Source organism: Nyctereutes procyonoides, unplaced genomic scaffold (assembly GCF_905146905.1).
Source record: "Nyctereutes procyonoides isolate TBG_1078 unplaced genomic scaffold, NYPRO_anot_genome, whole genome shotgun sequence".
Taxonomy (NCBI): domain Eukaryota; kingdom Metazoa; phylum Chordata; class Mammalia; order Carnivora; family Canidae; genus Nyctereutes; species Nyctereutes procyonoides.
This window is the reverse complement of record NW_026575037.1, coordinates 20,890,754-20,962,842: the sequence shown is the minus strand read 5'-3', so window position 1 is coordinate 20,962,842 and position 72,089 is coordinate 20,890,754. Positions and strand designations below refer to the sequence as shown.

General features: G+C 39.8%; 1 protein-coding gene and 1 non-coding gene across 8 annotated transcripts; both read left to right on the top strand.

Moving 5' to 3' along the window:
* The first annotated feature begins 36,540 nt into the window (after positions 1-36,540).
* CD55 (CD55 molecule (Cromer blood group)) lies at positions 36,541-62,844 on the top strand. Of its 7 annotated transcripts, none has more exons than XM_055319284.1 (11): positions 36,541-36,711; positions 38,255-38,437; positions 39,817-40,008; positions 40,607-40,706; positions 41,793-41,878; positions 45,418-45,606; positions 49,518-50,528; positions 53,992-54,012; positions 58,706-58,775; positions 60,821-60,925; positions 61,789-62,844. In XM_055319284.1, exons 1-10 carry the CDS (start codon positions 36,621-36,623, stop codon positions 60,900-60,902), a joined length of 2,025 nt encoding a protein of 674 aa, XP_055175259.1. In that variant the 5' UTR covers positions 36,541-36,620; the 3' UTR covers positions 60,903-60,925; positions 61,789-62,844. The 7 variants fall into 7 exon arrangements, with proteins under 7 accessions (XP_055175259.1, XP_055175262.1, XP_055175258.1 ...); XM_055319289.1 differs by lacking the exon at positions 58,706-58,775 and having other exon boundaries at positions 36,545-36,711; positions 49,518-49,679; positions 50,463-50,528; XM_055319287.1 differs by lacking the exon at positions 58,706-58,775.
* LOC129506111 (U6 spliceosomal RNA) lies at positions 43,188-43,289 on the top strand. Its single transcript, XR_008663702.1, has one exon. It is a non-coding gene; the product is annotated as a U6 spliceosomal RNA (small nuclear RNA).
* Positions 62,845-72,089: the final 9,245 nt, after the last annotated feature.

The window sequence follows — 72,089 nt, the reverse complement described above, 5'->3', positions numbered from 1 at the left end:
CCAAGCTCTACCTCTCTGTGCTCTGCAGGTGCCTCTTTACTAGGGCAAGTGTGCCTGAGAACTAGAGTAACAGGCTCCTCCCCCGGAACACCAGCACAAACCCCCAACACACATCATGTCTACTGACTATAGAGTGTGCAAAGCTTCAGCTCTAGCGGAAATATCAGCAGGCCTCTTTTAACAAGCAAACCAGAGTGCGCCTTGTTAAAACTCACCAGATTCTGGAAAAGGTTCAAACCCTCCCCACTGCAGGCAAAGAGAAACTCTGCAGAGTACTGACCTGAGGGAAAGAGCAGCCAAAGCACAGCAGCAGATCATACACCAGAAACACTTCCTGAAGCAGGAGGCACTAGACAGTGTTTGACCTCTTCTTAATAAAGCCATTACTCTCAGGAGCAGGAAACATAACAGGTTTTCCTAATACACAGAAAGCAAAAACCTAGACAAAATGCCAAGAGGGAGGAATTTATCCCCCAAAAAAGAATGAGAAAAGTTCATGGCCATGAATCTAATTGAAACAAATATAAGTAATATACTTGATCCAAAATGTAAAACAATAATAATAAGGATAGTACCTGAGCTTGAGAAAAGCATAGAAGACACCAGGCAACCCCTTACTGCAGAGATAGAAGACATAAAAACTAGTCAGGCTGAAGTAAAAAATACTATGACTGAGATGCAAAACCAACTGGAGGTAATGACCACAAGGATGGAAGAAGCAGAGGAATGAATAAATGATATAGAAGATAAAACTGTGAAAAACAATTAAGCTGAAGGTGGAAAGAAAGATATTGAATCATGAATGCAGACTTAGGGAACACAGCAACTTCATGAAATATAAGAACATTTGTATCATAGGACTCCCAGAAGGAGAGGAAAAAGGGGCAGAAGGTTTATTTGAGGAAATTACAGCTGAAAGGAGAGATTCCCATGCCAGAGGAGTCTTGAAAAAGAAAAGCCAAGCAGGAGGCATAAATCCAAACATCAAGCTGTATTGCAAAGCTGTAGTCATCAAGACTATATGGGAAGGGCACAAAAATAGACGCACAGATCATTGGAACAGAGTAAAGACCCAGAAATGGACCCACAACTAATGGTCAACTAGTCTTAGGCAAAGCAGGAAAGAATATCCAATGGAAAAAAGACAGTCTCTTTAACAGATGGTATTGGGAAGATGGGACAACAGCATGCAGAATGATCCTGGACCACTTGCTTACATCATACACAAACAAATTCAAAATGGATGAAGGATCTAAATGTGAGACAGGAAACCATCAAAATCCTAGAAGACAAGCAGCAACCTCTTTGACATCGGCCATAGCAACTTCTTACTAGACACATCACTGGAGACAAGGAAAACAAAAGCAAAAGTGAACTACTGGGACCTCATCAAGACGAAAAGCTTCTGCACAGTGAAAGAAACAATAAAACAAAAAGGCAGCCTCCAGAATGGGAGAAGATATGTGCAAATGGCATGACTGATAAAGGGCTAGTATCCACAATCTACAAAAAACTTATCAGACTCAGCACGCGAAAAGCAAATGATCCAGTCAAGAAATGGGCAAAAGACATGAATAGACACTTTTCTAAAGAAGACATCCAGATGGCCAACAGACACCAGAAAAGATGCTCCGCATCCCTCATCACCAGGGAAATACAAGTCAAAACCATGATGAGATACCACCTCACACCTGTCAGAATGGCTAAAATTAACACAGGAAACAGCTTGTGCAACCACTGTGGAGAACTGTATGGAGGGTCCTCGAAAAGTTAAAAATAGAACCACCCTGTGATCTAACAATTGCACGACTAGGTATTTATTCAAAAAATACAAAAACACGAATTCAAAGTGATACATGCACTCCAAAGTTTTTAGGAGTATTTTCTACACTAGTCAAATAGTGAAAACAGCCCGTGTCCATCAATTGATGAATAGATAAAGATGTGGCATATATACACAGTGGGGATGATAGCCAAGAAAAAAAGAATGAAATCATGCTACTTGCCAAGTCGTGGACGGAGCTTGCGAGTATTGTGCTAAGTGAAATACGTCAGAAAAAGACAAATACCCTATGATTTCACTTGTTGTAGAATTTAAGAAACAACAACAACAAAAATGAGCAAAAAGGTAAAAAGAGAGAGACAAAGCTAGAAACAGACTCTTAACTATAGAGAACAAGCTGATGGTAACCAGAGGGGAGGTGCGGGGGGATGGGTAAAATAGGTGATGGGGAATAAGGAGGCACTTGGTGCAGGCTCCCTATCTAAATTTTTTGGGGGAATTAAGGGCAAGGTAAAAAGAAAAACTTCTTGAGTCTTCTGTTTCTTAAAAAAAATCGGTCTAAAGTAATCCTCATGCCAAAGAGACCCATTTAGAGTGGCAGTTGTGCCCATGTTCTCCTGTCTGATTGCACATGGATTCTCCTTGCAAAGGCTCATCCAACCTTATCTAATAAATTCAGGGTCCTGTGTAGGTTTGAGCAAAACTGATTTCATGAGAACAGAAATAAAGAAAAGATTTTAGTTATGGAAATAAATATATACAAATAAATCAGTAGGAGTCGTTTTAAGTAAAAAGTATAGTGGCGGAACGGTCAGCAAGCCTCTCTGCTTCAGTGAGCCCTTTATGACATAATTCTACTGACGGGCTGGGGGGAAAGGACAAACGTGATACTTTCCAATGTTAAGTTGGGGGCGGGGGGATAGCTTAACTTGATTTTTATGGGCACAGGTACAGCTCTGGCCTTACCCACTCTCTTATATGGACCTGGGAATGCTGTGCTAATGGCACAGTCGTTTATGATATTTTATATCATTGGGCCTCTAAAGGATGAGGGCACCTGGTATGTGCAGGTGGGACAATCTCACCTCAAGAGTGGGATCGTTGCTGGCATCAATCAGTTTGCTAAAATGTGTGTTTTCCCCAGTAGAACATGGGAGGAGGCTCTGTTGGTACCGGCGGGGAAGGGAGGCGGGAAGGCCAGGGTGTTGAGTGGCAATCTCTCTCTTGATCTGGACCACCGTGTGGGGAAGATGTCTGGAAGGAGATTGAGGATGCTCAGATGACTTCCTCTGTAGGAAGCTGAGCCAGACTTTGGAAGTCACAACACAGGCGTAATGAATGGGGTTCAGGACACACCACCCCCAAATATGGCACTACTAGCCTACTGAATATCTTACACTGAAAGAATGTGAGGAAAAGGCAGAAACAGGAAGGTCACTCTGGTTGCTCCTTCCTTCCCAACGTCTTGTGGGTCTGCTTTTTCCTCCTGAAAGGTATCCTCCCTATATGAGGGGAAACATCCTTAACACCGGAGAATGGGAATTCAGAGCCAAGAAGGGTATTTATAAAGAAACCTTCTTACTGCTTCACCATTTACTACCCCTGCCCCAAACCCCTCTGGTTGTCAGTTCATCACATCTGTCTAAAAGGTATAAAGTTTCCTGCTCTGTTGAGGTCTTCAACAGTTTCCTGCTCTCCTGATGTCTTCATCGTCTTGGGAAGATGCTTTCACGTCCATCCAGCTAATTTAATACATTTGCATACTTTCCTCCCATGACTCTGCCTCTGTCCATTTAATTTTCAGACCCAGCCAGGGACCCTAAGAGGGTCAGGAAAACTTTTTCCTCCCCTATAGGGAGAAGGCTGTAAATTTGTGTCAGCTATTTGGGGTTAAGTAAGCCATCTCAGATAGGATGTAAAATAGGTCAAGGCCTATAAGCCCTCGGTGCACACCAGCACATATAAAATTAGGAAACTGTGGTTTATATGCCATAGTTTTCATGCATGTATATGTGTTATGTTCCTTTTCTTTTCCTTCTTTAACTGGTGTTTTAGAAAAGCTTTTGTGAAAGCTCCAATCTTAGCTGTGCTAAGGAGGAAACAAAGAAATGAGTTGGTGTCCACACTTTGGTCAAAATTAAAGGGCACAGAGTTCAAACACACATCAGCGTAAGGTGGCAGAAACAACCAAAATGTGAGAGCAGGTTGGTAGGTTGGGAGAAGAGCCTCTGGCTAGCAGTTGGGCCCGACTGAAGATTCTCTTACCAAATAAAAGCTTGGAAGTGATTTCATTCCTTTTACGAACAGATTTGGCTGTTCATTTCCAGGCAAACCCAGACCTCCAAAGTGAAAATATCATCACAGTCTCAGGAAAGATTCATTGCTGACCTTTAGTTTTTTTTTTTTTTTTTTCTTTTTTTCCCCAAAAACTGGATTGCCAAATAGCTCGGTGAGATGATCTCCTCCTTTAAAAATAAAATAACATGAAGTGATTTGCGCAACAGTTCTGACAATTTATTTCTGCAAGAGATGTTTATTACAGTCACAGCCAGCCTCATTAATACTGTTAGTAGTTTCTTACCCTTCAATTAAAAAAAAAAAACCCACATATCCTTCTTTAATCTGGAGAGGGCTAATGCTTGAATTTCTGTCATTAATAGTGTATTTGTGTTAATTATCACTGTTTCATTGCATCTTCCTTAAAGTATTTTTTTTCTCACAGAGGAAAAGTTAGCAAGTTCTGTATATATATATTTGTAACAGATTTTTTTTATATATATTTTATTTAACTGAGAGAGAGAGAGCACAAGTGGGGAGAGTGGCAGAGGAAGAGGGAGAAGAAGACGCCCCACTGAGCAGGGAGCTTGATGCCGGGCCTATCTCAGGACCCTGGGATCATGACCTGAGCTGAAGGCAAACGCTTAACCGACTGAGCCACCTAAGTGCCCTGTAACAGATTTTTTTTGAAGGCAGGAACAATAGTAGAAGATGGACAATTCATGACTGAGAAAGCAACATTGGCTTGGAGGCAGGATACAGAACAACAGCTGGACCCATACTTAGGACAAACTTTACCCGTGTCCAGCCTGCTTAGAATTGGTGATAGCTGTGCTTTGGACCAGATTTCTTTTTAGTTTACAAATGGCAATAACCTTTAGGTCTGTAATCCAAATGACATAGGAAGAGCACCATGTAACAAGGCTGGCTATTCCCGAGGTTAATCATAATTTATGTAACTTCATCACATTATCTGTTTTACTTTGTTTTCAATGACACGGTCATGAGGAAATGTGCCCTGTCCCTCCCTTCCTCTGAAGATTGTTGAAAGGTGAAGGATGAGGAGCTGCAAGAGCAAACTGAGCATCTCGTGTTGAGATGATCACTGGGCAGCTCTTCCCAGATGATGCCCATCTGATTTTGCCGCAGTCAGTAGGATTGTGCAGATTAAGAGCAGGACCACAAGAGTGGTTTAACCAGTCGGAGTCCAGAGTGTCAAACGTTGAGGGAATCAATTCAGTCTGATGGGACCGAGGAAAGAGAAGGCAGGAAGCATCATTCATTAAAGCAAGTATTTATTTAACAAGCGCTTAATATAGGCTTATTGAAGCAGGTGTTACTAGGAGATAAAGGGAAAGCTAAAACAAAGCCTCATCCCTCTAATGATCCAAAATCCATGTGGGGAAACAAAATGTCCTGTAGCAAAATAACTGAGCGGGAGGTCAGAGCTCTTGTGGTTGGACATCAGAGCCACGTATTCCTATATTCAGGGCCAACAGAGGGCATTTTAGCAGAAAGACTGTAGAGGAGGTGGGATTTTGGTTTTGAACTTTATGCTTAATAATTGCCTCCTTCTCTTGAGCATGCCTGAGAACTCTGAATAATGTCATTTTTCAAGATCCCTGGTAGTCCAGTTAGGGAGGGAACAGAAGCGACATGATACTCCTCTGGGTCAACAGGACTGGCGGGAAAGGATTGCCCGAAGCTGACGGGATTAGTTTACATTTACTCACTTCTGCTGATGCCCCAACCTCAGAAAAAACACAGCTTTTTTTTTTTTTTTTTTTTCAGAACAAAGCAAAAACCAATCTGTGTGACTCTGGGAACATATTTATGGACAGCTGGAGCTTTCCCAACTTTGCTTCATCCAGCTATGCTTGGAGCTCAGCTAAAGGCCTTTGGCAACACCCAGCAGTGTCTCATTCCATAGTTGGGATTTCAGATCAGACATTTCTCTCCATTCTTCACAGGAGCCTGTCCCTGTTGTGAAGCTGTGGCAGGCACGAGCCTGCCAACAGCCATACTCTTCAGGTGCTGGAAAGAAATACGCAGAAAAGGAACATTTCAACCATGTGAGATTTCAAAATGTCCTAAGCACAGGGAATGGCAATTCGAGGGACGCTGAGCACAGAAGAAACTTGAAGAAATGGAAGGATGACTTGTCTGATAGGGGATTCCCGTGGATTCTTCCTTATTCCTAGAGCAATGATCTTGGGTAATGGGTTCAGTGGTATCTTAGTTCTTATCTATGCATGAGTCTCCTATCTTCCCCTTCGATTTTTCTCTTAGCTCTAATAAAGAAACCATGTAGAGCTTTGAGGTCTTTGAAAGGGGGTGATACGCGTCCTGCTTCATGGTGCACTCTGTAAGCACTTTCCCAGAAGTGAGAGTTTGCTCTTGTGCCCCAACCTCACCTTCACCCAGTAACTCATATTTTTCCTGTAAAACTATTGGCAAGCCCCAGAGGCACGAGGGTGGCCAGGGTGCACTAGGCTTAGTGTCAAATGAGCCAGGATGGGACTACCTGGTTTAAGAGGGGCATGGTGGTTTCTGACTGGAATGTGCCCTCCCCAGAGCTCTGCACTTTGAATATTGTGGTAAAAGATTTCCCAGACACACAGTGAGATGTTTCCACTTGAGAGAAAATGTTGACTGAATCAGTGAAATGGAAGGAAGTGGCAGTTGGTTAATAGTTTCTTTGTGGCTCAGAGTCAATAGTGACTAGATTCCCATCTTTCTTTCTCTGGCAGTAACACTGCTGATTCCAAAGGATAGCTTCATAAAGCATTTATAACGGACACCATATGGGTGTGTGTCTCTTTCTTTAAATTCCCTCCTACAGAGAGCTTATATTTCCTTACTCATCCTCTTCTGAATACTGCTGTATCTGTTTAAAGAACTATAAATAAATAAACCAAATCCTCCCCATGAATTAGCCATAAAAGTCAGTTTCTTTCTTTTTTTTTTTTCTTTCTAATGGGAAAGATGATTTTTCCCAGAGACTTTTGTCTGGTTTACAAATGACAAAGGACTTGCTCAGTCAGCATAATTGTCTTTGGGTAGGCTGGTCATACTCAGGGATGCCACAGATGGGAAGAGGATAGTATTTCTGCTCTGAAATATTTTGTATTTTTATTCATTTTTTAACAAATTTAATTCCACTATAGTTAACGTGGAGCATTATATTAATTTTACAACAAGGGGTACAATATAATGATGCAACAATTTTATACATTATTCAGTGCTCAACATGGTAAGTCTACCCTTAACCCCCTTTACCTATTTCATGGATCCCATTTGGCTACTGTAAATAATTCTGCTTAAACATAGGGATGCATATATCTTTTCGAATTAGTGTTTTTGTATTCTTTTGTAACTATCCAATGGTGGAACTGTTGAAAATTACGATAGCCCTATGTTTAATTTTTTGAGGACCTTTACACTGTTTTCCACAATGGCTGCCCCAGTTTGCATTCCCACCAGCAATGCACAAGTCTTCCTTTCTCTACACGTCCTCGCCAACGCTTGTTTTCTTGTGTTATTGATTTTAGCCATTCTGACAGGTGTGAGGCAATATCTCATTGTGGTTTTGATTTGCACTTTTCTGCTGATGAGTGACGTTGAGCATCTTTTCATGCGTCTGTTGGCCGTCTGTAGTCTTTGGAGAAATGTCTGTTTGTGTCTTCTGTCCATTTTTGCATTGAATTATTTGGGTTTTTGGCGTCAAGTTGTAGAAGTTCTTTACATAGTTTGGATACTAACCCTTTATTCGGGTATGTCATTTGCATCTATTCTCTTCTACTCAGTAGGTTGTCTTTTAGTTTCATTGATTGTTTCCTTTGTTGTGAAGAAGCTTTTTATTTTGATGCAGTCCCAATCCTTTATTTTGCTTTTGTTTCCTTTGCCTCAGGGGACTCATCTCGAAAAATCTTGCCACGACTGATATTGAAGAAATTACTGCCTGAGCTCTCTTCAAGGATTTTTATGGTGTCAGGTCTCACATTTAGGTCTTTCATCCATTTTGAGGTAGTTTTTGTGTGTGGTGTAAGCAAGTGGTCCAGTTTCATTCTTGTGTATGTAGCTGTCTAGTTTTCTCAACACCATTTGTTGAAGAGACTTTTTCCCATTGCTTATTCTTATCTCCTTTGTCAAAGATCAATTGACCATATAATCATGGTTTATTTCTGGAAATATTTTCTACTTAGACCCTGCATCTGTTATGCTTAAATTAGCAAGAAAATGAATGTTTGTGTCTTTAGGGCCTGTAGTTTCTTTCCTGCTTTAAACTAACAGTACTTCCAGATTTTGCAACAAAATCCATTTGCAAAGCAGAGAATTTGTTGTGGAATGGGGAGAGGTTGCAAAGTCATTTGGTGCTGATAGCATGGGTGGATGGCCATCACCTGATGTTTGTTTAAATTGCACTTCTCTTCTAGACTAGGACTAGATATATTTGCACTTAAGAGATTATTTCATTACCACATTATACCATTCTGTAGTCCTAGATCAACCAGTCATTTAACAGTGTTCCTTCTGTCCAGATGACACCCTTTTCCAACAAAAAAATACGTTCCCTGCCAACTTTCCCATCTTTCCAGGAGTATTTGGAGGTGTAGGGACCTTTATAAACCACAGAAGTTGATAGGCCTTGATTTATCCAAAGACTTTTTAAGAAGATATCAGTTAATACTGGTATTATCATCTTCCAGTGGTCTATAATAGAGGTCGTTAGCTAAATGCCATAACGCTGATGACTCAGGGGATCCTCAAATTTGTGTCAGCATTTGCACCTGACCTTGGTGCTCCAATCTTCCCTGACACTCACATGGACACGGTATGCTGGAGTCTATGGCAGGCTTTAGAATCATGTTTAAGCTTCATGTTAACTGAAGACAAGCCTCTTTTCCCCTCCTCAGGCTGCTGCTGAGCAACCTTGGAGCATCCCAAGGGCAGAAGCAGCCAGCTGGGTTAGGCACGCCATTTGGCACATACACCGCCGGGACTCTGTAGAGCAGCACAGCCTATAATTCCCAAAGTGAGAGTCCAAGAGGGAAAGGGGAAATAAATAGATCTCAACTGAAGTACATTCTAACCAGTCACAACTCCCTTTGGAAGAAATCAGCTCAAAATGTCCCTAGGAGTTACCGAAGTTAGAATAAGTCCAGCTATTACTCCGTAAGGAGAGGCAAACATAAAAGGAAGGCAAAATTTGGGTGAAATGCCCTTAACCTGGCCCAGGTCATTGCCCAAATATGCAGTTATCTGGAGGAGAGTTTTTCAGATGTGGTCTATGTGTAAATGGAGGATTTAAAGTTGAGCTTTTAAAAAAATTGTTCCCAGCGGTGGCCATCTCCTGAGCCAGAATGAGGGTTACCAAGCAACAAGAGAAACAAAGGCAAGTTCCAAGAAGTTCATTAATCCTCACAGCTGCAGGGCTTTGCTTTACTGTTCTCCACCCAAGTGGAAGACACTCCCAGGCAGACCTGATCTCTCTTCTTGCTGTGTCTGCCCTCCCCACACCCTCATCTCTTACAGCACTTTGTTTATACTGTTGATTTCAGCACAGAATACATTTTGCTATTTTGCCGTCGCTTTTAGGTTGTCTATGTTTTCCAGTTAGATCACTGGCCCCTTTAAGGCAGGATTCATGTCTTTTTGTTGTCTTACTGACAAACAGTGCCCCAAAAAGTATCTTCCTCTGCTAATAAGAGGTTTACAATATGTTGAGTGTTAACTACATATTATATTTGCCCATCAATGTTTTTGCCCATATTATGCTTCAAGGGCTATCTCAACTGCTCCCTCTTTCAAGAAGCCTTTCTTATCTCCAATGCCCTGTCATTTCCCCTCTGAATTCCTATAGAATTACTTTACATCTTCTGCGAAGCTTATTTTGCCTTGTATTACAGTCATTCTAGTTTGGCTGTAAGTATGTGCTCCTTCGGGATAGACACCCTGTCTTCCTTGGCTCTATATCCTTGGATACAAAAACTTGCACAGACTTACTCATTCACTTATTCATCCATTCCTTCCACAAATGTAGCTGAGCAGCAACTATACGGATTCGGTTCTAGAGCTGGAGATATAAAGCAATAAAATGGATGTGTCTCACAGAGCCTGAAGTCTCAATGAGAATTTTGACAAGTAAATAGAAAATTAAAGCCCATGCTTTAATGGGACACAGAGACCATGAGATCACTTGATCCAATTCAGGGGATCAGAGACTTCCCTGAGCGACAGTCATGCTGTGGCTAAAGGAATGAAGGAGCTGAATATACAGAGACCAGAAAGTGAGAGAGACACTGGTATATTTAAGATGGAGGAAGTTTAGAAGTTCAAACTGGCTTTCAAATGGAGAATGCTTAAAATTTATATTGTTCTTTCTAGAAAACTGTCGTCTACAGGAGCAAGGCATAAAAACGAGAAACCTAAGTTCATATAGATGACTGAACTAGGAAGCTCCCAGCTCAGCTCTCTCTCCTTTAAATATTTCTTTCTACTTCTGCAAGAGGCCAAGCCTCTCTTCTATCACCACGCTCATGGAAATCTGTTGATGCAGAAAAGAAATATATGAAAGCATTTGATGAAGCTTAAGTTGCCTTAAGTCATTCTACCTTCTGGTTAAACAGTGACGCTCTGATGCTTCATCTTTAAGTAAGAGAAAAAGTTGTCAGAAGTAAGTTGGCAAACAAGTACTTAGAAGTAAGTAAATATGTGGGGAACATTTTTCCAGTCTGTGAACACATCCACCTGAATGTGACCTGGCAAAGTTGGTTTGAAACCATCTAGAGTGCTTTTGTTTTGTGAATCTACAAAGTTTCAACATGGAAAGAGGAAATGGAACTATAAATAGACTGACCATATAATTTATCATCCCAACTGGGAAACCTTGAGAGTCAAATGGAGAATGCAAAACAACTATGTGTCAAGAAAACAGGGGTGAACTGGGCCCACCCACATAAACTGGAACATATAATCATTCTATCTATAACTAAAACTTTCACAGATTTAGAAATCTTCACCAGCAGTTTTCCTCTCTTTGCCTTTATTTTAGTCTACATTTTACAGAAGATTTTCTGAAAATAGTTGATGTGCAAAGAATGTTCTTAACTATATCCTAGAAAACAGGAGAATCACATTCCCTTCCCTCATCCATAGTGAATTGGGTCTTTGATCTCTAATTATGAAATCTCTAAAAATTGCCCAACTGCATAGTCAATATTTATGAGTATGAAATAATAAACAGATGTATATTGATCTCTTCCCCTGATTCCTGCTAATATTTGGTCTTTGATTTCAGTTCCTATGACACAGAGCCCCTAAAACTCTTATAATTTCCTTAGCGATGGAAGTATCTGGCACAAGGCTCCTAAATCCCTTGGAATTTCCTAGGTAATAGGAGTGTCTTTTTTTCTTTTCTTTCTTTCTAATCAGACAGCTCTTGGTTGGCTCTTAAATAGAGCCTGATCACAGAGACCAAGCTATGATTAGAAGCTTGGAACTTTAGCACCACCCCACCCCTCATTCTCCAGAGAAGGGAGGGAGACTAGAAATTAAGTTAATAATCAATCATGTCTATGTGATGAAGCCTCCATAAAAATCCCTAAAGTGTGGAGTTCAGGGAACTTCCAGGTTGGTGAAAACATCCACATGCAGGGAGGGCATTGTATCCTGGCCCCACAGGACAGAAGCTCCTATGCTTAGGAGCCTTACAAACCTTGCCCTATGTAGCTCTTCATCTGGCTGTTCATTTGTATCCTTTAAAATATCTTTTGTAATAAATCAGCAGTAGTAAGTAAACTGTTTTCTTGTTTACAAGAAATTACCCAACAAATTACCAAAATTTTTTTGTTAGGTAACAAATTACCTAACAAAATTTCTTGTTTACAAAGAAACTCAAGGAGAAGGAACTCAAGGAGAAGGAACTTCAGATTTGTAGCCAAGTCAGACAGAAGGTATGAGTAACCAGGGGAACCACTACTTGCATTGGGTGTCTAAACTGCGGGGCAGTCTTGTATGATGAGCCCTTCACCTGTGGGGACTGTATTATCTCCACGCAGTGAGTGTTAAAACGGCTTGGTGTGGAAAACACACACCTCTGGTGTCAGAAATACAGCTAGTATGATGGAGGAACTACACTTAAAATTTTAATTACCGTTGATTTAAAAGTAAATGTAAACAGCTAATGTGGCTAGCAGCTACTGTGTTACATAACGCAGCTCTAGACTGCTGAGAGCAAAAAGAATGACAAGTGAATGGTACCAAGATAAAAACAGAACAACACCTTTCATTTCCTTGTCCAGTGTGCACACATACCACCAGGACCCTAGGAGGCCAAAGTCTTGGCCTTTCCTTTTGTTTGGCTCTGCTGCAAAAATCAATTTCATCTCTATTAAATACAAGAAAAGGAAAGACCTTAAAATATATGCATATCAAGAGTATTTGCATATATTTTAAAACAGAGCACTTATTTGTGTATCCATTTTACTTCAAACACTATGGAAAGAATTTATACTAGTGAAAAAGATGGTGAGCATGAGTAAGAAGTCCTTCCTTCCATCGTATATAATGCTATAAAGAAACGCAAATTTCTCAAGAAAGTCCTATTTCTGCCAGAGTCTTCTATAACAGCATCTTAAGGCCCCAAAACCCTTGCTCCAACATTTTATTCTTTTCAATAAAAGAGGACAAGGCTCAAAACAATTGGTAGTAGATCTCCCAATCTCCTCAAATGTATCCCTCTCTTCTGTCCTCTCCTGAAGCTCTTTGTATTTCTTCTGTGGCTCTTACTACTTTTTGTTTTGTGTTGGCTCTGTAACTAATACAGAACAGCAAGCGGGTGCCATGGAAAGCAGATTAATCATATTACCTCTCCTAGTGGAGAATAAGTGCGTTGAGTGCCAGGACTATGTTCCCTAGCATTAGGTAGGGTTCCTCATTCACAGTAAGTTTGTTAGGAAATATTTGTTAGTTCATTCAGAATTTTTTTTCTTTGTAGATAACTCACATTTTGTAAAAATTAACTTTTCAGAACATGAAATGGGATAAGGTAAATCCTTAACTTCGACAGCAGGCCTACTGTCAGAGAGTTACAGAAATTAAGGAGTCCCTTCCAATTGTAGTGCCTCATAGATCAGTAATGTAGATATCATAATTGTATATAAATTTGAGAGTGTGGTAGACTAATGTTTTTCTTTTTTTTTTCTTTTCCAAGAGAAAGACAGAGGGAGAGGAAGAGAGAAAGAGAGAGAGAGAGAGAGAGAGAGAAACATGAGCCAGGGGGTGGGATGGGGAAGGGCAGAGGGAGAGGGAGAGAGAATCCCAAGCAGACTCCATGCTTAGCATGGAGCCCAATGCAGGCCTTGATCTCATGATCCTAAGATCATGACCTGAGCTAAAATCAAGAGTCAGTCGCTTAACCAACTGAGCCACCCAGGCATCCCAGGACTGATATTTTTCTCTTAAAATAGTAAGCTGGTACAAGTCTTTTAAAAAGCAATATGGAAATTTCTATCAAAAGCCTTTGATATAATAATTTTGTATCTGAGACTCATTCTTTTTGTCTTTTTTTTTTATCTGACAACAGGAAGTTTGTATCTCTTTAAAAATTGAAGTATAATTAGCCTACATCGTTATATTAGTTTCAGATGTACAGTGTAATGATTCAACGGTTCTATTTATTATGCAGTGAAGGTGTTGATAAGTGTTTTCTTCATTTCCTTTGTCTTTCACCCATCCCTCTCTTCCCCTCTGGCAATCACTGGTCTGTTCTCTGTATTTAACAGTCTGGTTTTTGTTTGTATCTTTTTTTATTTGTTTATTTATTTTGTTTCTTAGACTCATTCTCAAAGAAATAACTTTTAAATACTCTATTGAGGTATGACTGGCATAACAAAACTGTACATACCTAATGTATGCAACTTGACCAATTTGGAGGTAAGTAGATACCCATGAAGTCATCACCCCAATCTATGCCATAAATGCCTCCACCATCTCCAAACGTTTCCTCCCATCCTTTTTACTTATTCGATTGTGTGTATGTAATCATATCACCTGTCTTAAGAGCCACCCGTCTTATGACAGCCAGCAAATGTTCAAGCATACAATACGGTATTATTTCCTATACACACTATGCTGTACCCTAGATTTCTAAGACTTATTCATCTTGCAGAACTAAAACTTTGCTTCCTTTGATTACTACCTCCCTACTTTCATTTCCCTCCAGACCTTGGGAATCACCATTCTTCTCTCTATTTCTCTGAATCTGACAATTTTTAGACTCTTCAAAAAAAGTATATTATTTGTACCCCTGTGTTGGCTTATTTCATTCAGCATAATGTCCTCAAGGCATCCTTGTTGTTGCAAGTGGCAAGATTTCCTTTTTTTTTTTTTTTAAGATTGAATAATAGTCTATTGTATGAATATCCTTCTTCTTTATCCATTCATCTGTCAATGGACCTTTAGGTTGCTTCCATGTCTTGGCTATTGTGAATAATGCTGCAGTGAACATGGAGATGAGATATTTCTTCAGGATTACGATTTCATTTCCTTTGTATATAAACCCAGAAGCAGAATTGTTATACCCTATGGCAGCTATATTTTTAATATTTGAGGAACTTCTATACTGTTTTCCATGGCGGCCATACAAATTTACATTCCCTGCAGTGCACAAGGCTCCCTTTCTCACCACTTTCATGGATATATGTTTTGCAATGAACACAGTTGATTTTGTTAAGAATAGTCATGCTAACAGGGACATGGTGATATCGCATTGTTTTGATTCACATTTCTCTGATCGTTAGTAATGCTGAGCACCTCTTCATATACATGTTGGCATTTGTATGTCTTCTTAGGGAAGTTTCCATTCAGGCCCTTTGCTCATTTTTAAACTGACTTATTTGGTGTTTTGCTATCGAGTTGTAGGAGTTCTTCATATATTTTGGATATGAATCCTTTATAAGGTATATGGCTTATAAATATTTCCTCCCATTTCATAAGTTGCCTTTTCATTCTGTTGATGGTTTCTTATGCAGAAGGTTTTTGGTTTGATAGAGTCCCACTTGTCTACTTTTGCTTGTATTGCCTTTCCTTTGGTATCTTATCTAGAAAAATCCTTGCTAAGGCCAATGTCAGGAGGCTTTTCCCTGTGTTTTCTTCCAGTAGTTTTATGATTTTAGGTCTTTAGGTCTTATATTTAAGCCTTTAATCCTTTTTAAATTTATTTTTCTGTATGGTATAAGAGTCCACCAATGAAATAATTTAAATACTAGGAAAATGTATATGGAGGATGTCCATTTCTGCCTTATTTGTAATGTGAAAACTGGAAACCACCAAGCATTCAACAATAGGAAAATGATCAATAAATTACTGACCAGTTAGAAATGTACTATTGTGAAACTATTTTAGAAGTTTTCATTGATATAAAAATGTTCACAATATAATATTAAGTAAAAATTATATAACCAAAAAAGTTGACAGGGAATTCATCAAGATACTGAATAATCACTTCTGATGGATTCACTCAGAAAGTGTTCCCCCCAGTCCTATATATTTTACTTAATGTCAATGATATTAAATATTTATGAATATGTAATAATAAATATTTATGAATATGTAATATGTAATAAATATTTATGAATATTTATGAATATTCATAATTAAATAATTATGAATATCATGATTTGATATTAAGTATTTTCTCTTTTTTAGAGATAATTATAACTAACAGAGACTCAGGACAATAGTCAAACTTCTAGAAAGCCAAGTACTTGAAGATTATATGTTTTATTTGTTTCTTTCTTGTGGAGAAGAGAAAGGTAGGTGGCTTGCTTGCCAGTTTTTAATCCAGCATCTTGATTTTGAGCAAGACTTAAATGCCTAATATTTTTATGGCAAGATAAATGAGAAATGGTCAGTAGTGAGTTTCAAACTGAAGAGTGATAAAAACATCAACACAAAAATACATCTCAATTATAATACATATTGATTTTTTTTAATGGGTTTTGTAAAGGTGGCTCAGTCAGTTAAGCATCTGACTTGGTTTTTGCTCAGGTCATGATCTCAAGGTTGTGGGATTGAGTCCCCATCAAGCTCTGCACTGGGCATGGAGCCTGCTTAAGATCCTCTCTATCTCCGTCTGTCCATCCCCTCCTTCTCACACCTCTCTCTCTTAAAAAATGGATTTTGTAAAATAATAAATAAAAGAATATCCCTCTTAGGAAAACTAAAGCTAGTATAAACAATGGGATTCAATGATAGGTATATTTTTATCATAATGTAAAGCCTCATCTTCCAGCATAAGTCTTCCATCTTCATACCTCCCAGTGATGAAACTTGGGCTATTTCTGTCCAGTGGATTTTTTAAAAATGGTCAGTATTTGGGACATCTGGATGAGCTCAGTGTTTGGGCACTTGCCTTCAGCTCAGGGTGTGGTCCTAGGGTCCTGGGATGGAGTCCCACATCGGGTTTCCTGCAGGAAGCCTGTTTCTCCCTCTGCCTGTGTCTCCGCCTCTCTCTGTCTCTCATGAATAAATAAATAAAATAATCAGTATTTGTGTAGGACATAGAGAAGGAAAAAAAAACAGCAAGTGGGAGACAGGAAAGTCTGGGGAAGTCCAGACGTAATTGTACAGGTGATGTTATAGCTCTAGCAGTGTCTTTGGGACCCCAAATGCCCATCAATTCAAAGTTTGCTGCACAAAGCTTTGCAGAGAGTGGACAATCAATACATATTACATGAATTAAAAACAGAGGGGGTTCATGTTTCACCCATTTGGACCATTTGTTCTTTAGAGTTTTCTTCTGGTGAAATTTGTCCTTTGCTAAGGTGTAATTTAAAGCATTGGGGCTAAAAAAGAGTTAAAAATTGTAGACAACTCTGAGAAAGGTATAAACACAATCTTTTCCTGGAGGACTTGCCATTTAAAACTGCAGCTGTTTTTAACGCCGGGTATCCTTGGCGGCCAGTGCCTCATGAAAGCACAGAAGGTGCAGAGAACAGGGTTCAAGTGTTCCCTGGGGGCACAGCTTGTAGCTTTCCACTCATTATGGAATCAAACCTTGAGAACCGGTGCCCTGACTGAGCCCTTTGCACTGCCCCACCAGGCACAGAGAAGACATAAGAGGATCTGAAGAATATAAAATGGAAGACACTTGGACAGTGATTAAATTTAAGGGATCTAAAAATGTTTAATTCATCCCTCACTTGCGGATGAAGAAAAGAGACAGAGAATGTATCATAGGCAGGTAGAGAAGAGTAGAAATAAGGTAGAAGGAAATTTCCTGTTCAGTAACCTTGGGGGTATGAGGTGTATGAATGGCTTTCTGGTTCTCTTGTGGGTTTCAATAACATCAGAAGAATCTTTTTTCCCTTTGCTTCCTCCTGATTTTTCCTGCACTTTATCTCCTTGGTCCCTGATGGAAATTCAACGGTGGTCAAAATCATGCCCAACATTTCAAAATCATATTTAACTTAATCAAGCCTGTTTGCATGGGCAGAATAAAGGTTTGGGAGCCAGAGAAATTTGTATCTGGTCCCTCCTCCACTACTTCCTAACTGTGTGTTCTTGGGCAGCTCAGTCTCCTGAGATGGAAAAGGAAGATCATACAACCCACTTCTAAGGATTTGTTGTGTCTGGTAGTCCAATGCCTGTGCATAGTAATCACACAGTGGATTTCAGTTGTTAATATATCCTCAACAAATCTGTTTCAGGCTGTCTGCTATTTAATATACTACTCCTTGCCTTCAGAATCAAGGTAAGATCAAAGGTAGAAAAATACAGTGTAAGGAATATGACTAGGCCATTAGAAAAAGGAAGGAGGGAGGAAGAATGGGAGGATGGGAATAACAGTAAATAATACAGGAATCCAGGGGAAAAAAGAGATCACAAGGATAAGCCACTCTCAAACCTATTTCATCAGACCCTCACCACCATTTGGTGATGGTGATTGGTAGGAGGATGATGAATGCATTTGACAGGGTGGAAAAACCAAAGCATAGAAAGGTCCCAGCTCCATTTCCACTGCTGTAAAATAAGGCGATATATGAAGAAAATTCCGAAGTTTCTCTCAAGCCTGGAATTCCATTATTCTTTGACTTTCCTAATGTAAGCCTCCTCATTACTATGAGATTTGATACGAGAACTCACATTTCTTGAGTCTCAGCCCAAGACTTTGTGCCTAGGCCAGAAGTGCTTGGAAACTGGGAGAACCTCCTTCGGGGGAAAATGAAAATTTCAGTTGTGCAGAAATATCCTCCTTTCTGTTCTCCTGGCACCATCTTCACATGGGCTTAAAAAATCATAGTACAACGGCCCTACCAACATGTCTTCAAATGCACTCATGCCCGAGTAATGATTTCCTAACTTCAGACGTCAAAGTACTTTCACTGTGTTGTAATTACTCCTAGTTCCTACACCGACGATGACATCTGCTCGGTTGTCTGTCAGACTTCTCCACACTTGAGCTTCTGTCCATGCCCAAAGAGGAAAATCTTTTTACCTCTTGGTCTTATTTCCTTTCTTTTTAATTGTTTATTCTACTAAAATAAGTCAATCTTGCTTTCTAAAATAAATATTTAAAATTGAAGTTCTACTCTTCTGTCAAAGGACAAAATGGACACCCCAGCAGAAGAGCCTGTCACATGCCTAGAACAGACAAAGAGGAGACCAAGCGTTTACACTCGTGTGTAAGTGCATATATGAAGGTACACTACACCTGTGGTGTACTTTATGGTTGACTTCTTTAGACTCCAATTTGATCTGAGGTCCAAAGTGGCCTCAGGTCCCCAAAGACCTTAGGGCCTTATTTTGTTCCAAGAGACAATGCCATAGCAATGTCATGTTTGCCTGGTTACAAAGACTTCCACAGAGGCCAGCGTATTTCTGGCAAGATTTCACAGGCACTGAATTTGAAATAACTATCACATCTCTGTAATTTGGTTCTGAGTACTTTTTTTTTCATTGAATCTGTTAATAGGGATGTATGTAGGAAATCCCTATTATGTGGATAAGGGAAAATATACTTGACTAGCTTTTCTAAATGGAGAAATGACATTTGCATGAAAGGCAAAAAATTACTCGTGGGTATGCTAAGTCATGTCGTAAAAAATCCATTACTTTATTATACTTATTCTATGAGAAGCACCTCGATGTGTGGAACTTGTTCTCACTGTCCTCATCCAGTCCCTAAAATAGAAATTGGTGCAGAACAAATGTTACACAATGTATGTCCACATAAATACTAAAAGCAACAGGAGGTATGTATCATACCAGATACTATCCAGTGGAAAAACTAGAGGCACCGAGGATGTATTTGGGATCTAGGGTCTTCTAACTGGCAACCTGACCATGTCATCAATATGCTTCTACGTAAAGTGGTGGTAATAATAGCAATAATAGGTGTTATTGAGAAGACTTATGTGAAGTTTGCATGTAATTAAGGCATGGATGTGCCTTGCATAGTACCTGGCACATAATCAATGCCCAGTAAGGTTTGTTAAATCTGAACTAATTGTATTTCAAAGAACATCCTGAAGGATGGGCACAGTGAAAAGGTATGAGAGAGAATGTAGTTTAATAATTGGAGTGGAGGACAGATCTCTGAGATAAGCCAGGCCAGAAAGAAGAAGAAAAGAAAAGGTCCAGCACCGCAGGAAGGGAAAGTGGGTCCAGATGATAGCTGCGGATATGCTAAGGATGTCTCTGGATCATTGTGCTTGGTGAAGCCATTTTCTGACAAATTACTAAAATGATATTTATAATAAATAATAATAATAATAAATAATTTATAATATTTATATGTAGACACTATTAATTAATAAACTAAAATGAATTTTAGGGGCACCTGGGTAGCTCAGTGGTTGAGCATCTGCCTTTGGCTCAGGTCATGATCCCGGGGTCCTGGGATCCAGTCCCACATCAGGCTCCCCAGAGGGAGCCTGCTTCTCCCTCTACCTATTTCTCTGCCTCTCTGTCTCTTTCATGAATAAATAAATAAAATATTTTAAATCTTTTTTAAGAAAATAAAATAAGGGCAGCCCCGGTGGCCCAGCGGTTTAGCACCACCTTCAGCCCGGGGTGTGATCCTGGAGACCTGGGACTGAGTCCCGCGTCAGGCTCCCTGCATGGAGCCTGCTTCTCCCTCTGCCTGTGTCTCTGCCTCTCTCTCTCTCTCTCTGTCTGTCATAAATAAATAAATAAAGCCTTTTTTTAAAAAAAGAAAGAAAATAAAATGAATTTTAAAGCATCTCTGAATTCATGGTAGCTTTTTATTTTTCATGGTAGCTTTTTAAATGACTATATTTTTAATCAAGAGATTCTAAAAAATACAACTACTATTATATAAGGATCTAGATTTTGACATTCAAAAAGTTATGTACTGGGTTGGAAACCATTTGTTCAGACTGATAGTAACTGAGGTTGCTGATAGTGACTTGTATAAGGCCTGACAGGCCAAGCCCAAGAAACTCCTTGATTCAAGCAAGGCCATCGTGTGTGTCCTCCAACAGATCTAACAGCACACTTTCACAGTAGCACAAGTTACGTGTCAGCTTTACATATTTATACATGACATATTAAAACTGCACCCTGTTGATGATGTAAAAATGGTGTCAAATCAATTATTACACATTATACCAATCACACAGGGCCCTATATGGAACTGAAGCCAAAATGGTCTTCAAGTTGGAGAAGTGTCCTGAAACTGCAGACAAAGAGGTTGGAGAGAGTAAAATTGCCAGGAAATAGAGAGAGGTTTAAAGAAGCAGGACCTCTAGCAGGTAAGACCGAACTGCAGCTCTAGAGAACAAGGGGCCAATGCTATTCAGTGGGATCAATCCCTGAGGGCACTTCTTTTGAATAATTTGACTTTTCTGTTGTTTTCTCTTGAACTATGGTTCCAATTACCTTTAGCCAAGAGTTTTTATTGTTGATATCAATTTTGTTTTTTCTTGTCTTTTTATTTTTTATTTTTTTTTAAAGATTTAATTTATTTATTCATGAGAGACAGAGAGAGAGGCAGAGACACACAGGCAGAGGGAGAAGCAGGCTCCATGCAGGGAGCCTGATGTGGGACTCGATTCCGGGAATCCAGGATCACACCCTGAGCCAAAGGCAGGCGCTCAACCACTGAGCCACCCAGGAATCTCCCTTTGCGTGTCTTTTTAATTTCCTCTTACATAATAGGATTTCTGTGTGTACCCTCAACTCTTCAGAAACATTTGATGTGTCCAAATAGCTTTGTCTGCAGTTTTATATTATATTTTATTTTTTTAAAGTAGGCTCCATGCCCAATGTGGGGCTTGAACTCAAAACTCTGAGAGCAAGAGTTGCATGCTCTACCAACTGAGCCAGCCAGGCCTCCCTGTATTGGGATAACTTTACATGATGGTAATGTTGCAGGTAATAAGTGGATGGAGAACTTTTTTAGAAAGTTCAGTGTATGAAAATTAAGGGTATCAGAAAGAAAAATGGGGAAGTAATGGGCAAGAGACTATCCATCAGGAAAGGAAAGAATGAAGACAGAAGCTGAGAGGGGGTAGAAAGTCGAGGGATCAGTGAGTTGGAGGTCTCAGCGAGGACAAACAACAGCAGATTGGGAGTGACTCATTCAAGGTCATGTTCAAAGTCTGACATCTGAAAAAATGTTTTTAGAGCTGGAGTAATTTCAGGTGACGACAAGTTCCAGAGTGCATCTGTGGAAAGGATTGGCAGCAACAGAAGAAGTCATTAGAAATGACTATGTCAAGGAAATTAATGCCCCTAATGTCAAACATGGATATGATGTCACACAGAAAAACGGGTGGGATATTGGATGGAGAAGACTGTGAGGATGCCAAAGTCTTCAACAAATCAAGATCTGTGGCAAAAAGAGGTTTGCAGCGGATGATGAGCAGAAGGCATGGAACAGTGTTGCTACATGGAACTATCTCCACCAGGGAGGGAAATGTTTCCATCCGTGGGTGGAAAAGAAATTATCTGAAACTATAGTGCAGAACAAGCATGTTGTTTACTAATAGAAACCACAGAATTGGTGAGGTTGGGTTGATATTTTTAACTTTTTCTTTAAAAAGAATAATTTAAATGGAAAATGAATTAGCATCTTGTAAATAGTATACAATTTGTTCTCTTGCTTATGTATTTTCTTTAGTCATGTTTGCTGCCTGTGGAGTTCACCCTAGTTTGAGGCTGTCCATTGTTCTGCTCTGTGCCTGGTGGACCGGTTTACTTGTTTGTACAGCCCTGTAATATACTATGATGAAACCTATAATGTACTACACCCAGGTCCTTGTGACTCACAATTCTTGGGAAAGATGGAGAGAAATTAAATCATTCATTTATGGCTAAGTAATCTAATATATTATGATTATAATAATTGAGTTGAGTTACTATGTGAGTTGGGTTACTATGTACATAAGCCCTGAAACAGAAAGTACTAATGAAAGGAGAGACTTGAAGCAAATCTCTGTCCTTGACAGATTCAGTCATTTATAAGTTTATTGTCTCTTACACATGATGCACTACTAGATAAACTTAGTTGCATAGGGACATAGAGGTGATTAACTCTTGATTTTCTCCTTGAGAGGCCATGGTCTAGTGGCAGAAATAATAACAGATCTTTGTTAAGGGCTATAATAGAACATTGTACAAAGTGTTATGAATGTCTCCATGGGAAGGCTGTGGAGAATTTCCTGAAGCTGACAACAGTTAATCTGCATCTTAGCTAAAGGCCTAGTAGTTGAGGTGGAAAAGAGCACACAGCCTATAGAAAGAACCTGGGCTTTAGGAATGTGGTATAGGTATGTGGAGGGGAATAGTAGGTTGTATCAATGGGAGGGTATGGAGAAAGCCAGTCCTGAAGGGCATTGAATGCCATGCTAAGGAGTTTGGATTCTAATCTATAGAAAGTCAAGGCCACGTAGGATTTCACGTTTTTGTTTTGTTTTTCTTTTCTTAGATGGGAATGCTGGCAACATGGATTGAGAAGAGTAGGGATGAGGGTTGGGAGAATTCAAGGCCAGAAGATCAGTCAAGAGATTACTACAAAAGAAAAATGTACAGTTGTGTGGTAAAGGAAAAGAGAGAGGAGACTAGAAGATGTTTAGAAGGTAGAACTCCTAGGACTTGGTGACGGAAATGTACATTGAGAACAAGAGGAAAGCATAGGATTTCCAGGATGACTTCAAGAATCTGGCCCAGGTTTACTTGGTGTTCTGTGGGGGCTATCAGTTATGATTAGAAACACTGGAGGAGATGAAACTTTGGTCACAGAATAAAGAAGAAGTGAGAGTTGGGAGGGATTAGGGAGGGAGATGCAAATAACACTTTCACAGGATTGATTTGAGAGGATTCTAAGAATTCCCAGCAGTGGCCTCCATTAAGTAGTGGTTCTGCGAGTCTGGACCTCAGGAGAGAGTTCAGGCTGAAAGCACGAGATAGAGGTCAGTGTCTGGGTTCTCACTGAGGCCATGAAAGAAGATCCTCAACAGAATGCACAGAGCACATAGATGCCCAGCCTGAGGGACCAGAGATGAACTTTCCAGCATCCATGAATCAGACACAAATGAAACTACTTTTTCCCTTTAATTTCCTTCTTGCTACTTTGAAGATTGTCTTTGTTGGAAAAAAAAAGAAAAGAAAAGAAAAGAAAAGAAAAGAAAAGAAAAGAAAAGAAAAGAGAAAGAATTGTTTCCTTATCAACACGAGTAGGATGGGAGTGGGTGCTGCTGCAGACTCAGATAAGACACACTCATCACCAAGATGAAAGACAATGGGAATGATGGAGAACATGTTATCACCCAGGAAACAGCCCCATGCCACTCCAGGCAGTCTCTGTGTTGCCTAATCTTCTAATAGGTCAAGAAGAAGTGTAAACATGGTGTTTTTGTTTTTGTTTTTTAATCTCCCATTTTTGTTTATTTTTGTGTATTTTCTATTGGAGTTCGATTTACCAACATATAGTATGACACCCAGTGCTCATCCGTCAAGTGCCCCCCTCATTGCCCGTCACCCAGTCACCCCATCCTCCCGCCCACCTCCACTTTCACTATCCCTTGTTCGTTTTGTACCAACATATTTGTTGTACCAGAGACAAATCAGAGAAGCACAGTGTGTTCACAGATGGGCAGTAGCGTGGCTCACATCAGGCCATATTGTATTAGCACACAGTCTGCACTATAGGGACATATTCGGACCCTCACTCATTGTCTCCATCATTCAAAACATGGTGTTTTGTAGGAAATTTTCAGATTTTAAAAAAAACAAAACAAAACCCTGTGCGTGAATTCCTGTATTTATCAATAGGTGTTGAGCACGGACTGTGTTCCGGGTGCCATTGCGGGGCCTGCAGACTTTGCTGTGAGTTAGAGGAGGCAACAATCCCTTTCCTGGGTGAAGTTTATATTTAAGCACAGGGACACATAAAGTAAACAAAGGAAATGAGGAAAATACATAGGATGTTCGTTGGAGAGGCAAGAGTAGAAGACACAGAAAGCGGGAGTGTGGGCTGGATAATGTTGGAGTGGGCTGCAATGTCAAGAAGGGTAGCAGAGACGGGCCTTCCTGAGAAAAGGTCTGAGTAAAGGCTTTAAGGAAGCAAAGGAGCCAGCCACTGCGATAACCACTTCCATATTTACATGAAAGAGAACAATAAGTCTCCAAAGTAGGACTTTGCCCAGCGATTTCAAAGAGGCCAGTGCAGCAGACACAGTGACACTTCGAGGAAGAGTCTGGAAAGATAAGGGGAGAAGTGAGGAGGAGAGGCTGCTACTGGGTTGTTGTTGTTGTTGTTTTTTTAAGACTTAATTTATTTATTCGTGAAAGACACAGAGATGGGGCAGAGACACAGGCAGAGGGAGAAGCAGGCTCCCTGTGGGGAGCCCAACGTGGGACTCGATCCCAGGACCCCAGGACCCCAACCTGAGCCGAAGGCAGATGCTCAAGCATGGAGCCACCTAGGTGCTACTGGGTCTTTGTCGGCCACGGTGAAGGTCTGGGCCATTGTCGTGGGTGAGATGGGGAGCCAGTGGTCCTTCTGAGCTGAGGAGAGACTCCGTGCTTGCTATGGTGAAGGCGAACTTCCAGGGTCGGGGCAGGAAAAGGAGACCTGAGACCACCCTCCTGCAGAAACTCAGGCTGCAAGTGGCAAGACTGGTAAGGGAACCCAGAGGCAGATTTGGGACGTATTTGGAGGTCAAGACAACAGAATCTGCCACTAGATCCTCCGCAGGGTGTGAGAGAAAGCGAGGCATCCAGTAAGACTCCCTGGATTTGGTGAGAGGGGAAACAATTGCTGGAAGAATGCTCTAGAGCAGGAGACGTAGGATGGGGCCTGAGTGGAGGCCAGAGTGTGCAGAGGCCAGAGAGCGAGCATTGGGAGCAGGCCGCAGGCCACGTCCATTACCTGCTCATCCCGAAAATCCATGGGGCACCCTGGATCCTCCACAGCAGAAAAAGACATCCTTTGGAAATACGATCAATATTCAGATTTTCTTCTATGTAAACATTGCCAAACTAAAGCTGCTACCCCCATAAGTTGGTGGGACTTGGGGGACTCCTGCTCTGGAAATGAGCGGGATTTCGCGGGATTTGGCTCCACGAAGGAAAAACAAATTGACTTCGCATTGCCTCATCCACACTAGAGCTTGCATTTCTTTTACACATTTTGTTCTCAGCCCATGAGGAATAGGTAGCGACATCATTTCAGCTACCAGATTAAAACAACCGATGCGGGATCCCTGGGTGGCGCAGCGGTTTGGCGCCTGCCTTTGGCCCAGGGCGTGATTCTGGAGACCCCGGATCGAATCCCATGTCGGGCTCCCGGTGCATGGAGCCTGCTTCTCCCTCTGCCTATGTCTCTGCCTCTTTCTCTCTCTCTGTGTGACTATCATAAAATAAATAAAAATTTTTAAAAAAAAATAAAACAACCGATGCTTCTCAACTTGATTCGTTAAATACATGCTGTTACCGTCTCAGAAAAATTCTTAATTCAGAGCCCCTTTTGGAAGCTTAGACTCATCACATGTTTGAGATGGTGTAAACTTCAACTGGAAGTACAAACTTTAGTGCTCTGTGCACAGATGGAGCACCCGTGATCGCTGGCAACCCTCCTGGATTGGCTGGCTGAGAGAAGGAAGGCTCCCCGTGGAGGCCTATCACTTCATCCACAGGGACTACTCACCTCAAAAGGCCAGCCACCCCCGTTCCTGGCACAGACTGGAGGCATGATAAATAGTTGCTAAATCAATACATAAAAATTAACTGTCTTCTCCTGAAGCACTGCTACGTCCATTAGATCCTAGAATGTGAATTAGCATTTTTATGTGTGTGTGATTTTATTGAAAAACATGACTAGACCTCGAAGAGTGTCTTTCTTTCTTTCTTTCTTTCTTTCTTTCTTTCTTTCTTTCTTTCTTTCTCTTTCTTTCTTTCTTAAAATAGTTTTTATTTTAATTTCAGTTAATTAACATACAGAATTATATTAGTTTCAGGTGTACAATATAGTGATTTGACACTTCCATACATCACCCTGTGGCCATCATGATTATCTTTTATAAGTCACAGGTTAACGGGCGTTTCGGACGACAAATATTGATGCATTTTGGTTATTTAATTTTATTTAAAATCAATTAATTCACATATAGTGTATTATTAGTTTCAGAGGTACAGTTTAGTGATTCATCAGCTGCATGTAACACCCAGTGCTCATTACATCACAGGCTCTCCTTACTGTCCATCACCCTGTTGCCTCACACCTCCCCCCCTACAGTCCTCCCCCCCCCCCCCCAGCGACCCTCAGTTTGTTTTCTAGAGTTAAGAGTCTCTCATGGTTTGTCTCCCTGTCTGATTTGCATTTTAGGTCACATTTGGGATAAGAACAGCCCACTCTCCAAGCCATGCAAAAGGAAAGAGCTGATTTACAGTTTGCCTTACTTGCTGGGTGTGTTTTTTTTCCTCCCTTAGGAACAAAAAGATTTTTCAACTTATACTTCTGTTCCACGTTTTAAATTGACATCCAGTGTTTTTTCCAAGGTTCCTAGCCAGATGCTGAATAAATATTGGCTGATAAATTGGTTTCTGTTCTTTAGGTAATAATAGCATCCCATGAGATAGTGAAGCCATAAATACATATATTGACAGGGACTTCTGGCTTAAAATGATGAAAAATGAATATTCATATTTATTTCTATTCTCCCCAAATTCCACTAAAATGACAGTAATTTTTCCAAAGGCATAGGAACACAAGACGATGGGTAAGGAGATGCAGGAAGGTGTTTGAATGGTTATTGATTTAGCAGAGAGGAGAAACGTAATTGCCTGCCTAGGGAGGAGCCCGTCTTTTATGCTGAAGAACCTCATACAGGCTGAGAATTGGGGGCTCCAAGAACCTCTGAAGATGGGGGATGAGAGTTGGACTGAAAATGGGAGAACATGTTGAAAGACTATGTAAAGTAGCTGGATCCCAAGGACTCTTCGCATACTCAGAGCATCCAGGTGTCTACCCTGTAGGAGGCAGGGGGTGTTAAAAGGCAAAATCAAATCAGAGTAATTCTCATCTCTAGGATACCAAGGGGAAAGATTTTCAAACCAGAAAGTATGGAACAGGTATTATTAAAATGCAGTTAAATTGTAAGAAGTTCAAGTAGAGTATCTGCTTTTTAAAAAATAAGTTCGCATTACTAGAGTCGATCAGCTTACACCCCAGAATAATCAAATACTTCACAATAATGATCTTGAATCAGCTGGTAGGATTTCTTCTAAAATGAAAATGAAGATTTCTAGAATGAAGAGTAATATATGCTCAATACAGGAAATAGAAGAAAAAGAAAACATTTCATAATCCATTACAAATTTACTTGCATACATATATGTATACATATACATAAATCATTACATAACATTCAGTAATGCGAGCATAGGTATTTAACCAAATACCACTGCATTCTTTAAAAAGATTTATTTATTTATTGTGGTCGGGGGGGTGGGGTGGGCCGAGGGCGAGAAAGTCAAGCAGACCCCAATCTGAGCGCTGACCTGATTTGGGGCTCGATCCCAGGACCTCGAGATCCCGACCTGAGCCGAAATCAAGAGTCAGAGGCTTAATGGACTGAGCCACCCAGACACTCCCCCCCAAATAGAACGGTATTTAAGCACCTGCTAAATTTTCTTGTTTCATAGTATAATCTTTTTGCTTGAAATCTTTTTTCTATATTGCAAATTATTTTCTTAGTCTAGTTTCCTAGATAAAAATCTTTAAGCAAAACAATGGGCTGTGAAATAAATGACCATTTAAACATAACTTCTATTTACGTGGGGATCAAACAGTTAAACAGAAAAACCTTAGCAAGGTGACAAAATGACCGTTTCTTAACCACACTGCTGCCCCTGAGGACAAACGATAATGACTCTCGGGAAATTAACCAGAGCATAGAAACCATCCAAGGAAGCAAACTAAGGTTGATAATTAACACCAAAAGCACACTATATTTATATCTATATTTGTGTGTTTGGGGGTTGCGTTTAAATTTCTGTGTATCGCATCTACATTTAAGCTAAGAGTTATAGTACATTCTGAAATACAGGTGCAGTTTTTCTTAGTTCATCACATTGTTGTCTTAAAATTCTGAATTCATGGGAACAGCAGACATTATTAAGAAGAGATATCTGAGCCAGTTAGTAGCCCCTGATATGTGAGCCAGTTAGTAGCTTCTGGCACTAGTAGTGAAAATTTCGCCAAGTGAGCACTGGCGCCTGCAGGGATCAGCTTTTCATTCTGCAGGGCCTTGTGAAGTGTGAGGGGCATGGTGCACAAAGCCCAAAATCCACGGTCAGATGATTTGGGTTCAAGTTTTGTGATGATCATTACCAGATGTATGACTTTGGGCTAGTTAGGTAATGCTGGAAATTCGGTTGGGAGATGGTCCTAATATCTTCCTCACAGACTGGACCTGAGATTAGCTGGGACTTCAGTGAAAAACGCCCCAGAAGCAACACAATTCTGACCTTCGCTGTCAGCCTTTCCATCCTCCGTATTATCCTGACACGAGATTTAGCAGGGATTCACTGAGCAAGGGAGAGGTCATTAGGAAAAGAGTCAACAGCTCTCCTCCCTAGCTCTGAAAACATCACCGGCTACTCAGATGGAGTGGCAAGAGCAGACTGGGGTCAACACCATATGGGTCATGGAATCTCCTTGGTTCCTATTTGGTGGAAAGTCACCCTGGAAGTTCCCACGGTTGTCCTGGTGATGGTGAGTGCTCCAGTTCGACCCTGTGCCTCTCACAATATAGTAAACGACCAGGGTCATACCATCCAAAGCAAAAGGTTGATCTAACATGCTTATAATTGTTTTTGTCCTATTAATTTCCTTGCATCTATGCTACAATTCAGTTTTGGGGAAGTCAACAACACCCGCTAATCTTGTTCCATATAGGCTAAGACTATTTCACGAGCAACGTTAACACTATTTACAACCGACCTACTAAATTAGAGGAGCCTACGGGGGAAAGAACGTTGGATTGTGCTGTGCTTGGGGTAATGACTTAACTTGGTTCTGTTGTAGCTACAGCCCACAAGCTCCAGAACTGAAGTCTTCGATTTCATTTTCTGGTCTTTAATCCATTTGATGGAGGTGTAATTTACATAAAACAAACGGAAACATTAATTTTTTTTTTTGAGGATGGTTGACCCACAATGTTACATGCGTTTTAGGGGTGTGACTAGTGATTCAACAAGTTTATACATTATGCTGTGCTTATCACAGGCGTAGCTGCTGTCACCATGTAATGCTATTACAGTATCACTGACTGTATCCCTTATGGGTTTCACTGCCATGACTCTCTCATTTCGTAACTGGAAGCCTGTACCTTGCACTCCCCTTCACCCATTTTGCTCATCCTCCCACCCTGACCCCCCTGGCAACCATCAGTTTGTTCTCTGTATTTATAGTTCTAATTCTGCTTTTTGTATATTCTTTTTTTTTTCAGATTCCACATTTAAGTGAAATCATATGGTAAGTGTATTTCTCAGTCTGACTCATTTCACTAAGCATAATACCCTCTGGATCCAGCCACGTTGTCACAAACGGCACAGTCTCGGCCTTTTTTTATGGCTGCACGCTAGAGAGTAAAAGACACCAAGATAAATGAGACATTATACTTGCCTCAATAAGTTCAGATCTCCCTGGGATGTACACTTGTGCCTCAGTTAGCCTATATGTGGCAGCATAAACAAAAAAAGCACCATCAAGGAGAGTACAAGTGCCCTGAGACCCAAGGATAGGAGGGAGAAAGAAAGGGTATCCCAGAAATCTAGAGGTGGGGGTGGTCTTTTCCTCCTCTTGAGGAAAAGAGGAGCATTATCAAGGCTAATTAAAATCGTTGTTTGTTTGAGGCAAAGTGTCTTCTTCATAGCAGCGTGTTTGACTTTGTACAAGAAAGGGCAATTTATCCCATGGAAGTGCTCGTCATTTGGGTAAATGACTTCTATCTGACAGCTGAAAGAAAAGTGGTAGGAAAATATTTACCCACTAATGAATACTCTCGAGACATACCAAGGAAACATTTAGCCTTAATTATGCACCAACAACTATTATGGGACATGTGTCATGGAAGGAGCATAATTTCAGAGCTACTTAGACCTGGGTTCAAACCTTGGCTTTGCTATAGCTACATCTTCAAACTCATCATTTCCTCTTCTAATGTCTGTTTCGTTAAGCAAAAGTGGACGTTGTACGGGGCTACTCATGGCATCGATGTAACGGGTGAGCAGGAAGCTAGGGCCCAGAGTAAGAGCACAACGGTACGTGATCCTTAAACGCAAATTTCTTTCCTCTCTCCTCATCCTTGTGTGATTCTCACGAGTGTAATTTGGTTTCTTAATTTGAAAGATCATAAATCAAAGCCAACAAATGCAGATGGACGACAGTGGAGGGAGGGAAAGAGGACAACGTGTAAACAAATCTGGAACTTTGCAAATGATCTAATCTTTGCCAAAGAACATATTCTGCTGGGTGGGGAAAGACTAGAAGAGTAAGTGAATGGTCTCAACACTATTAGCAGCTCCTCCAGAGACTCTCTACTTCTTTAATAGATTTTTCAGATTCTGCGTCATGACATGTCCCTTTTTATAGGTTACGTGAGAAAGTGTTCATCCATGTCAGGCATTGCCATCAATTATTGCTAATATTTATTGAGCATTCACTGTGGGCCAAGCCACATACCAAATACTTTACATACATTATATCCAATTTATCCTTCACAGAAACTCTAGGAGGTGGGTAATACTATCATATCAGTTTTACGAAGGAGGAATGTGTGGTACAGAGCGCTTTGAAAACCAGGCCACACAGAAAGTAAGGGAGAAATGGAGTCAGTTTTTTTTTTTTTGAAGATTTTATTTATTTATTCATGAGAGACACACACAGGGAGAGGCAGAGACACACAGGCAGAGGGAGAAGCAGGCTTCATGCAGGGAGCCCCATGTGGGATCCGATCCCGGGACCCTGGGATCAGGATCCAAGCCCAAGGGAGACATTCAACCACTGGGCCACCCAGGCACCCCTGGAGTCAGTATTTGACACTAAGTCAGTTTGACTCTCAAACCCTCCCACTCTGTGCCCGTGCTGTGTTGTCACCCATGTCACACACACACACTCCATGCACTCACATTTACACACACACATATGCCACACACACAGGCAAATATGCATACAGTATACACACACATGCATGAATACACACACACACACAAACTCCCACACAAGTTTTCTGGTTCCTGCCACCACTTTCTCCACTTTGGCAAACATTCGCTCCAATCTCAGAAAATTAGGGCTTGGCAAAGAAACACATGCCTATGTGAGTCAGGCATTACACTTGGGTTGGTCACTGAGCCTTTCCTCGATGCCATCGCATCAGGAGGAAATGTCACACGGCAGGGAGCCTGCTTCTCCCTCTGCCTGTGTCTCTGACTCTCTGTATGTATCCCTCATGAATAAATAAATAAAATCTTTTAAAAAATACACCACTTATTCTGCACAGTTGAGTACAACTGCCCTCATTTGCAGCTGCATGGCAAAAATACCTCAATAAAAAGTTTTGTTTTTTTGTTTTGTTTTGTTTTGTTTTTCCTCGGCCGTGTTAAGATCACTTGGGAATCATTCTAGGCTGAGTTCTGAATGCAAATATGAAGTAGAGTGATCCCTTAGACTGGAGGACTGACAGGCACACTTTGGTAGTGTAGAGGAAGGGCCTGGGTCTGATGTTGTAAGCAAGGGAGCCTTCCCGGAGGAGGCGATGCCCGAGCAGTGTAACAGGAGCTAAATCTCTAAGTGCAGCTCCACCCGACCAAGCCTCGTGGTTTGGACCTAGTTACTTAACTTCCCTAAACACCAGTTGCTTCACCTATAACTAGAGTGATAATATTTGGTTCGAAGTTTGGTATCCCGGGTTTTCAGGAAATTGCATTATCTCCTCTTCTTTTTCCACTCCTCTCTCCTTCCCCTTTATTGTCTATACTCAGATGTTGGGGGGTTGCCTCTCGGAGTTTCGATTTACACTCTTTCCCTTGGCCACCCTGCCCACAGCCATGTCTCACCCAGGCGCTAGCTCAGTGTCCCTGCGGGCCCATCTCACGCTGTTTATCCGCACACAGACACCTGCCAAGGCATTTCACATTCAGCCAGTGTGCAGCCAAATTTGTTATTTCTTCCCTAAATTAGCTCCTGACTTTGGAATGGATAGTTCTTCTGCGTAGGGCCCTGGGTCTCACAGACACTAAACCTCTGAGTCATCCTTAACCCTCCTTTTTTTCTTCCTTGTTCCTTATCTAATCACTCACTAAATTCTGTGGGTTCTTCAAAACATCTTCGGTCAGAACAGGCAGGGACACTTATGTGGTTGTAGTAATTGTGTCAGGGGTTTTGTACAGCAACAAGACTGTGTCTTTCCTTTTTTTTTTTTTTTTTTTAAAAGATTTTGTCATTTATTCATGAGAGACACAGAGAGAGAGGCACTAACATAGGCAGAGGGAGAAGCAGGCTCCCTGTGGGGAGCCTGATGCGGGACTCGAACCCAGGTCCCAGGACATGACCTAAGCCAAAGGCATAGATGCTCGACCACTGAGCCACCCAGGTGTCCCAAGACTGTGTCTTTATTATAGATTTATTAATTTGAAAACCAAAATTAAAGACATTTCCATTCTCTAAACTTCACAGCATGGACTACTGCACAGTTGGTAAAATTGGTTTTTCCAGAGAGCGTCACTCCCCCTGCAGCATCCTGCACACGACCTTCACGCTAACCTTGAACTTCCCTGCTTAAGTTCTCCAAGAGTCCTTCGGTGCTTCTGAGTAACAGAAAAGGAAGAAACCTTGTGTTTAAAGCTCTCACGTCTCTCGCCAGCATATTTCTCAGCCTCCGCAACCCCTTCTTCCATTGCTCTAGTTCACTCCTCCACGTTCTCCCTTAACCCTCTTACTATTCTTGGAATCAACTGACCTTTTCCTGACTGCAAATATATGCTCATACCATTCTTATCACCTTTCATATTTTTTCCCTATTGCACTGATGTTCATTTATGACATTAGCTGAATCACTAGGCCATTGGCCTCCTCCACCCCAAATGCCATGGTCTTTTCTCTTTTTAATCCCCCACACCGCATGGGTTGTGGCATTCTTGTACCGTTTATCACACAAGAGCTCCCTAGTAGATTATAGATTCTTGAGCACAGGCATTGGCACATCCTTAATGTGCCTCTGAATGCTGTGTGCTCTCCAATTACTAAAAGTCTTTGGTTTAGTCATTGTATGGTTCCTGGGACAGGGGGAGAGCCGTGTTCCCTAACCTCCGCCGAAGTCATAGACCTATTTGCTATTTTTTAAAAATAGTTTTTGACCCAGTTACATACACTTATTGTTTTGGAATTGGAAAGCTCTACAGAGACCATCTCAGCCCCATACTCTTTTTTTGTCCCTGTAGGAATGAGGCTTTAATGGGTAGAGTGGCTCACCGAGAACACACAGCTAGATTTTGGAGGACCAAGTTTGAAGACCCAGGTCAACTGCGGACACCGGAAGCAGATGGGTTCCCAAAGCACCTAACTCAGCATCCTCTAACACACAGGAAAACTTTGCCAAATGGGTCCAATAAAAAGAATGTAGTATGGTACAATTGGAGACATATAGATTTTAGAATCAGACAAACTCGGTGTTGACTTGGGCCTGGTCATTTATTAGCTGCGTGGATTTTGGAAAATGACTTAGCTTTTCTGCTTCTTTCCCTCATCTATAAAATGTGGACGGTTATCTCCACATTGAAGAAGTGAAGTGGGGTTGGTGAAGCGGTGCAACGTGAAATGATTGGAACATAACACATTGAAGCCATTATTTAAAATAATCCTCAGTAAATTACAAACTTGCATATTTAATTTTTCTCAACGCATAGAATTTCTTCACAGGCCCTTTTCCTAAACTGAGTAAATGGATAGTGGATTTCTTTCTTTCCCTTTGCCCTCAGAATGTTGAAAGGTTTTTTGGTGGCCGTAGCATTACTAAAGAGTTTCCCAGCTATTCTCGGAAAAGTTCTTTATTTTTTTTTTCTTAAAAGTATTATCAAGAACAAAATATTTTGGAAGGTGAATGTGTAGAGAGAACTTAGCATAGCTAAACTGAGGGCTAGAGATTTTTTGTCAAAATGCACTTTCCAGAGCTGCTTGTTTTCCTGGATAAAAAGGTATTATATTCACCTAATAAACACGTAGAGAGCTCTACTGAGCTTTGAAGTTAAGTCCTCCACAGCTCCATAACTAGCCTTGACCTTCAGCTCTTTCCCATGATGCAGGAATGAAGACTGCCTACCTATAATGGTTGGGCAGAAAAGAATGGTGGTGGAGGTCATAGGGGACTCTTAAGGAGAATAAACAAAGATCAGATATCAATTCTAGAACACGGCTGGGCCTGATATGCTTTGTGTTCTTATATCACATACAGAAGTAAAAGCAAAGTGCTTTAATATCAAATATGAGGGTCATGCTAGATAATTTTAAAAGTCCCTCTACCCAACCTCTAAACTCTAGAATGTTTTAGTACAGATAGGTTTCCATGAAAGCCTATAGGAGTTCCTTTCCTGGAATCCCCATACAAATTGGTTCCATCATTGGGTGACACAGGTTCATTCAGTTCCCTACAGTAAGCATGAGCCAGAGAAACATTATTATTATATTTCCAAGTAAAGGATTTCATTTAACCAGCGAAGGTACTTGAGGGGATAGGAAACCTAGGATGGACTCTGCTAATCAGACCCAGGAGAATTGCTAAAGGGAAATCTTCTTGAGGTTAGTCTCCACGAAGCCCAGTAACTGGCCTTTCCATCAATGTCCTCTGTGTTTTTGACAAGGACAGTGCTAGTTTGTGTGTGTGTGTGGGGGGGGGGGGTGGACCTTTATGCTGACCAGCCCAATATAGATTCGTGCTGCCCAGTGCAGTCTCCTGGAATGCCTTAAATCATCCTGCCACTCCTTTTCCCATCCTCAGAGATTCTAATCGAAGTAGTCTGAGGGTGGCTTGAGCAACCGGATTTTTTTGAGCTCCCCATGTGATTCTAATGTGTGGCTAGTCTTGCAAACCACTGGCATATACTTAAGGTCTTCCAACAAACTTTCCTCTTAAAACCACCGCCCTATCACTTCGTTTTCTGGCGCTTGGGCACTTTTCTTCCCTCCCAACACACACACACACACACACACACACACACACACACACACACACACACAATGCACAAGTTTGGGTGCATTTCTCCAGCAGTCAGACTTGAATAATCCCAAAGTGGCATTCATGAGCCGTCCCTGGTCAACCAGGAGAACCCTGGTGAGGAAAGTGGCACCCCAACATAGTAGAACCACGGTCACCCCTTACTGCGTTGCTTGGCCCCGCATTCTTCGCCCCCCTTTCCCATTTGGGGTTTCAGAGGGCGCCCTGTGCTTAGAGGCCAGGCACTGGGGGTTTCCTGGTTGCTCGTTGGTCGATGGCATCTGACCCCTAGCTGCAGGCCCCGGGGCCCCAGGTGGACACTGTTTCTCAGGTTCCCAGGTCCCCCGCACCTTCTGCTCAGCCTGGCAGCTCTCAAGAGCCCCGAGTTTCCTCTTGGCCTAAATCAGATCCCCGGGAGAAGCGAAGCCCTGGCCACTTGGAGCCACCCGCCCCCCTCCTTTGCGCCCCCCCCCCCCCGTATTTTGTTCACTTGGAAAGCAGATACATTCACATTTCTGAGGTGGGGGCTCATCGCAGGCCCCACTCTAGCAAAGAGCAAAGGCGGGTCCAGGCGTCTGGCCAGGGAGCCCCTCTCCTGGGCCGCTGTCCCCCCGCCCCCGCCCCCGCCCCCGCCCCGGCCCTGCCCTGCACCTGCAGTGAGCAAAACTGCTCGCCGGCCTTCGCCCCACCCTCCGTGATTCAGAGCCCCAGCCCCGCCCCGGCGCTAATTTAACCGGCTCGCCGGCCGCCTAGACGCGGCTGCTCCCTCCAGCTCCGGCCGGCGGCTCCGTGTCTCTCGGGTGCGGGTCCCCGCTGCCATGGGCCTCCCGCGCGCGCCGACCCCGCCGCCCCCGCTGCTGCCGCTGCTGCTGCTGCTGCTGCTGCTGCTGCGTCCACCTGCCGCGCGGGGTGAGCGGGGGCGGGGCGGGGCGGGGGCGCCCCGCGGGGGAGCCCGGGGCTGGGTGCTGGGTGCTGGGCGCGTCTCCGCGACCACGAGGAGTCTGGGGACCCGGGTGGGGGGCGAGGAATGTGGGCGGGTGGATTGTTCCCGTCCTCCGCCCCCTCGGGCCGGGGCGCTGCGAGCGGGGTCCCCTGGGGCGGGCGGGACCCCCGCGGCTAAGCTGCTGTTTGGGGGGCGGGGGGCTTGCGGGGCGGGATCCCCGCCTGCAGGGCTTCAGGAGCCCGAGGGCCAAACACCTGCAAGCCCCACCGCAGGGATCAGAAAGGGATCCTCGGTCCCCCAACACACCTTTACGGGCGGGAGGCCAAGAGGCTGACCGCCCTCACCTTTTATTTTTTATTGTTTTTTTTTAAAATATTTTATTTATTTACTCATGAGAGACACACAGAGAGAGGCAGAGACACAGGCAGAGGGAGAAGCAGGCTCCACGCAGGGAGCCCGATGCGGGACTCGATCCCAGAACCCCGGGGTCATGCCCTAGGCCAAAGGCAGATGCTCAACGGCTCAGCCACCCAGGCGCCCCCACCCTCACTTTTTTTAAAAAAATATATATATTTATTTATTGGAGTTCAGTTTGCCAACATATAACACCCAGTGCTCATCCTGCCAAGTGCCCCCCTCAGTGCCTGTCACCCAGTCACCCCCACCCCCTGCCCACCTCCCCTTCCATTACCCCTTGTTCCTTTCCCAGAGTTAGGGGTCTCTCATGTTCTGTCACCCTCACGGATATTTTCACTCATTTTCTCTCCTTTCCCCTTCATTCCCTTTCACTAATTTTTATATTCCGCAAATGAATGAGACCATATACTGTTTGTCCTTCTCCAATTATTTCACTCAGCAGAATCCCCTCCATGGTATTGGAATGGTCCATGGATGAAATGGTCCATCCATGTCAAAGCAAATAGTGGGTATTTGTCGTTTCTAATGACCGAGTGATATTCCGTGGTATACATAGACCACAGCTTCTGTATCCAGTCACCTTTCGATGGACACTGAGGCTCCTTCCACAGTTTGGCTATTGTGGACACTGCTGCTATGAACATCGGGGTGCAGCTGTCCCGGCATTTCACTGCATCTGTATCTTTGGGGACTCCCACCCTCACCTTTTAAACAGGAGTCGGGGTGTGTGCTGCACGGGCCACTGCAAGTGCGCAGGCCTCGCCTTCCAGGTGTAACGTCCGTGGGGGCATCTGTCTTTCCTGTGGGTTCAGCAACAGCACCAATGTGGAGATCAACTCGAAACCACTCAAAAAATAATAATGATGAGAAGGAGGGCTTGATTCTGTCTTTATTTTAGTGTGAATTGATGACAAGACAGGCAGCCCGGCAAGTTTCTGGTGTGTCCCTCCTGCCCTCGGAGGGGATGTAACACGTGCATCAGAAGCCCTGGCTGCTTCCCTAACTCCTCTTGGAAAAGGAAATGTTGCTGTGAACTGACAAGCATTATTTCCTTCAGTTCTGTTTTTTGGTGATTTTTTTTTTCCTCCCTAGGTAATTGCACCTCTCCCCCAGTGGTACCTAATGCCCAACCAATTTTGGGAGATCGCGACAGTTTTCCTGAAAACATCACAGTAACATACAAATGTAACGAAGGCTTTGTAAAAGTTCCTGGCAAATCAGACTCCGTCATCTGCCTCGACAGCAAATGGTCAAAGGTGGCCGAATTTTGCAACCGTAAGTTCTTAATTTTGTATGTAGAAGAGTGACTGGTAATTGATAGTTTTCAAGCATTATGAAACCCCAGGGTATACCTGGCACTTCACACCACGGCTAATTGACTACATTACTTCCCAGAATAGGTCCTGCTGCTTCATTAACAGGCTTGGGTTGTTTTTTTTTTTTTTTTTTCTGTTGTTTTTTTATCCCCCGATGCTGTACATCCTGAACTAATAGAGAAATAAACAATAAGTACGACTTAGGGAGTAAATTATCTATGAATATGTTTGGCAATCACCTTGCGACACATTAACATAGGTCTTCTGTGTTCTTAAATTTCATTTTCATTTCACTTATCAAATACAACTCCATGGTGGCATTTTAAAAAGTTCTCTGTTTTCCTCAAAAATATATCATTAGATGCATAGTCTTGTGTTAACTTTGACATATATGAGTAAAGATAAAGATAAGACTTGGTTCCCAGCTTTGGACAACCTGGGGAATAGAAAGTAGAGTAAATATTGAAACTGCCACAAGTATTTTTTGAAACCAGGTGTGAAATCAGCTTTAACTCTTTGGTTAGAGAGAAGGCAGTGGGTTGAAGTACTTAAGCCTTTGCACACGTATCATGTTGTAGAGTTTATAGCTCTTCTACATATATTACTCCATTGACTCCTCCAGACAACCCCATGAGTGGAATAAGGACTCTAACCCCCATTTTTCAGTATGGAAATAGTCTGGGGAAATGGTCCTCCAGAATTAAGTAACTTCTTGAGATCAGAGGTCTTACACAGGAGAGCCAGGGTCCAAACTTGAGCCTTTGGACTATAAATCCAACGTCCCATCCACTGTAGCACGCCTCTACTAAGTCACATTTGCCCAGATATTTACCATTTGTAAATACTTGTATGTACACTACCAGTTCATGAGATCCATGGCCTTCTGGGTTGTTGTGAGGATTCAATGAGTTGATATGTAGAAAACATTTAGAAGTATTTGATAAATATTAGCTATTACTATACTGTTATTGTTGTTATTCAGGACGTTAGCCCAGGGTCTGGAAATACTAGTTCTTGTCTCACCTCTCCCTCCATAGGGCAGGCAAAGGTTAGTGCCAGGACTGTACCTGGCAATTAAAATGGGTTATATATATTTCCTGAATTGTTGGCATAGTGATATCTAGGTACCAAATTTACTAAGTAGAAAATTGAAGTATATATGTGAATATGCTTGATGCACTCTAAATGTCCTAGTGATATGAATATAGTTAAATACCAAATATGTACAAAGAAGTACAGAAAAAGGTGACGTAAGGACCAAATAATTCTGGATAATTAAACCTAGATTCTAAAATAAGGTGATATTCGTTATGCTGTTGCTTTTGTTAATGCCTTTAGGTAGCTGTGATGTTCCAACCAGGCTACTCTTTGCAACTCTCAAAAAGTCTTTCAGCAAACAGAATTATTTCCCAGAGGGTTCTGTTGTGGAATATGAATGTCGTCCAGGCTACAGAAGAGACTATTCTCTCTCAGAAAAACTAACTTGCCTTAAGAATTTTAAGTGGTCCAAGCCAGATGAATTTTGTAAAAGTGAGTATAATTTTAGAGTATTCTTAATCATATGGTATTTGGGGAAACAGTATTTCTTCTTTCATTCATGCTGGAAATCTTTGTGTGCATATTATTATTTAGAATGAGTCTTTTTTTTTTAAGATTTTATTTGTTTATTCAGGAAAGACACAGAAGAGAAAGAGAGGCAGAAACACAGGCAGAGGAAGAAGCAGGCTCCATGCAGGGAGCCTGATGTGGGACTCGATCCTGGAACTCCAGGATCACGCCCTGGGCCAAAGGCAGGTGCTAAACCACTGAGCCACCCAGGGATTCCCTAGAATTATTCTGAAAAGAGCCATCAGAGTAATTCTATAATTTTGTTTTAAATTAGGCAAACTAATTTCTTGTGATATAGAGGTATTAATTCACTCACAGATACCACATTTAATTAGTTTAAGGGTACCTAGAATATAATAAGCATATGTTCTAAATATGGTGCCTTGTTTGAAACCTACAAAACAAAGGCAAGATTTTAAAAGTCTAGGGATATGAAATGTCAGTAGTTCAGATGATGAATTTGCACAGAAGGGCCTGATAATTTAATGAAAAAAACATATCAAGTTGTTCTCTCTTCTAGAAAAATCATGTCCTAATCCTGGAGATTTAAGACATGGTCATGTCACTATACCAAATGACATATTATTTGGTTCATCTATCTCCTTCTCGTGTAATGTGGGGTAAGTTTTGGCATACTACACACTTATACTCTATATTTAACAAATTTAAAAATAAATTAGGATTTAAGACTGAAGTTTTTAGGTTTGTGATCGGTGTTTACAAGCTAGTCTCAATAAAACAACTCCTCTGCTCAAAGATCTTTCATCATGAGCTCATCATGGTTAAATTTAATAAAATGGAACAAGAAAGGACAATTTCTTATATCACCAAATTCTCTCAATTGTTAGATTTCGGTACATATATGATTCACTAAAAAATTTTAAATTTGATTAGTAAAGGAAAAACCTTATAATATGTTGGCACTTGTGGAAATTAAATCCTTCTAGTGTTCAAATGAAACCAATCCTTACTTCACCTAGCAGTGAATTTGCATATTTTTTTTTTCTGTATACAAACTGCTTGTTATATAATATTATGTGTTAAAAACATTTATCCCTAGTATGAAAATGTCATTCTGACCTGAGGTCTTTTCTCAGTTCTCTATGTAGGGAAAAGGAACTCACTCTGGGTATCATCAGTATCTGTCTCAGAGACTGCTGGAAACTTTATGTTCATTTTCTCATTAAATATCTGCATATTAAATTATGATATTTTACTCTGTGTGTCTGTGTCCCTGCTCTTTATAACCTAAAAATATCAGTGTCATGCATCTCCTGTACGAAACAGAGATGTTTGCATGGTTCATATGATTAATATTAAATTTGGGGAGTACTTTGAGCCTTAAAATACAAATATATTCTACTATTCTATGAAGCCTGTGTTGATCTTTTAGAACTCAGAAATATAAAATATTCAAGCATCTATGGCACTTTAAAATGTTTCAAAAACGCTTTCACATTTTCTCATGTGGGCCCACCCAAATAAAAAATGTGTTGCATATCTTGCATTTTTTTATCCTTTGGATATCACCTTTTTTAAATTTAATTTTTTTCTTTTCCTATTAACTCCCGCGTAAACTTTGATCAACCATTGTTTTGTCTCCATCTACTGGTGGAGTAAATATTCTAGGATGATATTTTGGAGAACTTCAGGGAAGCCAAACATGTGGATGGGACCTAACTTTTTTTCTCCCTTCATTGCTTTAGATACAGATTAGTTGGTGCAATTTCTAGTTACTGTGTCCTCGCAGACAACAGTGTTGAGTGGAGTGATCCGTTGCCGGAATGCCAAGGTGAGACTGAAAAAAAACCCTAAGCACTCTGGTTATAAGGCTGAATAATCAATGGTAAATTACTTTCTCTCATTAAAAATTATCCACATTGTGTATTTGGAGTACCCTCACCTTCCAATGTGAAAGCGTCTTAGCTAATTTAAAGATCTTTATCAGTAGTGTTTCTTAATTTATTAGCTGCGAAGATACAGGATTTTAAAAACCCAACAAACTCCAAAACAAACTAAACAAAACATACACAGCAAACAGGTATGTATTGTGGTTGGTCATTTATTATCCTACCTTTCCTTCTAACAGTCAAGCAAAATAGATGCAGGGGTTTTCTTTCTTCATAATTCCTAATTTTATGAATTAAAATACTATTGATCAGAGAGTCTGTATCATCTGACCCTACATCCCAAGATAAGTGTCAAGAGAAGGCATTTAACCCAGATCTCTGGACTTCATACCCATCATTTTTCCAGGACCCAGAGTTGCCTCTTTTAGGATTATGAACTGAGCTAATTATACATGTTTTGAGGTGTGATTTATTTTTCATCATTAGAGAAATAAGGTTACACAATAAAGAAGAAGTATTATTTCTGGACTTGAGAATCTTCTCAGAGGGAGATAGGGCATAGAAATAGTATCATAAATGCATGTACCCAGTCAAATTTCTATATTTCTCCTGAAAATAGGAGTAAAATATGTGTAACATACTTCTTTTTTCTTTCTTAATAGGAAAAAAATGCAACAACTTAAAAATGTAGGCATTATGTCTCCTATCTTTGCTAAAATTACTGCTCAGGTCAAGTTTTTGGTGTTTTGGGGAGCAGAAAAGTGGGATAGACTTAGTGTAATTTGTTAAGCACGTCTTGATTGATACACTGTGGTAGGAAATGTATGTATGGGGTCAGTTGATATGAAGACAAATAAAATGAAGTCTTGCCAACAAAGAGCTGGAGTAAGCTGGTCACACCCAAGTACACCACCACATGGCCCACCACCTTGTGCTCTACCCTCTTATGTCCGCTACTTCTCCGTTTTCTTATCATTATTACTTTGAAATTTTCACTGTTACCCCTCACTACGCACTTTTCTCACTTCCACCATTTAGTAAGGGATGTTGTAAGTGATACTAAAGTTAAGTTTGGACAGCAAACTTACTCAAATAGGTACCCCCTTTTGACTCTGTGAGGTCTCTGATGCGTGTAAATGGACAATTTGCCCTCCACGCCCAAGTCATGGACCCGGAGACCTTTTCCCCCACAAGACTGAATTTTGGGCTATGGGTGTACACATTAGCGGTATAGGCCATTCTCAACAATCTGGACCATGTGGTACATGTACTAAAATTGGAACGATGCAGAGAAGATTAGCATGGCCCTTGCTCAAGGATGACCTGCAAATCTGTGAAATACTAAAAAATATATATGGATCAGAAGAAAGGACCCTTTCAGGCTCTGCACGGGGAGTTCCGAGGATCAGTTCCTAGAGCATGGTTTACAATGAGGTGGAGGAGGAGCTCTCAGTGAGCATACCTTCAGCCCTGCAGATACCCTACCTGGTAGGGAGAAGCACAGTGAGAGGAGGGGCACAGCATGACCTCTAAAGTGTGGGAGCTGGGGCAGGAGTCCCACTTGCCTGAGTTCAAGGGTGACACTGATTGCAATGGATCCCATCCTCCGTTCTTGGGCTCCATTAATTTTTCATCCACACTCTACCCAAAGGGATCCATCTGAAACACAGATGCGACTTATCTCTTCCTTCTTCAAGCTTCTTCCTCATCACTTGCAATGCTTAAACTCCTTAGTAAAGCATACAAGAGTAGCCATGGTCTACCCACTTCATGCTTATGTCTTGCCCTCACACTTTATGCTCTACCCATGCAGACTGCCCTACATCTTTCCACCTGCTACTCTACCTCTGCCTGGAATGTCCTTCAGCCCCTTCTTTGCTTAGCTTTTCTTTTCTTCCTTGTTTCTCCTTTTTTTTTTTGTTTTTTTTTTTCCCCCTTTATTAAGGGTTTGCTCTGGTACTCCTTCTAGAAGCTTTCCTTGACCTCCCCTCTAGTTAACTGTTCTTATCTCTTTCTACGCCATGGTGCACACTTCTATGATAAGCCTCACTATTTTGTATTAAAATGAAAATCTTTGAATCTTTTTGTCACTTTATTTTAAGACCTAGGACTTAATATCTTATTTAGTTTTGCAATTCTGTTTACAGAACAATGCCTGGTAGGTGTTAGGTACTCAGAAAATCTCTGAACTGTACTGATGGTGATGTGTAGTCATCAGGCACCCTAGCCCAGTGTAAATCAGATTAATTTGCTCTTGCCCCTTGCTTTGATCAGTGGCCTAAAAGTAATTTAAACATTTATTGGTATTCTCTGGATACTTAAGGCCACTCGATGTAACAAAATTTGATGTCCACAAGTGATCACATTGCTTTCCTGCCTCTAGACAGTGTGAGCCATTGCATTTTTTATCAGGGCTACTGCCAGGTATGACTAGAGCCACTCTACTTATACCTCTTGCTCAATAAGTTTACTTTAAGTAAAAGACTGTGAGTCAATATTTGCTTTAAAAAATTTTATCCTGAAGGTCAAAATGTAATCCTGATACTTTAGATATTTTGCTCTGTTCAAATGATCTATTCCTGTTTCCTAAGTATGCCATGTGACTTCTAGGCTCCTTTCATTTTGGCATCATTTCCCTCCGGAATGCAGAGCAATGCCCTTTTCTCTGCCCTCTTAGCAGAAGGGTATAGCTCAGTTTTTTTTTTTTTTAAGATTTTTAATTTATTTATTTAGAGGCAGAGACATAGGGAGAGGGAGAAGCAAGCTCCTTGCAGGGAGCCTGATGCGGGACTCGATCCCAGGACTGGGATCATGTCCTGAGCCAAAGGCAGACACACTCAACCATTGAGTCACCCAGGCGTCCCGGGTATAGCTCAGTATTAAACTCAAGTTCCACTTCCTCCTTAAAAATCTCTGCCCTGCTTTCACCTCTGAACTCCGGCAGTATTTGCTTTTTCTTGCATAGTTTGGTATGTAATGTGTGAGGACTTTATTATAATTTTTGCTTTACATGTATGCTCCAAATCTTTTTTTTTTTTAAGAATTTTATTTATTTATTTATTTGACTGAGAGAGAGAGATTGAGGGAGCACAAGCAGGGAGAGTGGCAGGCAGAGGGAGAGGAAGAAGCAGGCTCCCTGCTGAACAGGAAGCCCAATAAGGGGCTCAATTCCAGGACACCAGGATTATGAACCAAAGGCAGACTTTTAACCAATTGAGCCACTAGGCTCCTCCTAAATCTCATTTCTATACTTTGATCTCAAAATTAGCATTCATGTTTTATACCATTTGTATCCAAAACTCCAAACACACTACTCATTACTTAATAGGTATTTCTAAGCTCTCTTGTTGATAATGCTGAATTTAGAAATGGTAGATTTTTTAATTTTTTAAACAAATTATCTAGCATATTGTAGTCCTAACTTATTAAAGTAAGTAATTGGCAGTTTTATTAATGTAAACTATGTTGGATTTTTTTAAAGAGATTTTTTGTCCAGATCCACCAGAAATTAGCAATGGATTAATTTATGATCCACAGAAGACTTACGTGTATCAACAGTCTGTAAAATATAAGTGTAAGATCGGCTTCACCCTGATTGGAGAGAACTCTATTTATTGTACTGTTAAAGATGATCAAGGAGAATGGAGCGGCCCGCCACCTGAATGCAGAGGTAATGAGTTTGCATAGTTGTATTTTTGTTTTATTTTTACCTTTTGGTCTATACTTGGACTACACAGATTCTATGAACTCCTTGAGAAATGAATGTAAAATGTGGTACATATGCATATTTGCATTTTTCTGGGGGGAGGGTACAATTTTTCATCAGATTCTCAGAGGGGTCTGTGATTTCCAAGGAACCACTGATATGGAAAACATGGGGTAACGTAAAATGTATGAATATATAAATACACGCATATAGCATATGATACACACACACACATAATATGTCTCACATTTTTAGTAAGTTCACTTAAATTTGCCATTTCTTACCAGATCACATTCAGTAAGTTAATATTCATACAAAAGGTGTTTTGTATGAATGGTTTATTTTATTAATAGTTGTGAGGGAAGCTTTTTGTATGTATGGTTTATTTTATTCAGTTGTGAGGGACGCTTAGACTAAGGTGAGGGATTGAAATAGTGACCCTAGCAGGTGGTATTTGTTTACACAGTGTTATATGTGAATGCCAGTGTGACTCGAGCAAATGCTGCTTTTATAATTATACTTAGAATTGTGTTAGCATGAATTGTGAATGTCAGTGCTCACTAAAAACAGTTTTTTGTTATAAATGGTATACATAGACAGTGAAGTAATATTAAAATCATGCAGAAGGGTATAAAACGGAAAGTAAAGTTACTAGACCTGGAGAGAAGCAAGAAATTATAACCAAATCAGAGGAAGATAAATCCAGATAATGGAGTTAACAGACGAGGACTTTAAGATAAGTGATTAATATGTTTAAGGTATTAAAGGAAAAAAAGAAATAGAGAATTTCAACAAAGAACTGGAATCTATGAAAATGGAGTAGATATGCTACAACTGAAAAATCTAAAATCTGAAACGAAGAGCACCATAGGTTTAACAGTGATTAGGGCACAGCATTAGGAACTGAAAGGAAGGTTCGTGAATAATGCCCAGAAGCACAAAGAGGGAAGAAAAATGTAAAGTATAGATAACATTTCAGGAGCTATTTGAGACATGTGAAACTGTTCTAACAGTTGTCTTAGGTTAGCTAAGAGGAGAGATAAACAGAATGAAAAAAAAATAGAAGTATTCCAAGAGATAATAGAATGCTCCAAATACATGAACCCATTCCAGAGGTTCTCAGGGATAAAAATAAAATCACTTTCTGGCATATCTCATGGCAAAAATTTTGGAAACTCAAAATAGTGATAAAAGCAGCAGGCAACAAAAAGACACATTATCTTCAAAGGAGCAATGCTAAAACTGATCACAGACTTCTCAGCAAAAATTATGGAAGCCAAAGACAATAAGAAGAAATCCTTCAAGTTAAGGAAAAGAAAATGACTGCTCACCTAGGATCCTTTACCCAATGCATATGTCCTTTAAAACTGAATGCAAAATGAAGATATTCTCATACGAAAACTAAGGGCACTTGTCACCAGCAGACCAGACCTGCACAGAATGACAAAGTAAAGGCATTCCTTCGAGTAGAATTAAAATAATCCCACGAAAAACATGAAAATGCAAGAGGAAATGAAGCACACTAGCAAAGTACACGAATATGGACTGTACAAAATGATAAATGCAGTGTCTTCTGGGGTTTGACTTGTATGTCGAGTACGAGTATATAATAGCAACAGAGCAAAAGGCAGAAAGAGGTCAATTGAATTTAAAAGTTAAAAGGCTCTGGCAATACTAAAAGGTTGTAAAATTGTTACTTTGCATAATTGACTTATCCTCTAATACCTACTGTAATCACTAGGGCTGCCAGGAAAATAATAGTGACAGAAAGTATAAATCATAAGCTAACAAAGGAATGATAATAAACACTTCATCCAAAAGGAAACAAGAGAGGAAGAGAAACATAAAATAGATGAGTGGGAGAGGAAGCCAATAGTAAGGTGTTTAATATAAACCCAACTACATCAGTAATTACACTAAGTGTAATTTGAGTAAGATTACTCAAGTGTAAGTGTAGTGTACTCAAACTCAGATTACACTAAGTGTAATTTGAGTCAGACTGGATTACAAAAATTAGACCTATTAGTTGTTTACAAGAGACACAATTTAATGATTAAAACACTGAATGGTCAAAAGTAAAGGATGGAAAAATATACTTTGCAAACACTTACCAAAAAGAAAAAAGAAGCTGGTGCCAGTTCTATTAATATCAAAGAATACTTTAAGATATGACAGTTCATAATGATAAAGGGGGTCCATCCAACAGGAATCTATCACGATCTGCGATCTATGAACACTCGAGAAAAAGCTTCCATCCACATGTAAAACAAAAACAAAAGCAAAAAACAAAAAAACGGACAGAAAGAAAAATAGACAAATTCCATGATTATAGTTTGAGAATTCTACATACCTCTTTCAATAGCTGTTAGAATAAGCAACCAAAAATCAGTAAGACTATAGAAGCAACAGTCAAAACTTTTAAAAAATTGACATGCTAAGAGTCATAAGGACATAAGGAAGCCCCACAAGGACAGATGGAAAAAAATTTTTCAAGTGTACATGGACCACTGACCATATGCTGGGCTCTAAATCATGATGTGGTTTGGAAGATTGAAATAGTTTGGAGTGCGCCGACGGTGATGGAATTAAACTAGACACCAAAAACCAAAAAAGGGCAACTGGAAGAGCCATTTCCAGGAAACATAAACTATGGTAGCATGTAAGTCTGCTGGACCAAAAATGAGAACCAGCCTAGTGCAACACACAATCAATGTTATATACGAGCATCTTAGAGGAAGAGTCCATATAAAATCCTACCCTAACATTACCATCCATCATTGTCTGCGTGCCTAAGGGCTGTGCTTCTGGCCAGGTGTTTTACGTGAGTTATCACTTCTCCACCGTCCTCAGAGGTAGATTCGGGAAGCAGAAATAAGTGACACAGCACCTGGGTACGTGGAGCAGAATGTGTGCGGGCAGTGCTGGTGGTGGCACACCTGAATGGTAAAATGGGTTGCTCCAGGGGCAGGCATTGTGTGAGATGACTTACCTCCGTTATTTCTCTCAGTCCTTACCATAATGCTCTCAAATTTGCTTTGTTTTTGTCCTCATTGCACCCATGAGAAATGATAATCAGAGGGATTAGAGAAATTCTCAACTGTCTCTAGTGTGTGGTGAAACGCAGCCCTACTCAGCTGCCCTAGAAGGGAGTTTGTAAGCAACCCCAATAACCAACAGGCACTGAAGACCTAACATTGTGCTAAATGGTTAGATTTGTGATTTTCAGAATAGGATCCTAATCCGAGTTCACTTCAGAGGTTTGTTCGCTGATCTGTAGTCTTATAGTCCCTTGAGGGACTAAACTCAAATGTGTAAAGTTGGCATCCGGCACAAGGGGAAAAAGAGTTAATTTATTCAGGTCAACTGTATTACTTTTAAAAAAAGAAGCAAAACAGAACAAGTTCCCAAGGTCACTTACATGTCCTGAAAACATTAGAAAAAGGAACCATGCTGTGATTATCTCTGCCTGTCCAGTGGTTATATCTGGTTCTTTGGTCCTGGCATGAGCAAAGGAAAACATTTTGTGAGAGAAAATACCTTAATTTGGGGTGTGTCGCAGAATGAGATCACCACCAACTCTGACTTTGGCTTCTTTTCTTTACACGGAAAACAGCTTAAGAACCTCAGTACTACTACTTTGGTGTAAACCTACTTTAGTTGGCCACAGGTATAATTTATATTAAAGTAAAAACAATGCATCATTTCAGTTCCCTGGGAAAATCACAATTAGACTTGGTTTCCTAGGTGTCATATTTGTATTTGGGTGTTTGTGGGAGAGAAAGAGAGAAGTCCTAGAGGAAGCAAAAAGTTCCTAAGTCTTAACTTGACCGCATTATTTAGCTAATTTTTTTTTAAACATTTTTCTTCCACATAAGGTTCTCAGACTTCTACAGTCACACCAGGATTTCAGAAACCCACCACGGCGAATGTTCCAGGTACCAAAGCTACATCAGCTCCTCAGAAATCCACTACAACAAATGTTCCAGGTGTCAAAGCTACATCGACTCCTCAGAAAACCACTACAGCACATGTTCCAGGTACCAGAGTCCCATCAGCTCCTCAGAAACCCACCACCATAAATGCTCCTGCTACAAAGTCCCCATCAACTCCTCAGAAAACCACTACAGCACATGTTCCAGCTACAGAAGTCCCTCAGAAACCCAACACAATAAGTTCTTCAGCTACAGAAGTCCTGTCAACTCCTCAGAAACCCAACACAGTAAATGTTTCAGCTACAAAGGCCCCATCAACTCAGAAACCCAACACAATAAGTTCTTCAGCTACAGAAGCCCTACCAACTCCTCAGAAACCCAACACAGTAAATGTTTCAGCTACAAAGGCCCCATCAACTCAGAAACCCAACACAGTAAGTTCTTCAGCTACAGAAGCCCTACCAACTCCTCAGAAACCCAACACAGTAAATGTTTCAGCTACAAAGGCCCCATCAACTCAGAAACCCAACACAGTAAGTTCTTCAGCTACAGAAGCCCTACCAACTCCTCAGAAACCCAACACAGTAAATGTTTCAGCTACAAAGGTCCCATCACCTCCTCAGAAACGCACCACAGGAAATGATTCAGCCACAGCCAAAAAGTCCCCCACATCAAATGCTCTATTTACAAAGACCCCATCAGCGGCCCAGAATCCCATCATGGCAAATGCATCTGCTACACAGGCCATCCCAGCAACCCATAAATCCACCACAACGAAAGCTTCATTTACACAGCGCCTTCCAGCAACACAAAAGTCCACTGCTGTACATGCCCCAACGACTAAGGGTCTCCACACAACAAAAAGATTGACCTTTGCTCATATTACAGCAAAACAGAGTTCAGCTGTTCCCAGAGCAACCAACACACCTAAAGGAAGAGGGACCCCCGGTTCAGGTTAGTTGACACTACTCAGGTTTTCCTGAGTGGGGATCTAATGTGCTATGGTGGAACGAGTTTTTCCTTTGAACACTCTTGACTTTCTTCAGAGGCAGATTGGGAGTATGTGAGGGTGAAACGTTCTGTAATAATATATAAAAAGAGTGGGGCTCCATGAAAACAATGCTACATTAAGTTTGGCAAAGAAACTCTGTTCTTTATCTGAGCTTTAGGGAGTCCTTGAGTTCCTCAAGATCCTTCAGAGAACCAAATATGTACCATCCTTATGGTTATTTTCGGGGTCTGGTTTATTGATAGAGACCCATTGCTTCAGCATGCTCCAGGATCTCTCTAGGTTCCGTAGAGTCGCTAATTTGGTAGAGCATGTCAACTGTGTCTTCTAAATAACAGAAAATGCAGAATTCTTTGAAATAGTTTATATTTACACAGGGTCTTTAAATGACAATTTTTAGAAAAGTGGAGTAAAATACTCTGTAGACTTCAGAAATATGCTTTGAGTGAACGAATGAAACCCTTCTTACTGATGACTGCTGCTTCGGGCTACCGGGATGTTCTTGCCTTGTCTATTAACTTGCCTAATGTAGAGCCAAAATTTTTATAGACATTCTTATTCCCTGTTAGAGAGACCCCCCCTTGTTTTTTTTTTTTTTCAGTTCTTTGGGAAATCTCAATAGGACTTTGAGCCAGAAGAGACTTCTTTTTTTTTAATAAATTAATTTTTATTGTTGTTCAATTTACCAACATACAGAATAACACCCAGTGCTCATCCCGTCAAGTGTCCCCCTCAGTGCCCGTCACCCATTCACCCCCACCCCCCGCCCTCCTCCCCTTCCACCACCCCTAGTTCGTTTCCCAGAGTTAGGAGTCTTTATGTTCTGTCTCCCTTTCTGATATTTCCCACACATTTCTTCTCCCTTCCCTTATATTCCCTTTCACTATTATTCATATTCCCCAAATGAATGAGAACATACACTGTTTGTCCTTCTCCGATTGACTTACTTCACTCAGCATAATACCCTCCAGGTCCATCCACGTGGAAGCAAATGGTGGGTATTTGTCGTTTCTAATGGCTGAGTAATATTCCATTGTATACATAAACCACATCCAGAAGAGACTTCTTTAAAATTGTTTTAACTTTTTAGTTGAAGTCAACACACACATACACACAAAATCTGCATAAAGCACCCATGTATGGCTCAGTAACTTTTCTGAAGCAAATATTTGTGTAACCACTACAAACATCAAGAAATAAAATGTTGGCAGCCCTTCCGACTTGCCCCCTTACTTTACAGGTGCTCTGTCGATGATCCTGAACTCCGTCCTCTGACTTCCCTCACCAGTAGGACCCTGGCTTCTGCCCCATACGCCACATGGCCGAGGGCCTTCCCTCTTGGCATATGGTTCTCCCTCTTTTGGCTTCGGCCAGCTTCTGCTTGTCTTCTTAGTTTCCCCACCAGAGCCTTCAAATCATTGTGATTATTGCTTTTCCATATTTTGTCCAAATTTCAGAACTGCTATGATGAAGCCTGTTTTACCATCATCACCCAGATAATTTTTAAGAGCTTGAAACATCACCTGTATCCTTGTTGAACTTTCCTTTATTTCTTGATTCCTTAGGTAAAAAAGCCAAGTACATGCATGTACACGAAACTTTAAACCATTCCTGCCTGCTTTTGCTCATTCTTCGATGGCATCAAATCACTGTGGGTTTTTTATAGCTCTTTTTAAAGTTGTTTTTTTTTTTTTTAAGATTTTAGTTATTTATTCATGAGAGACACAGAGACAGAGAGAGGCAGAGACACAGGCAGAAGGAGAAGCGGACTCCACGCAGGGAGCCCGACGTGGGACTTGATCCCGGGTCTCCAGGATCATGCCCTGGGCTGAAGGCGGTGCTAAACCGCTGAGCCACCCAGGTTGCCCTCTCTTTAAAGTTTTTAAAAATAGTTTTACGCATTATGACCATATCTTCATAGGGATTTCATTCATTTCACAGTTGTTCTCTTGAAGCCTTTTTTTGCCATTCTTTTCTTAAGAATTCGAACATTACAGATACTATGTCTTGTGCCACTTCCGTTTCTCTCCCTCTAAGGCACTGACTCTCCTGAGCTTGGTGCGTAAGCATCCTAGCTATGTTTTAATTTTTATGCTGTATGCGTGTATCCATTAGTAGTACATGATATTGTTTTGTATTTTTTTATGATTTACATGAGCAGCATGTTGTATGTTTCATTATCTGACTTCACTTTTGGCCCTCAACATCGGTTTTATAGCTTGTGTTGACGCTGTTAGATCTAGTTCATTACTTTTAACACTCGTAGGAGGTTACCAACTTCTCCAATTTTTATGACCTCCCTGGGCCTAAAGGTTTTACGATGAGTACACCTGATTTTTCATGGAGCAAGGCAAAGAGAAATAAGTTCCACTTTATATAAATTTGTTACAGTACTTTGTTGAACTATTTCTTTCTGCAAAAAAATACATATATAAGACAATTAAACAAATTTAAATGAAACCTGAAAAAAAAATGAACGAAACCTGAGTCAATAATTATGATGAAAATACAACCAATATTTGGAGTCAGATTTCTCTCTTTTGTGCAGTTAGCTTATTCTTTAAAAATCATATACTATTTTATGCTCAAATTGAAAAAGAAAGTCGCTGCTACTTGCTGGGTATGTGCCATAGTGGTGTGTACCATGCATTTCCCATTTCTAGACATGAGTCCTTGTGCCAACCTTGCAAAATAAGCCTTTCTGGCTTCATTTTATAGATGATGAATTAGAGGCTCAGAGATTAATTTGTATGATTCATATAGTGCTCAGCTTATAGGGACAAAGTTAGGAGTTAAACATCTATTTGCTGGCTCCAAACCCTTTGGTTTTTCTGCTGCATAATATCTCCTTGTTCTCAGTGGTACTTTGAGTAAATCTGTTCACTACTTAAGAGAGCAGCGTATTATTATCAATATATTTATTTGAAAGTTATTTTGCAGTGGCACCTCCATAGTCCTCGAAAGGTGTAAAAATTAACATGCTATGGTAATTTGAGCTTTTGATAGAGTCTGCTGGGAGAGACCTCAGTTTCTGATAGCTTCTTGGTCATGGGATTGGATTGTAGTTATTTACTCTGTAAGCTTTCAAACTTGTTTCTTGCCATCAAGTCATATAACTGAATTATATGGTGTTTGTTTCAGTATTCACTAACTCTCTATCATGTTTCATATTTATAGTGTTGATTCTGTTGAATAGATATAGATACTGGTATATATGTTGTTGGATTAAGTTAACATATAATTTTTCATAAATTTATTTACAATTATTTCTTTCAGCTATGAAAATCTGAGTTACTTTTGAACAAGTACATTCTGTGGATATATATGTTAAATTGCTAGCAAATCGTTGACTTTAAATTTATTGGGTTTTTTTTGTAATTCTTTTTTTTCTTTTATTTTCTTCTTCAGGTGCTAGCACCATTACAACTGGTAAGTTTGGTTCTTCGGCAGTTAAAAGGAATTGTCATTACTGTGGGCTGTACAGTCCATATCCCTGGGAGAGAATGTTGTCTTTTAAGTGTCTTAAGAATACTATTAAAATGCGATGTTTAAAGGTGTCAAAGAGAAGAAAGGTAAATGCATTTTATCGACATGTTTGCTGGACACCATTAGGTACTCGGTATATTCCTAAGTATTTCCAATCATGTTCTTGTTCCAAGGTAATTTTAGGGTGACTTAAAGTCATTTAGCCAGCCAGTCAAGTATTATTGAATGCCTATGGTGTCAATGCATAATCATTCTAGGGGCCAAAGAACAAGAAGAAGGAGGCAGTTATCAATACAGTTTTTAAGCCTCAAATATTTTATAAGTAATCGCAAACTACTCCTTCACTTCTCTTCCAAATAAACTGGAATGCTACCTTTAATTGCATCTTCTTCTTCTTCCTTTCCCTGTGATTTAAAGCAAAGATAGCTTTAAAATTATTCTGTTGTTATAGATAGGAGGACATATTTGTGTTGCGATTTCTTCTAGCCCTTATTCCAGTCCTTTTTTGAGTGTTCATAAATATATTATTTGATGGTACACATTTTAACAAGAAGATGAATAACCCCCAAGAAGATGGTGAAAGAAGCGTTTGTTAAGAAGCAATATAGCTAAGTTGGCATGTTAATAAATAATGTCCAATAGAAAATATACTCATAAAAAAGTGAATATTTTAAATTATGTTCTTATAAGCTAAAGTTGCCTATTGATGTATGCATGAATGACACAAGGGGCTGAAGCTGAGAATAGTATTTTAGTATTATTATTTATAGTTCTTTTATATTTTGAATGAACTTTTCCTTAGCTAAAATATTTATCTTGGAAGGTTTGAACAGTTGGAATTCACTTTGTTTGTTTGATATTTTAAATAGAAATAAATGTATTCTAAATGAAAACTTCATGATTTCATCATTTAATATTAACAATGATAAGTTTAGTGGATGGGCTTTTTCTCGCCTGCGCAGTGGCATCCAATGAAGGTATCAGGTGTTTATTTTCTCTGAAATTCTTGAAGTATGTATTATGTGATTTCCCAGAAACTTTCCCTTAGAGTTAGTCGTAATTCCAGTTTGTGCTCAAAAATAAAGAGGAGCTCTTTCCCTTTTCTTACATCAGACATGTGGCAATATTTTTCTTTGGGATCCCATACTTGTAAAATATGAACCTAAAAATTATCTTTATTTCTTCAATTTACTCTGTGAATTGGGTAACTTTTCTCATTTTATTTTTATTTATTTTTATCTTTTTTTTTTTTTTTTTTTAGAAATTTGAGAGTAGTTGCCACCCACACAGTGTTACATTAGTTTCGGGTATACAACATAGTGTTCAACAAGTGTATATACACTATGCTGTGCTCACTACCCTTGTAGCTGCCATCTGCTACCATACAATGCTATTACGATGTCATTAACAAAATTTCTTATGCTGCGCCTTTTATTCCTGCCACTTTTTTTTTTTTCATTTGGAAGATAAGCAAACTCAACTTGCAAGGAAATTGCTTTTCTTGATTACCTTGCAATGTTAATGACTAATGTGGATGACACTAGAACTTTGGAAGTATTTGATTTTTTCCTATTTAATTCTGCTAAGAAAGAGACTGACTAATCTCAGAACTTCCTTGTTTGCCACGTAAGTGAAGACTTTATTGTGAGGTTTAAAGCTATCCATTCAGCTGACTCTGTACCAGTGTTTCTCAAAAATAGTTTTTTCTTTATTGCCTTCTCCCCCTCACAGAACTTCTTAGACATTTTTTCCCCTAATAACCCCCACCATGAAATTTTACTACCATTGATATACTGTAAATCTATTTATATTCTGTATGTATATCTATACTTTATACCTTAAAAAAGTAAGATTTTTTTTCACCCCTTTGGGATACTCCTACCCCCATTGAGAATATATGCTCCACATAGTTGTATTTTGTTTTGGCTTTTATTTCTGGTTTTTTTTTTGTTTGTTTGTTTGTTTTGTTTTTGTTTTTTTTTATGCTGACATTGTGTAGAAGATAGGCTTATGTTTTGGAGTCGGGCCTTGAATCCTGTTGGTTGTTGGTTTTTGTTTTTGTTTTTAATTTAGTAATTATTCAACCCAGATGATTGAACTTAATCTTTCTGAGTCTCCATGTTCTCATTTATGATCCCTCTTTAAAGTCTTTGAAGCTTAATTCAAAGTTAAGAAATCAGATAACATAATCATATAATTTTTCATTGATCTGCTTAGGCTGGCCAGAGAGGCATTTGAATTTCACTCACTTAAAAAATATAGAGGCACAGAAAATCCAGTGATAAAAACAAAACCCTTTAAGGGTCCTATGGGTGTTGCTAAGGAAGTAGTCTTGAATTGTCATTTATAAATCTGAAAACTTAAGGTTTACTCAAGCACATTTTTTTCCCTTCTATAAAAGACTCTTTCTGGTGTGACTTCCACTGTCTACAGACCTCAGTTCCTTTATTCTATTAGGTTAAATAGGATTATAAGGAAGAACAACCTATTAACAACTTCTTTAGTTTTGCATATGAACTGCATTTCCACTTTATTATATATAAGTGAGACCTTTTGAAGTGACTGGACAAACCCACATTTCTTCAGAAATAGAATCCTTAAATTAATATCAGATCTTTTAGTGGAATTCTGACTTGGTTTCTTCAGGAATGGGGATGGATACTGTACATGTTAATTTAGTACCCATTTAATATAAATGGTATTCAAATAACCTTCAGGTGTTTTTATTGAGCATACTATGAACAATTAAAATTGTGACCAGAACCTGGGATTAGAAATCACTTTTTCTTTGGTGATAAACTATTCAACATAGCCTTTTTTGATCTCAGTTTTCTCATCTGCAAAATGATTATTCAATGCTATTTAATAATAAATATTTTCTAAACACTTCCTACTGTTTGCCAAGTACTGTGCTAGTTACTGGAGTAATGAGATACGAGGTGACAAATGGCTTTATAGTGTTTTAAACACTGTAAATATCATCCTATTGAGGAACATTGTTAAAATACTCCTTTTACTTGGAGAAAACTGTTTTCTAAAATTATATAATTTTCCTACCTAAAAGCTCTTCAATTAATGATTCAGAATGTTGGTATCATAATCATAATTCCATTGCCTCACGTATTCTAAGTCATAAGTCTTAAAATGAGACTGAATCAGTTGGGTTGGTTTTCCATAGATACCAAGTAACTTTTGAGATCATAGCTATTGCCTTTATACTCAAAGATATCTTTGTTTATAATTTGGGAAGTAATACTCTTATTAATTTACTGAGGAATCATTTATGTAGAATCTTGTTTCTCATATTTCTGTATTTGATCTAGTTTCCGGTGAAAACATCAGTCTCTGCACATATTCTTCTAGAATTACATATATCTGCTGGTCAGTGTTCTAAGAATAAGATTTTAGTTCTGTCATCCAGATACTTTGGGTCACTTTAAACTTTTCAATCTTCATTTATCATTCAAATTGAAAATGGAATGGTCTTACAATCATTGAAAATGATGGAGTTCATGGGAGTGGTGAAGGGAAAAAAAAAACAAATTTTTGAGGAGCCATGATTTATTTTATGAATACAGTCTTTCCAAGCTAACAATCTGGAGCTAGGGGATCAGTGAAAGAAATTGATTGGGTAAAATACTGTAAAAACTTAACCTGCTGTAGAAATAGCTGTTTTCTTCCATCATGTATCCCTATGACAATGCAATTGTGTGGCATGTGTGTTTTTGCTGATTTTGGAACCAATTTGGGATTTGGTCACATCAGCTTCCGTTGTTTTCCTGGTGTCATGTGTAATTTCCTTTGCAATACAGATCTAAAGAATAGAGCTCAAGGACTGTGTGGGGTGGAGTAGGGAGGAAAAGGGAGACTAAGAATGGTATGGGGAAAGGGTGTGTTTGGAGAAGAAAGATTGTGTGTCAAAAATCAAGCTATAAAAATTATTGTTGACCAACTTATTTGACCAATTATTTTTCTATCATTCAACTCAAAATAGTGCATTTGATCTTAAAAGGAAATGTTAGCTTTCCTAAATGGAATTTTATCTACAACAGACTAAACACTGAACAGCATATTCTGTAAGCAAAACATGTGCTAGCCTCCATGCACAGGTGATACTACCGTTCCTGTGATGGCAAAATGCCTACAGCTCTTATCTTTCCTAGGAACAGAGTAAATGGCTTCCCCATTAACCACATATGTAGCCCTTGCCTCTCTGAGACTCAGTTTACTCATCTACACAATGACAGCGAACTCCAAGAAACCTTCTAGTCCTAAAATTACATAATGCAGTCATCATATTGGAATGATCAATGATCAAAAAGCATTTAAAATTGAGCATGGTGGGGCTGAAATACTTCAGAAGCCTCTCCCCAACCAGTTAGATACATTTTATTTGAGCATGATGATGTTTTAAATATTTATTTCATTTTTCTTTTACCGAAAGCAAGATAAATAGCATGTAATTTTTACTGTCAAACTTGTGCCCTAAGAAAGCCACACACAGAATATAATTCCTGTCTCCTGTTTTTCTTTAACTTGGCTTGTTACCGGTGTGTTTGTCATTGTGAGACTGCATTGTATATTTATTTGCTCATGTTTCTATTAACTGTGTTACCAAATCTTTTCCTCCCTCAAGGACTTGTTGCTGGTACTGTAATTGTTATACTAATTATAATCAAAATTTTCTGGCACTATGGAAAATCAGGGTGAGCAAAAATTCTGATAATTAAAAAAAAATGTATTCTCAGCTTCTTTCCAGTAACACTTAACACTGTATCCGACCATAATTTTCTTAGCTTAATTGTATTTTTTGACATCCTATCTCTTGATTCCTTTTCTCTGTAATTTCCTAGGTGAACAGACTTTGTCTTTTTTTTCTTTTTTTTTTTTACTTCTTCAGTAGATTCAAGGACTTTAACGTTTCAAAGGAAAACAATTTGAAAGCCATCAATTAATCAACTCACCTTGTTTTCCCCACTCAGTACAATTTCTGGTAGTATCTGTGTGTTACACAGAAGCCAAAAACCTGGGGAAAAAAATCAGCCTCTAACAGACTTGTCAGATTGCCTGTGATTCGGCCTTTTTCTGGGTTGTATTCATTAAAACACGCCAGAACAGCTAAACAGTGGTTAAGAGGGCAGGCCCAGGAGCTTGACCGTTTGCATTGAATCCTCCTGGGATTCACCGGAGTCACCTGTGCCCGGGTGAAAACGGGCAATGTCACTTCTCTGATGCCTCCTTCCTTATTTGTAAAGTGGGGCAAATAGAACACTTACTCAGGGGATTGTAGTAAGGATCAAATGAGCTGCCACCTGTGAAGAAGGTAGACTGTTGCTTGGTACCTGGAAAGCCATCAGATGGTAAAACAGCAACACACAGAAAAAAAAATCAGTATTATTTGAAATATCTGACCTGCATTCAATGTGCGTGTGTTAAGAATAATGTCATAATTGGCTCTGACATATCCTGTAGACAGAGGATTTATTTAAATGGATCCTCCTCTGTTTCATGTATTTTACTATTCAGAAAACTTAGTGTAGAGTTCATATAAACTTGAATTATTTCTGAACTGCCCTAATGCCTGTCTATTTTTTTCTCATTAATTAAAAATGACTCTAATGGTGTTACTAAATGGCCTGTTTTAATTTAGGAAGTGATGTGAGCTATCTACTTTTTACCCTCTGTACTCTTACCTTTCTTCTTAACAATATTATTTAAGCCTGTTGTAAGCTAAAGTATGTAAATATTCTTTAAGTCACTAAATGGTTCGGGCTTATAGTAAAACTATCTGGCCATCGCGTCCTGGGCTTTGTGGGCTTTTAAATAGATACGTGTTTACTGTCAATAAAATGTTTTAGATGCTATATATAGTAAAGTACATTAATTTATACAGTATTAACTTATCTAAGTTAATATGTTAATTTCGGATTTTTCAGAAACGCTTTAAGAATGTGGCTTAGAGTCCACCAAAAACAAACAGAATTTAGAGTTCTATAAAGTGAGTTAAGTTGGCACAGATGCTTGAGCAAAGCTACCGTGGGAAAAAAAATAAAGCACTCATCTTATGTACTTCCTTGCCCTTGTTCTGGCTCTCCTTTTGAATTAGAGCTTTATGGGTTTACCTTCCAGAGCTAGTGCTTTGTGGCTTGGTAGGTGAGGCGGGTTGGTTGGAATGTGGAGCTCATGGGGCCCTCTCCAGGTGGTTTCAGTTTCTTTACACACTTTTCAGTAAAATAATTGGCCATGATGGTTCCATTGGGATGGAAAGTGTTGAAATGTAGAAGAATGGAATATTTGTTTTGAATTTTATTGGGGTTTCGCAGTAAACTGAATTCCTCTATTTCTGTCTGAGTCAGAGGAAATTCGTGCTAACCCCTAAGAAAGTATTTGCCTTTTTCGTGTGCACTTAAAAAACACTCCACTTGCCTTGTTTTGGAAATAAAAGCTGTTGAAGTTAAGAGCTAACTTCGTACATTCCTGGTTATGCTCCTGATTTCATACCAATATAACTAAAAGTTGGATCTGAATAGGGGCAGGGAAGAGAGTTGATGTAAAGGTGATCATGTACCTTCATCGGGTGAAGGCAAACCTTTGTTTGCCTATCAAAGGATTTACTTTTTTTTAGAAATGTTGGGTTTGCATATGTTTTAGTTCATAAAAGGGATGTGATTGTAAGGAAATGCTGATACTGCTTTTTGATGCAAGTTAAAATTATGTAATTCAATTAGTGTTTTCCTTCTCTACTATTCAGCTCTTATTACCCTCATGAAAACAGCAAAGCATTCAGTGCCGTGTTTCAAAATTTAACTGTAACTGGTATGCCTCAGAAGTAAGACCTTCTGCTAAATTATAAAAAGTATGTGGTTTTATAAAGTCACACTTCTGTGTCTTGCAAAATGTCCATCACTACAGCTGCTACAGGATTTATCCATGACTGTTCAAGAATAATAGGGGCCCAGACCTCTGTTATCTTGTCATACTGGTTTTTCTTTGTTGAGTGAATGACAACAGATTGGATCATTCATTAGCATGACATGTCATCCATTCTTCATTCATCATCTCATCTTGCATTTTGCACTCAGTTTATTGAAATGATTGGATGTTAGTAATGCCACCAATATTTGGGGAAGAAATTAGGGCTTACAAATAGGAATGCCTTCATTATGACTTTGCATCATGAGATGATTTGCTTTTATTGTATTTGTTTCTCCTTTTTACGTGGTGGCTTTGAGAGTTTCCAGTATATAGGAAATATTGAGATTTGTTTTATGGTATCTTTTATAAGTCATGTTTATAGATTTCACATCCCTTTCATGTTACACAAAATTATGACACAAAAATAACTTAATAGAAACATATCTAGGAGACATTATAGGTGTCTTCCTCAAGGTGTCTTTTGATGACACTTTTCTCTATTGCCCATGTCGGGGGTCTTCATTGACTTTTAATCTGGAAGTATCCGAATTGATTCTAACTTGGCCACTTAATTTCAAGAAACTGAAAAACTCAAGTGTCCTGTTTTAATCGCTGTTACTCTAGCTACTAAACCCTAGAGTGTACACTGGCCGAGACTGGATAACTTACTAATTTTGCATTTGTTTTGCATGCCATGTTAACCGATTAATTTTCACTGTTTATCATACGTGGTAACCAAAAGATTAATGTGTATCATCAGTCAATAAATTTATTTTGATTTTACTTTTCTTTTTTAACTTTCAGGACATGCATGTGTTACATTGACAGTCTTGTTTGTGACGCTAGTTACCATGGGCTAGCTGATTTATCCGAAGAAGAGTTAAGAAGAAAGTGCACACAAGTATGCAGAATATTTCTAGTTTCTTAGACCTTTCTGAAGGAGTGGACGAAATAAATGGAATAGTGCTCTTCATTCTGCATACTATCCTTGTCTTTAAGGGGCATAGGAAAATCAACAAAGCAAGGAGAAGTGAATCTGTCCTTGGACACTCCCAAACCAATAGAACAACTTGCAAGATTTAGAGTGATTACTTTCCTAAAAGTGTAGGAAAGTGTAGAGGTTTGTTCATACTTAGAATGTGAGCATGAAGAAAAGAAAATATCATTTTTCCCCACTAGATATGTACATTATTTTGTTCACAAAGAAAATTAAAAACAGTAGCTGGATATTGGAAAGAAACAAACAAAAAATCTAAAATCAGTCTCTTCTGAGCAAACTTGCCAAAAAGAGATGAATCCTATAATCCAAATAACCCTTGACTGGAGGGCATTTTCATCTTTTCTTATTCCATTAAAATGAGTCTGAATGGGGTGGCAAAATATCCTAAAGGAAAAACATGTTTATGACCCAAGAGTTGATTTTCTTGGGTTAGTTGGGGACAAAGGAAGAACATAGAATGAAGAAATAATTCCTTCTTTGTCACACAAGTACAGGTACCACAACAAGACTTAGCCTCTCACTTGTAAGTAAGATGGATTGGCTATAATTTTGTTTTAGGACAATTTTTTTTTTCACTTGGAGAAAGACCCCTATGAAAGCATGAAAGGTGTCTTTATTGACTTAATGTCTTTAAAAATATCCAGAGATGTTATGATATTAACATGAGAAAAGGGTGTATCTTTCTGAAGTGAGATGTTCATAGCCAAATTGTAAATCTTCTTTTGTAATATTGAAATTAATTTATTTATATTTATTTATGTTGGTGAATGAATTGGTTTTACATGTATAGGAAGAAAAGTTCAAGAATATATGTAAAGAAAAATCTATTTTCCCTAAATAGAAATAAATAATTGATCACATTTTTTGGTCTCATGTAGTATTTGAAATTTATTTTCTCAGATATAAAAAAATTATTTCTAAATAAGAAATCCTTCTCCTGCTTCCCGTAAGTAGTTTAGAATGCCGTCCTCTGCTTCTCCTGGTGTGAATCACTTTCAGTTACTTTTAAATTATACCTTATTGTACTTTCTCAAGCATGTCATATTCTCACAGTAGAGTTGTGTCACTTGTTACTAATTTCCCTAAGGGCAATCACATTAGTTTCTAGATTATTATTCATTCTTACCACCTCACCAATTATATGTAAGAGCTGGAATAGACTAGAATATACACATAACTAAATTTAACAATAGTTATTTTGTCTGTCGTATTGCTTCATCTATTTTGTTGTTGAAGTATTTTAAATTCCATATACATCATGATATTTCATTATAAATATTAAAATATGTATTTCTAGTAATAAGGACTAGTAATAAGGACATGTTTTCTATCTAATCATGATGGTCCCAACTAACAAGATTAACAATAATTTCCTAATAGTTTCTAATATTAGGAAGTTCTTTTAACTCTCCTAAAAGTTCTTGTGTTGGATATGGATAGACACATAGCCAAATACTAATTCATCTGTTTGTTAAATGGGAGGGCCTACTCTGCGTACCCTGTGACAGTCTGGTGCTTCCTCGGGGAGTAGCAAGGATAACACCGATTCAGTTATTCAGAAAACTACCTGCGAGCCAACAATGTTCAGGTTACTGTGTGCCAGGTGTGAGCTTGTCAGGATAACTATGATACAGCGGCTGCCTTCAATTTGCTTTTATTCTGTCACAGGAAAACCAAAATTAACACTTACTGAGACAAAGAGGATAGAATTACAAGTGTTCTAGTAATCGCCCGTACGGAATACAGGGAGTGCCTAAGCTATCTTTGCTATGTGGGTGAATGGTGGGCAGGGAGGTGTTCCAGACAGGATGTGAAATGCGGAAGAACAAATAGAGGGGATTCACAGAACAGAAATGGAACCTGCAAACAATGCAGCATGATAAAGCAGGAAAGGCTCAGAGAGACGACTCGTATTTAGTGTAGAAATAAATATCACAAGTTCCAAATATTTATTCTGCCTTGATTAAATTTAAAGCTGGAGTCAATGAGCACAGGTTGATAATAGCAAGAATTGTAGCCATTGGGAAATATTGAACTTTAGCAACACAATCCAGAGTTAGCCTTTACATCTTATGGTTTAGATAAAGGCAAAGCTGAAAAAATATTTAACAGGTATCTTGAAGATAGTAATATGAACAGTAGGCAAATTGTGGGTAATGGCATTTTCTTATAGGATTTATTATTGTTTTGTGTCCTGTTGTCATGAGCTTGAATAATTTTATTTTTCCCCAAGGTAAGCCCTCCATTGAGATTATACTTTGTGAAGATTGTGTTGCTCTTGAGACTGATGCTGGTTTGTTGCTGGATATTGTTCTTGCTTACCACAGAAATTTGCATTTTATTATATTTAACCTACTATCACCATCAAATTTCTTAGAACACTAAGCATAAATAGTTTTTGTCTTACCACACCCTAGCTTTTTAGGTTGGCTAATGCCAAAGTGGAAATGCCTTATTTTCTATTCAAACAACTTGAATGTTCCCTTCACCCCCTAAATTAAAAATAGCCTCTTCTGTAAAGTCAGTGCTTCCTTTGCAAACTACCCCAGTGGTGGGCTGGTTCACTTTCATACTCCATGTGCCTCAATGTTGAGAAGTATTCTTTTCCTTACTACCCACTGCTTCTACTTCCATCCATCTCAAGTTTCCCATATGTTCTTTAAAAAGAGTAACTATTATTTTTTAAAGATTTTATTTATTCATTCATGAGAGACACACAGAGAGAGGTACAGACATAGGCAGGGGGAGAAGCAGGCTCCCTGCAGGGAGCTTAATGTGCACTCAATCTCTGGACCCCAGGATCACAACCTGAGCCAAAGGCATACTCAACCACTGAGCCACCCAGGTACTGCCTAAGGGTAACTATTCTTTCACTCTAGTAGGGCAATTTACTAAAATGTTTTTTCCCTATAGTTTTCTCTCTGTCTCAATTCCAAGCAGGTAGCCAAATTTTGGTCTTCCTTGCTACAGAGGAGCATGATGACCTATGGAAGCAGAACCACTTAATGTCAACTTTCTTTCTTGCTATTCTTCTCTGATGTCCTTTGCTCTCATTGTGGACCAACTAAGCTATAGGGAGGGAGGTAGAAGCAGAATCAGGAAGAGAGAAGACTCCTGTGAACAACAAAGAAGACAGATGTTGCTCAAAGCCTCTGATCCAAGGTATCCTGACAGTTTCTAGGGTGAGGAGGTAAGGACTCAGAGGTGAGTGATGGGAAGTATAGTTATATTTTGCAGCTAAGACTAGCAGGATTGGTTAAAGGATTAGATGTCCAGTTAAAAAGGAAAGAGGAATTAAGGATAACATCAGGCAGTTTAGCCTGATCAACAGGAAGAGGGAGATTGTCCCTCTTCCCTAACCTTATTTCCCTTGGGGAAGACTTCTGTAACAGAAAGATCGGGAGTTTGTTTTTCTACACAGTAAGTTTGATATGCCCTTTAGACATCAAAGTGGGGGTGTTGTATAAATAGTTAAAAATACAAATCTGGAGCTCTGAAGAGGGTCTAGACTAGAGATACATATTTGGGAGTCCTCAATAAGAGAACACATGTCAATGAACCCAAATGAAGAAAGCAAGCTGGAGACTTACACTCAACATTAGGGTTTACGATAATGGAGGTCACTGGTAACCTTGAGCAAAGCTCTTTCAATAGAGTGGTTGTAATGAAAAACCTAGACTGAGGGGTAAAACAGAGACTGGGAGGAGAGAGATTGAAGATAACTAATACAGATGAATGTGGACAACTCTTTTGAGAAGTTTTACAGCAAAGTTCAGGCAGAGACATGTTTGCTCAAGAGAGATTGTATTTTAAAATATGGGGGAAACTGTATCAGGTTTTATGCTGATGGGATATGATGCAGGAGAAAGAAGAAAGAATTTCTAAAGCCCTGGATGAGGTGAGAGGTAACGGCCTCCCTCCTGAGAAGTGGTATAGCTAAGTGGTAAGAGCGTGGATTTTGGAGACAGACTGCCTGAGCTCAAATAGGACTCCTGCCCTTATACAACTGTGTGACTTTAGGAAAATGCCTTGTCTATGTACCTTAGTTATTAATCTATAAAGTGCCTCTCCATCTGTAAAGTGGGAATATATAGAATTTCTATGAGAATTAAGTTAAAAAACATAAAGTTCTTAGAATAGTGCAAACCACATAGGAAATGCTCAATACATTTTAGCCCTTGCTAGGGCACAAATGGAGAGGAATCTAGAAGTATGTAAAGCGGTGCTGGAATGAGATTCGTTGTATGAAGTTACCTTTCACAGCACCCACCACTCTGCAGGCCCAAACCTGTCTACGTATGGAATATCGGGGTTTAGGAATCCTGTGTGCTCTGCTTTCCGTCTGATTCCTATATTCCCAGTAAGTCTCATTACAGCCAACACCCTTTGTCAATAGTATTGTGGTTCCGCTCCAGGGAGGTTCCTTTTTTTTGTTCACTTCAGAATGACCATGAGTGGAGGTCAGGGGCTCCTCCGTTCCCTTGGAGTGTACAGCTGTTGCTGCCCACGTACTGCCCATGCAATTTGGGGCACCCAAAAGCTTGAACAGCCCAAGGTCTGCTAAGTCCAGGATCTTAAGTTCCTTGACTATACAATTCCCTCAAAAACTTAGTGGGCTCCTGATCTCTTTGTTTCCAGTACATACTATGGGACAGTTGCCACTGCCAAATAATTTACTAAATTAAATTCTCAAGCCTGATCTGTTTCTTTGCCTCCTACTTACCATCTCATTCTTTGCCTCGTTTCTGCAGGTTCTCACTCATGGAGGCTTACTTCCTTGTGTGTGCCTGGTTGCCTTTGACTGTGCTACCTGTTGCTCTTTGCAGACTTGCTTGCTGGGATTACCTAAAGCATAGGGTGAAGGTACTCTCTCCAGGGATACTTTAGTTTGCCATCCACCATATTTATTTGGCAGTATCATTTGGGCACTACCTTAACCCATGTTTAAAGTGTGGGCTTCCCTGACCCACTCAGGTCTTGTGAACTTGGACTGACAGTCCCTCACCATGACTGGGCAATCACCACAAATTCTCAGGGTTACATTTTTATCTTTGTATTCATTTTTATTTTCCTCTGTTCCATTCAACGGAATGGCAACCTTTCCTGCAATCTTCCAGGGTTGGGTTCAGAAAAGGGAGCCTTACTTTTGGTTCACTCTGAGCCTGAGGCTAGAGTCCTTTATAAATCCAGGGCAATGCTGGGACCCCACAGCTGATAAAACTCTCCACCTTGGATGGGTGCTGGACCATGACTTCTGTCCTCTTGCCCCTTGAAATTAAAAGAATAAACGTGAGCTTCCTGATATCAACCCTCAGGCAGATTTAATTTTCTTGCTAATATTCTCCCTTTCTTTCCTCGGTTCAGTTTTGCAATCAGTTATCTCTGACAATCCCCATGCTATTTTGTTGGCTTTTCAATGGGTTTAAGAGAATTTCTAATGTTTTAAATCCTGTTACCTTGGTTGCTTCTTAGTAATAAGTCCAAATCTTAGGCTGCCACTGTTGAAGTATAGAATTCCTAAGCACAATGTAGGCTCTCATCACATACCTATGAAAAATGAAATCGTTGAAAGAAAAGAAAGATACAATGATACAATACATGTAATACATGTAAATGTAAAATATTAAGTCAAAGAAAAATATATACAGTTGGGCTTGAACAACATGGGTTTGAAGTGTATAAGCCCACTTACATGTGACATTTTTTTACAGTACAGTACTAAAAATGTATTATCTCTTCCTTATGCTTTTCTTAATATTTTCTTTTCTTTAGCTTATTTTATTATAAAAATACAGTAAATAATGCATATAACATGCAAAATATGTATTAATTGACTATGTTATTGGTAGGGCTTCGGGTCACCACTAGGCTATTAGTAGTCATGTTTCAGGGGAGTCAAAAGTTATATGCGGATTTTCTACTATGTAGGGAGTCAACCCCTTACCCTGCATTGTTCACAGTCAACTGTAATTTCAAATGTTATAAACTGTGAATAGTTAAAACCATTTCAAACTGTACAAGAAAAATTTCCCATTGACAGCTACCATCAAGATTTTGAAAGGTTCATTAAAGGCTCATAATCAGGAATTATGTAGAGCATTTCAAGAAACAAAATTCCATATAAAAAGCTGCAGAAAAGCTACATGGATGCGAAAGCTGAAGGTTGGCAAATTGAACACCAATCAAAAATAAATTTATTATTTAAAAAAATTGAAAATATTTTATTTGGAAATTTCATATGCATTCAATATGCAAGGTCTTTCCTAATTCTTGTATTTTATTCTTATCATAACTATGTGATAGTTTTAATGTAATGAATTTTTTTTATCACAGTTTTCTTTTTGTGCCCAGATATGAAAACAGTTGGAAGTATTGGGAAAGGGAGAAATCGAGACCCAAAGGAAACGTGCTAATTAATAAATACAGAATTAGCTGATTTTATTATTGAGTAAAGCAAATATAATACAGGCCAGAATACATGCAGGTGCCCAACAAATGGCCACAGAGCTGGAGAGGACTTTCTGCTCTGTTTACATGAAAGTAAAGCTACTGTTGCTCTACACCATCCTAGTTTTTAGCTGTCTGCAGGAATTTATTTTGCATCAGTCATGACATGGAGTGTACTCTGAGACTCCAAGTCTTTCCTAATTCCTTATCAAGCTTGTTCTGATGTTCTGATCTTCGTAATAGTTTTTAAAAAGGCTTTTAAATTTATTTATTCATGAGAGACACAGAGAGAGAGAGGCAGAGGGAGAAGCAGGTTCCCTGCAGGGAGCCCGATGCAGGACTGGATCCCAGGACCCCAGGATGATGACCTGAGCCACGCAGGCGCCCGTGATCTTCATAATTCTTTATCAAAATCTCCTATGTTTGCCTCTGACAGTCTAACCAGTTCTTCTTATGAGTCATACCCTACAGCATTCTTTAGTGAGCTTAGGTTAAGCTCAGTTTCCGTACGGAAGCACTGTTCTAGGTAGCCGCACTGAGCCCAGCAGCACAGGAGAATAGCAGAACAGGCCTAACCCTGACTTTGAGGAACAAACTTCCTGTTAGAACATGCTGTTATTTCCATCCACGGTTTAGTGACTGCTGTGAACGCTGTTTGTTGTATAGTCTGCTGTGTAAGCTGACGGAGGTGTCAGCAGCTGTCTGCTTCTGCTTTTAGGTTGTTTGGAAGATAGAATGCCTATGGGAGCCCAAATAGGAATGATGCAGTGTAGGGGGAGCTGGAGCCTCAACTGTGCACAGCGTCAGCATCAAGCACGGAGCATTATTCCTGGAGAAAACGAGAAAGATTCCCACACTGGAGCTGGCAGGCACAAAGATAGGGAAAGGAAGCAGAAATCAGGCTGACCAATGAAAGGAGCCTCTATGGATCATGATGCTGGTCATCCCCCTTCTCTGCCCCACCAAGTATTGGAGCCACGGGCAGATGCAGCATTTGCCTTCCTATTCAAGCAGGGCTGCACTGAGTGTGTACAGGGCTGCAAGCAATTTGTTTTTTGAGAATCCCCTGTCTACAAATGCAATGAGGCTTAAAATGAATTTTTAAATTCATGGTCCCATATGAAGTACAGTCATTTATTGATGGAAATTTAGAATAATAAGTAGAGGGAAGGTGCTTATGTATCTGTTTATTGTCTGATCAATTCATAGTGTCCAGGTACCATCTCTATTGGTTTGGATCCTGATCCCCCACATTTTCTTAGTGCTAAACATGCCCAATGTGCTACTCAGGGTAGTTTTATATCTTCTAGTGGCAGGAAAAGATGGCAACATTGTGACTACACACAATGCTATAGTTCTTTAGAACCTATTTATATTGGTTTAGGTCTTCTTATTCCTGTGGTTCCCTAATACCATTTACTCCTGTTAATCACATCATTATTCATTATGTTGATCATTCATTGCACCACCTGTGAACCCTGGAGCTTCCAATGACATTCAAAGGTTGTTACTGTGCTTCATTGATGATAACACAAATGCAAGTGTTATCCATTTTCCAGGCAGTGAAAACATAAATAATACTTCATTTTCTATATGTGCTGTATTTACCCCTTGGATTTTATGGTATGCAGTGTGTCTTAACCTATGATATGACTCTTTAGGTCATAATCATTGCATTCTTGGAATGGGACCTCTTTCAATGTGGACTGCACCTCCGCCTTCCATCAGCTCCATCAGCTGGGAGAACAGGCAAGGGGCCTGTAGATGGAGTGAAAAAGCAGCCTATTAATACAAAGATTAAAAAAAAATAAATAAAAAATAAAAAAATAAAAAAAAATACAAAGATTACTCATTTCTTCCCAGCATAGCCTAATACTGACCAAGGACAGTATGGCATCTCCTCATGAGTTGGAGACAAGGGAAGGCATTGAAAGGAGGGGTCATTGGCTTTGTGGAGCAACAATTGGAAAATTCTAGTGAGAAATGTCATCACTGGAGATTTGCCTTCACATGGGCCAGCAGAGGGAGTGGGCGACTGTTCTGGGTGCCCCCAAGGGGGCACAGAATATAAGAGCTACCGCTGTCACCATCCTCAGGTGCCATATTCCAAAGGTGCCAAAGGTGGCACCACAATTGGAACAAATAGATGAAAGCTGTCACAGGGGCCTATGCACATATTCATCAGTCCCAGGGCAGGTGTCGATTGCTAGTCTAGAGCCCTAAACTAGAAGGATATAAATAATCTCTAGTAGATCTAATCCAAAAATAACACACAAGCACAGTTTCTTCGATGCAGTATTATAGAAACAAACACATAAAATATATTAGTTACCTACAAACTGCACTAAAAACAATTGGGTCTTTGCTGATTCAGGAGGAGCTGCAGATGTAGTGGAGTCTCAATGGTCATTTCATTGTGGGAATGTTGAGTTATCACTTGCAAGGTGGCTGCTAGGGACTGACTTGTGTCCACTCCAAATTTCTTATGTTGAAGCCCTAACTCCCCACTGTGATGAGTGTTTAGAGACTGGGCTTTGGGAGGCAATTAGAGTTAAGAGGTCACAGGAGAGGGCCCCCAGGATGGGATTGGTGCCCTTATAAGAAGAGACACCAGAAAGCTGGCCCCCTTTCTAGTCTCCCCCACCGACCACCACCATATGAATACGTAGTGAGACGGTGGCCAAGTGCAAGCCAGGAAGAGAGCCCTCACCAAAACCAACCACGCTGGCACTCTGATTTTAGGATTCCAGCTTCCAGAATGGTGAGAAAATTAATTTCTGGTGTACGAACCACCCAGTCTATGGTATTTTGTTATGGTAGCTCCAGCTAATAACAACAGCTAAATGTAGCATTCACTATTTATTTTGTGTTTGTTTACAGAACACTTGGTAATTTTACGCCCATTATATTTTAAAGGGACATCTTATATATTAATTTTTAAACTGAAAAGTATATTGAGATCTTTAGCAATGTGATTTTGTGCAATTTTTTTAACCTTTTTGTTTCCTCATCTATAAATCTGACAGTAGAACCCTGTAGGATTTTTGTAAGAATGAAATCTGTCAATATTTGTAGGGTTCTTAAAGTAGTGCCTGGCACAATATGCTGTGTATTTATTACATTAAATATAAGTAAAAATAAAGTGCATTTCTAATACTTAAATGTATATTATAGCTTTAAAAGTCGTCTTTCTACTATGAAAACTAATTTAGGCCTACTGCCTTCCATGGTTGTTTTTCTCCTTTGGCCTTTTCATGACTATTAATTATTGGAGTGTTGCTGATTAATTTATTGTTTTCAGTAGAAACACTGAGGCCTTTAAGCCGTAAGTTTTCCTTTTCTTCACCCAAAACCCCACAAAGAGAATAGAAAGTATTTATACCAGGACAGGAAAACACTTTCATTTTTAATTTAGATTTTTCTACAGCTAATGTGTATGCATTCTATTTCTCCTCTCATCAAAGTGTACTATTATCTTTAGCCAATGGTGTTAGAACATTTAAATCAACCAGTATTTTTATTTGGAAGGCAACATTTTCTTTTCTTTCAAGATTTTATTTATTTGGGATCCCTGGGTGGCACAGCGGTTTGGCACCTGCCTTTGGCCCAGGGCGCGATCCTGGAGACCCGGGATCGAATCCCACATCGGGCTTCTGGT

Bases quoted from the DNA above. Each gene is read 5' to 3' on its own strand.
- CD55 (XM_055319283.1), top strand. From the start codon at position 36,621: ATGGGCCTCCCGCGCGCGCCGACCCCGCCGCCCCCGCTGCTGCCGCTG. The intron at 45,607-49,517 runs GTAATGAGTTTG...CTTCCACATAAG, and splicing joins CCCGCCACCTGAATGCAGAG to GTTCTCAGACTTCTACAGTC. The intron at 50,529-53,991 runs GTTAGTTGACAC...TTTCTTCTTCAG, and splicing joins AAGAGGGACCCCCGGTTCAG to GTGCTAGCACCATTACAACT.